Source organism: Amblyomma americanum, chromosome 1, assembly GCF_052857255.1.
Source record: "Amblyomma americanum isolate KBUSLIRL-KWMA chromosome 1, ASM5285725v1, whole genome shotgun sequence".
Taxonomy (NCBI): Eukaryota; Metazoa; Arthropoda; class Arachnida; order Ixodida; family Ixodidae; genus Amblyomma; species Amblyomma americanum.
This window is the reverse complement of record NC_135497.1, coordinates 169,984,476-170,056,564: the sequence shown is the minus strand read 5'-3', so window position 1 is coordinate 170,056,564 and position 72,089 is coordinate 169,984,476. Positions and strand designations below refer to the sequence as shown.

At 47.4% G+C, this 72,089-nt stretch overlaps 1 protein-coding gene across 1 annotated transcript; it reads right to left on the bottom strand.

Moving 5' to 3' along the window:
• Window positions 1-38,902: 38,902 nt before the first annotated feature.
• LOC144114810 (uncharacterized) lies at window positions 38,903-66,303 on the bottom strand. Its single transcript, XM_077648786.1, has 8 exons — window positions 66,104-66,303; window positions 50,459-50,487; window positions 50,171-50,240; window positions 45,960-46,139; window positions 45,377-45,440; window positions 44,529-44,632; window positions 43,839-43,933; window positions 38,903-38,982 (listed from the first exon to the last, which is right to left on the bottom strand). The coding sequence occupies exons 1-8, from the start codon at window positions 66,301-66,303 to the stop codon at window positions 38,903-38,905; spliced, it is 822 nt and encodes a 273-aa protein (XP_077504912.1).
• Window positions 66,304-72,089: the final 5,786 nt, after the last annotated feature.

Genomic DNA, 72,089 nt, shown 5'->3' with positions numbered 1-72,089 from the left:
GCTGATGTTATTACCACCTGGTCTACCTGGGGTTCCCTTGCCGACAAAGAAGACAGCCTACAAGACGCAGTCAATTGCGTAGAAAGACAAGCAGCAAATTGCGGCCTCCGCTGCGCACCCGGCAAATCCGAAATTATCCGCATTCAGGGCTATGCCTACCAATCTCCGGGTGACATCGAGGTTTACCTCGAAGGCACGAGAATAAAGGAAGTCCCTCTTATCCACATCCTGAGCCTTTGGCTTCAGAGCGACAGGAAAGCCAACCACACGTTACAGCGTCTCCGGACAACTGCCCCCCAGATCTCCCGCATGATTCGGCGCATCACCCGCAACCGAAAAGGCATGAGAGAGGAGGATACAATTCGACTGATACAGGCTCTAGTTATGAGCCGCCTGTCATACGGTCTCCCATTCCTACCACTTCTGGGGAATGAGTAGACAAAGCAGATGCCATCATCCGTATTGCCTACAAACATGCGTTAGGCCTCTCGATGTACACGGCCAACTGCCACCTCTAGGACCTGGGACTGATCAACACAATAGAAGGAATTCGAGAAGCCGTCCTAGAATCGCAAAAGGAACGCCTCCTCACCACCAAAGCTGGACTCGCAATCTTGGAAAGAGTGGGTTCCCCGGCTGACATACGCGCCGTCCAGGACAACCGAGACCTACCCTCAACTCTGCGAACTCGCATGCATGTAGCTCCACTCATGAAGAACATGCACTCGGACTCACAAAAGAGACGATGAAAGGCGCGAGTGGACTATCTGCGCCGCACACATCGACAGGCACGACATGCTGTATACGTCGACGCAGCCATGTACCCCGATTCAACAAACGCGGTGGCGGTCGTCTTGGACACCAATTTAAAGGAAATCGCCAGCGCCTCCCTACGAAACTGCTCTCCCACAGTAGCAGAAACTGCTGCAATTGCCCTCGCAATCCAGCACGGCGATACTACGGGAAATGAGTTAAAAATTATTACCGACTCCCAGTCCGCGTGTCGCCTCTTCCTCTCTGGCAGACTTCCACACTCCGTCGCTCCCATTCTTACTAACCCACAAGTTCAAAATTCCACATGCAAGCACCAAATCACTTGGACTCCTGGGCACGAGGGGCTCGAGGGAAACGAGGCCGCGGACAGTCTAGCTCGAGAATATACTAACCGAGCGACTAACCTCTCCGACCTCACCCCTCTCCCCTCTACGTACGGCGAGTGCCTCCTCCTTCTCCGAACACAAAGACAAGTCTATTCCCCACCACACCGTAAGCTAACGGCGGCAGAGGCGAGGGAATGGCGACAACTACAGACGAACACTTTCATAACCTACACAAGTACCACATCATCTTCCCCCACAGATATGACAGCATCTGCCCTGGTGTGGCGGAATTCCAACAACATATCATGTAACATGGGGCTGCTCCGGTCCCAAGCCCTCCGAACTAGACAAACATCACTCCTAGGAACAGTAGAAGTCTGCCCTGCTCAGCTCTGACTTGGCGACGCAGCGAAAGCTGATATCCCAAGCAAGAGCAACTGCGGTGGACATTGGGGTCCTGAAATAAGGACTCCACCTAAAATCTATATTTTCGCCTCTCTATCCTAAAAAGGTAGGATAGAGAGTAATATTATTATTATTACTCTCTATCCTACCTTCTTGGAATAAATGTTTTCTACTCCCCAACAATCAACGTTACCCACTGCGAGTATCGCCACGAACCGCTTCAGTGAAAAGTCCCGCGTGGCGGTGTCCTCGACGGTCAAGCTGCGGTAGATTACGGTAGGGTGCTCCTCAGAAAAAAAAAGAACACGCGCCACTCAGACATTTCTCAGCGAGTAAAAAGAAAATAGCTTTCTTCACATTTAATTCTTGTATGTGTATGTGCGCAAACTTTGCTGCTGTTTTTTTTGTCTGTGTGTTTTTTTATCCTTTCCTATAACAGCCTTTGGGAGGCTCCCAGAGTGGTCTAAATAAAGAAATTCAATTATTATTTTTAAATTTCATTCTGCTTATACATATATTGCCGCGATACGAGTGTCGGCGACGGTGACTGGTCGCTGCCCAGGAGCCTGCACAACGTGCAGGTGTCCACGACGCTCAGTTCTTTCCTCATCCTCTGCGGATCTCAGCCGCAGCTCAGCATAACAAGCGTGGCCAGCGGACCACAACTGTCTATTCACAACTACGAGTCCACAACTGTCTGTCCAACTGTGCGCCCACAAACGTGTGTGCGCAACTGTCTGTGCATTGACGCTCTGGAGCTCTAAGCTCTGTCAGAGACGCCTTCTCGTCGACGCGTATCGCTTGCCTTGCTCGGAATGCCGCCTCAGTGGCCGTCGCAGAGTCGCGCCGGTGAAACAAACAGCGTGTCGTCTCGCGGCGGTGTTCGCTGCTTGCACTCAGTGCACGCCCGCACAGATCCGCGTAGTCGTATTTCAGGAGAGCGGGTGTGTTATTCAAGTAACGTGAGAAAATCGCGCGGGCTCTTTAGTGGATCTCTCTGTCAGCGCACTGCCATCTCGGCTGTTCACAGCGTCGGAAGGCCGGTTCGCGCATTCAGTAACGGGATCCGTGCGTACCGCAACTGCTCGAGAACAAAAGACACTTCGGGAGACGACATCGCCAGGCATCCAAAGCATTTCGTGCGGCTGTCGGCATCCTGATAAAGTGTTAGACTGTTTTTTTTTCATTCGTTAAGTGACGTCACATTGCCACCGCAGTCAGTAACATTTTAAACACGTCCTTTTAAGAGAACTTTATTTCTCCGAAAATATCTACAGTGCTAAGAACTCTTAACACAAGTGGTCTAGTTTTCAAGGACATCACAATGAGTTATCATTGTACAGGTATCACATATATGCAAATGACATTTCAGTGGACAATTCGTGGTTTCTACGCGAGCTGGCTTAAAGCAGCTTCATTATTAACTTAAGAGGAATACAAGGAAAAAAAAGATGAGCAACACTTGCCAAACTTCCTAATACGGAAGGATGGGCGTGGACACACCTCTATCGCTAACAACAATAAACCTTGTCGACCAGCGGAGGAGGAAGGCCTCCTCACCCAGCACGACGATTTCTTCATTCAAGTGTTTCAGCATCAAAGTTCTAAGGCGGTACAGTAAAGGGAACATTGCTTTCTGTGGGTGTCCCCACAAGACTGCAAGTCCCCTCCTCCAGAGTACATAAGCACCCACAAACATTATTAATTCAACAAAGAAAGCGCGAGTACGACTCTGCCACCGCATGAGCACCTGGAACATGCGCGCTACCAAGCGCCAGAAAGTGCGCGCGACTGCGCATTCAAAAACGGCATAGTTCAGAGTCTCAGTTCGACCGCATAGCGGACATGAGGCGGAGGGCGCCACGCCCCACGCTGCAAGGCGGTCAGCTGTGGGTAACGCTTCCCGTTCGCGAAGCCAGGTAAAATTGGATACATCAGCGGGGAGAGAGGCAAAGATTCTTTGCTTCCGCCTTTTGCGCACTTTCCTGCGCTGGTCTACATTCAGAGTGCGAAACGCAACATATTCGCAAGTTTCACTCGCAGACAATTCTTTCAAATCACAATCAGGAAGTGTACCTTCAAGAAAATGTAAGGATCTCACGACATATGCATAGAAAGCTGGCGACTTTTCAGCCGCAGGGCCTTTCCAATTTGATAACTCATTTGATAACGCGATGCTACCATCAAATATGCGGCGAGTGCTCTTCCTCGGAACGCCGTGTCTGAGATAAGGTCCCACATGGCCCTTAAGGCCAATACGCGACACATAACTTCAAGATCCGGGATGCTGAAGCCACCCATGTCGGTGGGCAGGCGGAGAAAAACTCTTGCAACGCCCTCTTTGTGTCCACCCCAGAAGAAAGATCCTCACGCTGTGGCCAGCCTTTGGAGGACGCGGCGAGAAGGGCGCGCTATTTTTGCGACGTAGAATAAGGAAGCTATTATGCGTGTTCTGATAAGGTAAATTCGTTCTGAACGTCAAACACGTCCCCGTAAATTTCGAACGGTAAGTGTATAAAGAATTCAGTCGTGTCACTAGCTGTTACTAGCATGCTATGGCCTCCGACGTGCATCGATGCATTCAGTATGGTTAAAAGCTAGTTCCTACTGTTCGCTACACCTTCGCAATTGCCTTGCTGCTAGCGCATAGTGTCACGGCAATTCATCGGGCGCGTGGGATTTTAAAATCAGCGTTTGGGAGCTCTGTCTACAACATTGGAACAGCAGCATAGCCAAAGCTGCGAAGCGAGGGCAGTGAGCGGTCAGGAATGCGTGCCACACGCTACAGCAACGACTACGTCGTTCCGTTCCCAAAAGTCGATTCTTAGCTTTCGTGTGCTGTGCGATGTCAGTGCACGTTAAAGATCCCCAGGTGGTCGAAATTATTCCGGAGCCCTCCACTATGGCATCTCTCTCTTCATTTCTTCTTTCACTCCCTCTATCCCTTCCCTTACGGCGCAGTTCAGGTGTCCGCCTATATATGAGACAGATGCTGCGCCACTTCCTTTCCCCAAAAAACAATTATTAAATATACTATGACGAAGGCAAGAAAAGCGCCGGCAGCCAGCGTCTGCAACCGCGTTGCTGCTGGAGGCAATCTTTGTTAAGTGCCGTCACTTATGAAACGATACAAAAAAAGCATCCTTGCTCAAAGAGGCGCGTATTTTGGCACAGAGAGCAAAAGGTAATCCACAGGAGAGATTATTTAGTAACCGCGTTTAAGATAAATGGTCCCAGTAGCACTCTCGGGCCCACTCGTTTCACTCGCTTGTCATGTCTGCCTTACGTTGCGTTAACATGATTTATGTTGCGTCACTGACCCTAAAATGCCGCAGCTACCTTGTTTCACTAAGGGCGATGACAGCCCGTTTTCCACTGTACCCACACACACAAACCCCAATAAAAGCATAATAAAGAACACAGCACACGGACGCATGATTCCCCGATAACGGTGGAAGTGTGGTGCTGGACTTCAAAGCCGCTACGAGTGACACGAGAGACAGAAAGTATCTCGGAGAGAAGAGAGTCAAAAAGAAGAAAGCTGCGCCCTGAACAAAGCCCACCTCACAGGCCTATAATAGTTCGATTTAAACGCTTTCGTTTCTAGTGAAATATCGCAAACGAGATATAAGCCAATGAGCAGTACTCCTACTAAAAAACGAAGTAAGCTCACACGAGGCCTAGCTTCTCTATAACTCTTCCACAACTGCATCGCTGGCTGATATTGACCAGGTAGCCAACAAAGAAGAGTTTTATACAGCTGGCTGACGCTCGAATAGATCACACTCTTTATCCTGACCTTGTTTTTGTCTCGCAGATAATGGCCGTACAAAAGCTCACACAGCCTCGGCAGCATATCACGCCGTATCAACACGGACGTCGCCGCACAATTCAGCACCTGGCTTTCATTGTCCTGACACCGAAATTCCATTCACTGGTTCCCACCTCACCTTCATATCTCCAGCAATGATGGCGCTGTTTCCATTTTGATAACAGTGGAGATAGTGAGCACATTACGATCGTCAAGTCTCAATCCGGCGTCAAGGTACGGAGAGACGCGTACACCTTGTCTGGACCCCCTTCCCAGGCAGACAGATACCGAAACGCATGACGCTGCAGCCATTGACGGCAAATAGAGGAAATAAATAAAAAATAAAGCCCGAAAGAACGCTCTTTCCTTAGAACAGAGCTCCGATAAGTAACGCGATAGACAATTACAAAGCCTGATAACTTTCGCGATCGGCCTTTTCGGTGAAGTGCCGCGCTTCCAGCGGGCTCGAACGTGAGGCTCGAAGGAAAGTCGTAGCGCGCTGGTCGCGACCAGGTACAGAACCACGTGCGCGGCGCCTAATGCGTCCTCTTTAGCGCTCGAGAGAGGCAGAGAGAAAAAAACTTTATTGTCGGAGAGAAAGTCGGGGCACGCCCCTGGGACTCCGCACGACCCCACTGCACTCAGGTGTATGTCCCTAAGGTCCATAACACTGGCAGCCCGGCCGGTGGCGATTGTCTGCACGGCCGGGTCCTCCGAGCGGAGCAGGGTCTCCCAGTCCTCCCAGCTCTTGAGGTCCTCTAGGCCGCGCGGGGGAGGGTCCGCCGGGCAGAGGGAGAGGATGTGGAGGGAAGAGGCGAATGGTTCTGGGCACAAGGTGCAGGCAGGAGTGGGGAAGGAGGGGTGAAAGTGGGCAAGGGTCAGGGCTGAGGGGAGTGTGTGTGTCTGTAGTTTGCGCCAGAGTGTTGCGTGTTTGTTATCTATGGAGGGGTGGGTCGGGGTGTAGAGCTTGCGCGAGGCTCTGTAGGCCTGCGTCATCTCGCTGAACGAGTGCATTCGCTCCCTCGCGAATCCCCGATCCGAGATAACCTGAACCCGGTTTAAAGAACCTCGGGCTAAAAGGTTGGCGGCCTTGTTTCCGGGATTCCCGGAGTGCACAGGCACCCATACAAGCTCTACATGGCGGGGTGGGGTGCATCGGGCGAGCCCAGTATGCCAAAAGCAGCGACGTGGACTCGGCCTCGCGCAAAATTTAGAATTGCAGTTTTAGAGTCTTAAAATGTACTGGGCTTCCGTGCGGGTGACGGCAATTGCGATGGCGGCTTCCTCTGCAGCCTCTGGGGTGGTGTCAGGGGGTGGGGGGCGGTAGTGTGAGGAGGGCGTATGAAGAGCAGTCCACCACGGCGGCGGTTTCTTCGTCACCCGTGCAGGCGGCGTCCACCCATACGGCGTCCGGCTGGAAGCCGTACACTCGGTGGAGTGCCTTCGCACGGGCTCTGCGGCGCTGCTTATGGTGGGAGGGGTGCATATTTTTTGGCAGTGGCTTGATGACCGGCTCTCGGTGAAGGGATCGAGGAATGGGGAGGAGGGTTGGGTCGTTGGCCGGCATTCTGATTCCGAGGGAGTCCAGGATATACCGGCCTGTGGAGGTTTGTGTAAGCCTTATGTATTGGGCCTGTCGATGGGTCTCCACGAGTTCCCCGATCGTGTTTTGGAGGCCCAGACCTAGTAATCTGTCTGTGGGGGTGTTGAGGGGAAGATGAAGTGCGACTTTGAATGCCTTGCGGATCAAGGCATCCAAAGTGTTTTTGTCGTGTTTGGATAGTTCTAGGTATGGGGTAGTGTAGAGCACACGGCTGAGGACAAAGGCATGAATGAGGCGACAGAGGTCACGCTCCTTCATACCTCTATGATGGCCCGAAACTCTGCGGATGAGATGCGATATCGCGCCTGCAACCTGCTTGAGTTTCTTGAGGGTGGTGGTGTTTTTTCCATCGTTCTGGATATGCAGGCCCAATACGCGGAGGGTGTCAACCTCCGGTACCGGGTCCCCATTCAGTTCGATGGCAATGGGGCAGCGGTGGGAGCGTTGGTTCTTTGGTCGGATGAGGAGCAGTTCGGACGTCTCTGGGGAACAAGACAGTCCGATATTCTGTGCATAAGTTTGGGTGAGGGTGGCTGCTTCCTGTAAGGCGTTCTCTGAGTCGCCGTCACTGCCGTGGGTGGCCCACAGTGTGATGTCGTCGGTATAAAGAGTGTGCTTAAGGTGGGGGATAGTTGCCAATTTTCGGGCGAGGGGGATGAGGATGATGTTAAAGAGGAAGGGGGAGAGGACGGACCTTTAGGGGTTCCGATACTCTGAAGCGTGTAGGAGGGGGAAGATAGAGGTCCAAAATGTATCTCAGCCGTGCGGTCAGTGAGGAATGCTTGAATGTAGGCGCACGTGCGCGCACCCACATTCAATGGAGATAGGGCAGTCATGATCGCCTGATGTTCGATGCGATCAAAAGCTTTGGAGAGATCCAAAGCTAAGACTGCCTTTGTGTGACCAGGCAGAAGCGGGTCGAAAGTGTCATGTGTGAGTTGCAGCATGGCGTCCTGTGCGGATAGATGGGGCGGAATCCGACCATGCTATGCGGGTATAGATTGTTGTCCGCCATGTCCGTTGTGCGTCTTGCTAACACAACATGCTCTAAGAGCTTTTCGAGTCATGAGGTGAGTGAAATTGGGCGAAGGTTTTGAAGTGTAAGTGTTTTGTTGGGTTTGGGTATGAATATTACCTTCGCGTGGCGCCAGGACTGCGGGAGGATACCCTCCCTCCAGCACTGGTTGAAGTATTGCGTAATTTGGGTGATCGATTGGTCGTCCAGATTACGGAGCATGGAGTTTGTGACTTGGTCTGCAGCAGGTGCAGAGTTGGTTCGGAGAGTCAGGAGGGCCGCTCTGACTTCCGTCTCAGTGATGTCTGTGTCGAGTGTTGGATTGGCTGGACCTGTGTAGGTGGGTAGAGGTGTGGGGGCACCCGGAGAGGTGTATGTGTTCTGAAGTGTGTTTATGAGGGCCTCGGGATCGTCAATATGTTGGTGTGTGAGGCGTGTCACATGGTGTTGTGTTGATGATTTGGTGTTTGTGGGGTCGATGAGGTGTCGGAGGAGTTGCCATGCTCGTTTGCTGTCAGGTTTCCGGCAATGCCGTCACATATCTGTCCCTAGTTGGATCGGAAGAGCTCCTCCGAGTGTTGTTGGATTTTTGTCTGCAGCGCTGCAAGCCACTTTTTAAGTGTCTTGTTATATTATTGCCTTTCCAGCGTTCCAGGAGGCTGTGATAAGCCTCCAAGAGGTGGGCTAGGTGTGTGTCCTGGGTAGGGGTTTCGGTGGTCGTTTCAATGTGTTGCGTGTTGTGGTGAGCGTCATGCTTGAGTGATTGCACCCAGGCGCCGATCTCTGTGATAGCAGTGTCTGGGTGGGCGTAGCGCTCGAGAAATGCGCTAAAAGCGCTCCTTCCTTGGAAGTGAAACCGAGCGCTTATAGCCGCACCTCAGCCACAGCAGAGGGAGGCCCGCTGCCAAGTTGCCGAGGCACACACGAGCGCGTTCTGCCTCCAGAGCGGCTTCCTGAAAGGGCATTTCTTTCTCGCTGCCCGCTGCTCAAGAAGGCGCGGTAACCAATAACTGGACCCAGGCCAAAAATAATGCGAACGTTCCATGAAAGCTTCGGCTCGCTTCCTAAGCTTTGAGCTCGGCGCTCAAACATCCGGGCTCTGCGTCGTGCGCTACCCGCGTAATATCTCTCTTCATGCTTTCCAAGTTCCCCCGAACCTTATGCGTAACGCTATAGGAGAACTTGATACGCTGCCTTGAGCGTCCGCGCTGCGCCGACTGGAGGACTGAACCGGCTCTTTCAAGTGAGGTCGGAACCATCATTAACTGCACTCATACGGGCTCAAAGTAGAGCACGCGCAAAGAGTACTTGAAAAGCGTAGAGGTTGCGTATAAATTACGCCTTTTCTGTTTGAAAAATAAATGAATAACAGTGCTGCCCAATCCCTCTGCGCTTTACTTTTTTCAAAACAAACGTTTTGATCATGACATTCGTAACACAAAGTTCTCTGCGCAAGAATTATTGCCGGGCAGAACGGCAGCTTTGTTTCCTTCAGCCAACGCTGGAGCCTCCCACAGAGGCTGCTGGCTCTGCGAGAGATTTCATGACCGGTAAAGCTATCGCAGGATTATTATTATTAATTGGGTTCTTTAGGGAAAGGAAATGGCGCCGTATCTGTCTCATATATCGTTGGACACATGAACCGCGCCGTAAGGGAAGGAATAAAGGAGGGAGTGAAAGGAGAAAGGAAGAAAGAGGTGCCGTAGTGGAGGACTCCGGAATAAATTCGACCAGCCGGGGATCTTTGACGTGCACTGACATCGCACAGCACACGGGCGCCTTAGCGTTTTGCCTCCATAAAAACGCCGCCGCCGCGGTCGGTTTCGAACCCGGGAACTCCGGATCAGTAGCCGAGCGCCCTAACCACTGAGCCAGCGCGGCGGGTTTGAGAAAAAAAATGAAAATTGGTTTTTGGGGAAAGGAAATAGCGCTGTATCTGTCTTACATATCGGCGGACACCTGAACCGCGCTGTAAGAGAAGGTATAAAGGAGGGACTGAAAGAAGAAAGGAAGAAAGAGGTGCCGTAGTGGAGGGCTCCGGAATAATTTTGACCACCTGGGGATCTTTAACGTGCACTGACTTCGCACAGCACACGGGCCGCGTGCTGTTGGGATTCAGGTAGCGTGACTGGGCCGGAGAAGAGACGAGGACGATCGGAGGAAGAAAACTTGCAAAACTTTATACAAGGACTATTTACATTATGTACAAGCACAGGCAACTGAGAATGCTTTTCAGTAAAGAGAACGTCTTAGGAGTCGGGAGTCTTTGATACCTCTCAAGAAGGGGGCTCTCTTCTGGCATCAAACCAGCAGCTCCTTAAATACTCTCCGCATTCCCCAGATCCATAGCTGGGGAATACAGTTCGAGGAATGATGTCCAATCACACGATGGCACTGGTGGTACCACCCACGGCAGGGCGGTCCTGATGTTTTGTCGCAGCTCGGTCTAGGGAAGGGAACAGGACTCGGTCACGTTGTCGTCCCCGCGGCTTCCAGGTGGCCGCGCACGTGCGTCCGGAGGGCACATGCATGACACAGGAATGCAGGCTGTCTCCCCGCAGGTGTCGAAAGAGCTTGTACTGGTGACCGGAACGCGGAGGCTCTGTCGCAGGTGCTGCACTCGGTCAATTGTTCAAATTCAGCGTGGCTGAAGGGGACCACACTGCTACCGCACTTCGTCGTGGCGAGGACCGGAACGAATACGCTTATGGTCGTCGCTGGCATTCCTGTTCGAACACGTGGGGTCGCTATTGTCGTCGTTCCCTCTGGCAGTCCTGCAGTCACGTCTCCCCCAGAGGGCTAACCCACACTCGCTGTGGTCTTCATGGAATCCTCCCCATGCCCCACTTCGCCGAATTCCACAGCAGGAAGGAAGCGCGAGCACAACAGCACCCCGCCGCCAGATATTGCGTCCGGAAGATGAACTGCTCGCACGTAGCTCGGCTGACTGGGCGTGCCAGGAACCAGATTGCCTTCTGATGACCTTCATTGCCGAAGCTCGCCATCGCTTCCCCACGTCAGATGGCCGTTTTGGGAAATTCTCTGCAATGCTAGCCAAAAGGTTTCACAGACGCCAAACCGCACCTGGCAAAAGCGCGTGCCCTCAGAACCCACTCATCCCGCCAGACCAAAACCCAGGACCATAACTGCACTTAGCAAAAAACTTCAACTTAAACTTGAAGAGATCAAATGTTTTCCCTGAATGAACGCATGGTGTCTCCCGACGAGTAGTATTGACAGGGCACCTGTCCAAGGCGTGTGCTCCCGCTCGAGGCGCACTTGGATAGGAAAAAAATTCGCTAAATGAAATCAGGTTGGTGCTTAGAGGGCACGCGGTACGGGAATCGGTGACTTGATTTGGCCGACGTGGCGTTCAATTTTTCCCGCCCCAGTACTTAGAGTCAAGGTACGTTACACCACTCGCTCTTACTTATCCTTGGCCGAAATAAGGAAACGTACTCCTAGGTATGTTACCTGATAGTGAACAACATTACTGCGAAGAAAGCGGGAGATATGTGCTCTCCATTAGGAAGAGAATATGAAATAAACCTCCAAAACTACAAATTTGGGGGACATCCCCTTTTGTAAAATCTTTACTAGCTAAAAGGCTCGGCTTAGCCCGTCGGCATTTGTGTCGAGCTTGCCTTTCTTGTAGCGAACCTCGAAGCTATGGTGCTGGAGTGCCAGGCTCCCCCTCAGTAGACGACCATTTTTGGGCGACATATTGTGCAGCCAAGTCAAAGGCCAATGGTCCGTTTCTACTGTGAAACGGGACCCGGAGACGTAGCATGCCAGTTTGTCTATCGCCCAAACGAATCATGTGCATTCTTTTTCAGACGTGCTATACGCCTCTTCCCGCGTGCAGAGCTTGCGGCTCAAGTAGAGGACAGGCCGTGTGTGCCTGCTATCGCTTTCCTGGCAAAAAATAGCGCCTAAACCGCGGTCGCTGGCTTTGCATTGTATGATAAAGCGTTTAAAGAAATCTGGAGCAGCCAGTATTGGGCGCTCGCTTAGGGCCGTTTTCAGCCTCTGAAATGCCTTCTCTTCCTTTTGGTCTCAAGAGAGATTGGCAGGCCCACTTTTTCTCAGCGCGTCGGACAGGAGGCTGGCTAAATCAGAGCAGCCCTTTACGTAAGGCTGATAATAGCCTGCTAGGCCAAGAAAAACCCTGAGTTCCGATTTTGTGGTTCGGCGATGGTACTCCACCACGGCAGCCACTTTAAGTTCTGCAGGTCTGCGTTGGCCTCGTCCAACCACGTGCCCCAGGTGGCACGCGCACCCCAGGTGGCATTTCCCCGCCCTTACCGTTAAACCAGCCTCAAACAGTCGGCTCAACACAATGCGCAGGTGTTCAATGTGCTCCTCCAAGTTTTGTGAGAAAATGACCACGTCGTCAAGGTAGGGAGAGCGAAATCTGCTAGTCCCCACAGCACTTGGTCCATTAACTTTGAAAACCAGTACGGAGCATTTTTCAAGCCGAAACTCAACATTAGAGGACGAAACGTGCCCGCGGGGGACACGAATGCTGCGTACCTGCTGGCGCGCTCAGTGAGTGGCACCTGCTAGTAACCACGAACTAAATCCAGTGTGGATATATATTCTGATTTAGCGACTGTTTCAACCCTCTCCTCGATGTTCGGAATGGGGTAGGTCTGGTCCACTGTGACTGAATTCAGTCTCCGGTAGTCCACGCAACGTCTCGGATCCTTCCCTGGAACCTCTACAATAATGATAGGTGACGTATAGTCACTTTCACAGGGCACTATGACGCCAAGTACGCACATACGGCGGATCTCCGTCTCAATGATTTCCTTTTGTCTTGGAGAGACACGGTACGGTTTGCTCCTGATCGGCTGTTCTATGGACCGCTGAATGTTGTGTTCGACGAGGGTTGTTTTTCCTGGCTTGTTTGAAAACACCGCCTCAAAGTCGCGGAAGACGTTTTTCATGCCTCCTCGTTGACTTTCCATCAAACGTGGCTCTCTGTCGATTGAATTTAGCAGCTCATTCGCTGCTTGCTCGTCCTCATGAGGGACATAAGGTATGTCTGAGGCCTCTTACTCTGGCATGTTCAGCGCCATGTTAACCATGGCCTGACGCTGCACATAAGGCTTCATCAAATTACTCTGGATATTCCGATTGTGTTTGTTCTTAAATTTGACCTCATAGTTGGCGTCCGAAAGCTTGGACACCACCTTTGCTGGCCCTTGCCATTGCACCTCAATCTTGTTCCTTTTTGACGGACGCAGCAACATCCCCTGGTCACCAGGTTGAAAGGTGCGCTTGCGTGCCGATTTGTCGTAGTACACTTTAGACAGTGACTGCGCTGCTCTGACATTTGCTTCCAGGAGGTCTCTGGTTTTCGCAAGTCTTTCCAGTAGTTTCAAGACGTATTCCACTACACAGGGATCCTCTTCGTAACCCTCCCATGACTCCATTATCATGCGCAGTGGGGTCCTCAAGTCACGCCCGTAGACTAGTTCAGCGGGGCTAAATCCTGTGCTTTCGTGGGGGACGGATCTCATTGCAAAGAATGCTGCTCGAATGCAGCCTTCCCAATCTGCCTTATGCCCAAAACACAGAGACCTAAGTATCCGCTTTAGCACTGAGTGCATACGCTCGACTAGATTTGACTGAGGGTGGTGAATGGAACTGCGGATTATTTTAATTCCACACCGTTCAAAGAACGTTGTTGTCAAGCAGCTTTTGAGCACGCTCCTGTTATCGCTTTGCATCTCTGCAGGGAACGCCAAGCGAGAGAAAATTGACAAAATGGCGTCTACAACACATGCGGAACTTAGCTCCTTCAAGGGAATGGCCTCGGGAAATTTGGTTGCCACGCACAGTGAGGTCAGAATGTAGCGACAGCCAGAGTTGGACGCTAGCACTGGGCCGACAGTATCTATTACAAGACGCCGAAAGGGCTCTGTAATTATGGGAACTAGTGTCATGGGTGCTTTCCATTTATCCGTCGACATGCCGACCCACTGGCAGGTGTCGCAAGATCGAACAAGCTGTTTCACATCTTTCCAGCAGCGAGGCCAGTAATATCCGAGGGCTAACCTAGCTTTTGTTTTGTTTATGCCCAGGTGGCCCGCCCATGCATTTCCGTGTGCGAGCTCTAGAAGCTGCCGCCGGTACTTCTCAGGCACTAGGAGTTGCTCATATGCGCGTCCCTTTGAGTCGCAGTATTTCCGGTACTGAAGGCCTGATTTCTCATGAAAGCTGATGTTCTTTCTGGCGACTCCCTCGCTCACCTTATTGCTTAGAGCTCTTAACGATGGGTCGTTTTTCTGCTCCGCAATAAGTGCTTTCCTATCAACCTTAGTCAACTCCTGCCAACAAGTCGAAGCAGGTGTTAATGTCGAACCCTTTGCGTTGGTTCCTGTTGCCCCATTCTCTACGGAATCGGCAGTTCCTTGGATTTCATGAGCTACCGCTTGTTCGGGAATAACTTCATGGTCATGCTCATGCCGTTTAGACGGATCAGTTTTTCTGCAAGTATCCCCCGGCTGGTCGGGAGAGTGGTTCGGTGCCTGCTCATTTAACGGAGCGGAGTCGAGTTTCTTTGCGAGCTTTCGCGCTCGAGAACGTGTTAGCGCCATGCAAGCCAAGCCCGAGGTGAAAGAGAGACCTTTCTCTTTCAGCAGCTGCTCGAATTTGTTCGAAAACAGGTAGGGCAAGTGTGTCGGCAAGTTTGCGCTAACTGCCGCTTCTGTGTCTAGCCTGCCAAAAGTCCCTTCTAGGGTAACCTTCGCTATAGGCAAGCATGCACTCTGTTCTTCGGCGACCCGCTTAATCCAGGCGCATTCGCCGGTGTAATCCGTGGAGGAAACACAGGACGGGTGAGCAACATCCATGGTAGCCGCTGAATCCCGCAGTGCCCTGAATTTCGTGCCATTTATAACCACATCCCGCATGTATGGCTCCAGCAATTAAACTTTTCCTCCGACTCTCGCATGCACGCGAACGCCATCTTTTGCTGTTTGCAGTTCACTGAGATGTGACCCTCCTTGTTGCAATTACAGCAGACAATAGGCTTTCGCGCTTCAAACGCGCGAGCTCCAGGTGCCTGCTGTTTCGGCGAATCGGCAGATTTGGGTGACTCAATCTTTTTTTCACTACCTCCTCCTTTTGATACCGCATCCTCTGTTCGGCGATCTCGGCGTGCTGGAGGCACCCTTTGGTCGGGGATTTTCTTTAAATAGGTTTCTCCCTTTCCTAACTTATTATCGTACCCTGTCTTGCTTTGGAGGTTTCGGCGAACGTAATACTCGTCTGCGAGCTGTGCTGCTTTGTCTAGGTCTATATCTGTTAGCCTATCTTGCAGCCATATCCTCAGATCTTCTGGAATCGCGCTATAATACTGTTCTAGTGCGATGCACTCCAGTACCTTGTCATGACTTCCGTGCACCTTAGCGGTCTTAAGCCACTCGTTTAAGTTGACTTTTAGCCGGTACGCGAAGTCAGTATGCGACTCTCCGCCTTTCTTTGCCGAATCGCTGCCTAAAGGCTTCAGCAGAAAGCCGGTACTTTCTAAGCAGTGCGCTCTTTATCTTCTCGTAGTCATCACCGACTTCCCTTGAGAGGCGAGCCACCACTTCGGTCGCCTCGCATGGAAGAAGAGGAAGTAACTTCTCAGACCAAGCGGTCTTGTCGATGTGCACTTTCCCGCATGCGCGTTCGAAATTTACCAAAAAGAGTGCAATATCGCCTCCCACGCGGTATGGCGAGACGAGATCTTGCAATCTGTGCCTCCCTTGCTCCTCTACCGAAGCTACAGAGCTAAGACGCGCCATATTCCCTCGTTCGACGCGATTTCGAGCTCGTTCATTTTTCGAGCATGTTGCCTCGCTCTTTCCGCTGCCTCACGGACCTCCCGTCTCTCTTGAGCCAACCGAAGCTCTTCTTTTTATTTCTGCTCGCACAAGTCCCGTCTTTTCTTCTCTTCTTTGTGTCTAACAATCGTTTCCAAAGCCTCGTCGACCTCCTCAGTAGTCACCTCCTCCTGCCGTATAACCTCGAGAATTTCTTTTTTCTTTTCGCAGAACGTACCGAAATCCCCAGTTCCTGGCAAATTTCGAGCACGTTCTGCACTTTTAACTTCTCCATCGTGAGTTCCACCATGCGTTAGCAAGCCCACTAAAACAAAAGCCCTAGCTTGATGTGGACAAAACAGTTTCCCTAAATCAATTTCCCAGACAACAGGAATCCGCACCTAGCATCTGCCTGTGCTAGTACGGTGTGGCGAAATGAACGGAAAACATTGGGCACTCACCCTGCCAAGGTATAGCTAACGCCTGTCTGTCCCGTAGTTGCCGAGGTCCGTTGGAGCCGCTAACTTCACGTGGACATCCCACAGCTGCCATCCAGTTGTTGGAATTCAGGTAGCAGCATCCCACCGCTGCCACCAGTTGTTGGGATTCAGGTAGCGTGACTGGGCCGGAGAAGAGACGAGGACGATCGGAGGAAGAAAGCTTGGTAAACTTTATACAAGGACTATTTACATTATGTACAAGCACAGGCATCTGAGAGTGCTTCTCAGTAAAGAGAGCTTCTTAGGAGTCGGGAGTCTCTGATACCTCTCAAGAAGTGGGCTCTCTTCTGGCATCAAACCAGCAGCTCCTTAAATACTCTTCGTATTCCCCAGATACAGTTCGATGAATGATCTCCAATCACACGATGGCACTGATGGTACCACCCATGGCAGGGCGGTCCTGATGTTTCGTCGCAGCTCGGTCGAGGGAAAGGGAACAGGACTCGGTCACGTTGTCGTCCCCACGGCTTCCCGCAGGTGTCGAAAGAGCTTGTACTGGTGACCGGAACGCGGAGGCGCTGTCGCAGGTGCGGCACTCGGGCAATTGTTCAAATCCAGCGTGACTGAAGGGGACCACACTGCTACCGCACTTCGTCGTGGCGAGGACCGGAACGAATACGCTTATGGACGTCGCTGGCATTCCTGTTGAACACGTGGGGACGCTATCGTCGCTGCTTCCGGAATTCCTGTTCGAACACGTGGGGACGCTATTGGTATCGTTCCCTCTGGCAATCCTGCAGTCACGTCTCCCCCAGAGGGCTCACCCACTATCGCGGTGGTCTTCAGGGAATCCTCCCCATGCCCAACTTCGCCGAATTCCACAGCAGGAAGGAAGCGCGAGCACAACAGTGCTGAAGGTCGCTGGTCAAAGCGGCGCTGTCGGCCAAGGTCACAGAACGCCGTAGTAAAGCTGTAGCTTTAAAACTTTGACGCAGTGGGCGGCGCGTTACACGTGCTTCGCTAGGCTTGTCCTGAATTTGCCCTGGCAGCTTCCAGTGCGCTAACCAGGTATAGGCACTGAGCCGTGAAAATCGTCTGCTCGTGCGCCGCGCGACCCTCTCGGGCAAGCGCGAGCCAGTGGATTCCATTCGCGCTTATGGTTTCAATTTTCCTCTGCAGCCTCCTCCTGTCGGGAGTTCCGGAGCCACTCGTGCGGCTCTTCGTGGGCACGCATAGGACTCAATGCCAGTCGCGGCCGTAAGAGCGAGCAGTCGCGCCTCGAGGTCCGGGCTTAATGCTGCTAACTACAACAGACGACAAGCAAAGAAACCCGACCCGCGCTGCAATCACGCCGCCGACGCTGCTGCTGGGGTGCTAGGAGCGACAACCGGAAGTTGCAAAGCAAACGTCATTTGATGACATATTCAAAGGCGGGACCCAGTGCCAGAGCGGTTTTCTTTATTTTTGTCTGGTGCCCCGCGTTTTCGAGTTGAGAGGGAGAGGAGGAGTGTAATTTTTAATCGTCTATATCTTCGTTGTTGATGCTAGCTCAAAAATTCTTGCGTTGGGGTGACAAGTGATGAAGTGCTTATCTATCGTCTGCTTTACGTAATCTCAGTTAATTTATTGCATAGTCCCCTTTAAATCAATATTGTATGGTAGGGCATGAAATGAAGATAGTAGCGTTTTTGAACTGTTAAACATGCCTGACTTTTCTCACCTTTTTTCTGAAACAGTAGTTTTCAAGCAGATCTGGACAAGTGATTTTTGTACACCATATGTTCCTGTTAAAGATCTGCGAACTCGCGTTCATTTTCTCGTGCCTGGAGTGTGAACGCGTCACGGTGAGCGTTTTTGAAAACATTATGTTCCTTCTGTTCTTAACCGGCTACCCAAAGAAATATTTTCTACTAATTCAAAAAAGATAGTGAAAGCTTGTCTTGTGAAATGACGTTCATAGTTCCAGTATTCTGTTTTGATGCTATGATTTTGCATGTTCTTTGTTTCCTCTCCGTTCGTATGTATTTGGGTTCGTCCTTTTCCAATCCATTTTTCTTCTCTCATCCTTTTTTCTTTGGCAACTTGTCTGCTCGGTGCATGAATTATATGCTGTGTGCTGCCAGGCACTGCCACTGAAGCCTTCTAAGGCTTTGGCAGGCCCGCATTTGTACTGGAATGAGGAAATAAAAATTTTATTATTATTATTGTGGCGATACACGACGGCCGCTTTCAGCTAATGAGTGTAGAGGGTTTGGTCCTTGTGCATTCTGGCAGTACACCCCGCAGGGGGGCCTCGGCAGCTTGCAGGCGTTGGTGAGTGGCAATACCACGGGTTCCCGAGCATCCGCAGGGACATTCCCGCAGGGGGATGATGGCGAACGGTGCACCACCACGGACCCGAGCACCCGCGCCTAGCCTTGAGTATCATCGCCGTGTCCGGGGCAAATGGGATCCTGGTGGTTGAGCCGATGCCGAGCGTGTGGACCCTTAAGGCCCCTCGGCGGAGGCAACACACCAATTTTACCCCAGCTTCACATAGACGGCACCTCCGGCCTGACCCGACCGGGGGAAATCAGCAGTCGCCTTTTCCTGTCCTCCCCTCCGTCGTTCACTTTTCTATCTCTTTCTCACAACTCTCCTATCTCCTACTCACTTCTTGGTTTTTCCTTTTTTCCTGGCGGCAAGGGTTAACCTTGTGTGACCAACTACCTGGAGTTGCCTCATATTTTATTATAGTTGAGGTGTACAGGGGGCGTGGGCAGGACTTGCTTTCAAGTTCCTGTCCCGTCCCCTTGTTGGGCTCCGTGGTGGGTGACTGGCACCATGACCGAAAAACGAATTTTTTTATGGCTCCCCTACTTTCAAAACCAGATCGCTCTCTCAAAAGAGGACGGAACGAGGCAGATGACTTATTTCAGAAAAGAAAAGTAACTTTTCCCAAATATCACGTGATCCACAGTGAAGAACATAAGCAGGCAAGAATAATATCTCCCTTCCTTGTGTCAAAGTGCTTGACAGAAACCTTAGGCACCGGCAATAAGCTCTCCAAAATGGCCAGGGGCGATTTATTGCTCGAACTGTGCGACAATGTCCAACACTCTAAGCTCTCCAACCTGGCGTCCATAGGGGAAATCCCTGTCTCCGTGACTTCTCATCGCTCGCTTAACACTGTCCGAGGCGTAATATTCGAAAATGATTTTGTTCACATCATTGAAAAAGAAATTCTCGAAGGGCTCGCCGACCAAGACGTCATAGATGTCCACCGAATCAAAATCAGGAAGGACAATAAGGAAATAGACACAAAACACTTGATCCTCACATTTAACACCAGCACATTGCCCGACACAATCGGCGTGGGATATATAAAAGTCAATGTAAGACCGTACATACCCAACCCTCGCAGATGTTTCAATTGTCAAAGGTTCGACCACAGCTCACAGAGCTGTCGCGGTCGCAAAACTTGCGCAAAATATGCTTAGAATGATCACCAGTCTGATGGATGTGACGCAGCCCCGCGCTGTGCAAACTGTGAAGGAGACCATGCTGCATACTCCAGGGCGTTTCTGTCCTGGAAGAAAGACTAAGAGATGATCACCATAAAGACAAAGGAAAATATTTCATTTAAGGAAGCGAGAAAGTGTTTTGCGCTTACAAACACATTCTCCTTCACAGAAAAACAAAACTTCGCTGATGTGGTGCGCAGGGGCGTAGCACCACACAGCACTCTGGCACCTGCCAAGGCCGCTTTCACAGAACCTATGGCAGGGCCATCCACGCCCCAGGCAGGGTCAGCGAAAGCTGCCCTGTCATTGCCAAAGCAGGGAGCGCCGGTCCATGGGTCGGCATCCCGCAGGACGTCCCCCCGTCGAGAGAGGCCTGAAACTAACACAACCGCGGCTGCGCGGTCCTTCAGTACGTCTGCCGAGGCGATGGATATAACCCCCAGTCCACCCGCTATACAGCTGCGGAACAGCTCTCTTGAGCGGAAAAAAGACAGCCCTTCATAACGGGCCCACCACATAAGTAAATCCCCTTTCATCTCTTCTCAAAAACAGAAACATGACTTTTTTAATTCAGTGGAATTGCAAAGAACTTATGCGGAATTACAGTGACATAACACATATCATAGGGTCAATGTTACTCATAGTTTTATGTCTTCAAGAGACCAATCTTCGTCCGCAACATGTGCATGTCCTAAAACATTATAAAACTTTTAGACGCGATCGAAACTAGGCAAATCGTATCTCGGGAGACGTCGCGATGGTCGTTCAAAGCGGCATCCCTGCTCAAGAAATCAAGCTCAAAACAAAAGTTGAGGCGGTAGCAGACAGCATCGTCAGCTAAAAAGCACTAACAATCTGTTCCGTATACATTCCTCCACACTCTACAATAAGAGTCCATGACCTACAGGAACTGATAGATGAGCTTCCAGAGCCATAACTGGTAGATTGGGATTTTAACGCTCACTCCCATTTTTGGGGAAGCGAGCGCTGAGACTCTAGGGGGAAAACATTCGAAGATCTTTTTCTCACAAACAATATGTCTTTTAAACACGGAAAAGGTCACATACTGCTGTCCAACCTCCGGCAATATGAGCTGTTTAGATTTGTCTTTTAGTTCACCATCTGTTTTTTAACGATTTTAAATGGGATGTTATCGACAACCCATATGGCAGGATCACCTCCCTGTGTTAGTAAGTTTGACATCTGCACCAGAAATCATTCCAACTAAACCGCGACGTTGGAAGCTGCATTTAGCGGACTGGGAAAATTTTAAAGCACAAGCCATTTTAGAAGATGTTTTAGAAAACCTCAGTATCGATTACATAAATGAAATGTTCACGAATTGTATAATTACTGCCGCACACTTAGCTATTCCTCAGTCTTCAGGAGTGGTGTGGCAAAAACACAGTGTTGTGGAGAAAGGAATGCAAGGAAGTAAAAAAATAACAGAATAAAGCTTGGGGAAACTTTCACATGTAAAAGAGCAAGAGGAAACGCTCGGTACGTCCGTCGCAGTGCCGAGAAAGCCTCTTGGCAGAGTTACATTTCATCTACAAGCTGTCAAATATAAAAAAATGTGGGAACAGGTTCGGATATTAAATGGCAACTTCTCACCGTTCACGATTCCTCTTTTGACAACACCTGACCACGGCCGGTTTCGAGAGGAGCGCGCGCTCTCTCTTACGGCTTGTGCAAGAGGGAAAGTTGCGACCTACCACCGCATCTCTCCGGCGGCGCTGCGAGCCAACCCTCTCTGCTCGAAGAGAGCCGCTGAGAGTGAGAGTGAAAACTTTATTGGATCTTTCAAGGGTTTCGCGGTTATGAAGTCTCCGTCGTCTGCTCTGGCGCTGGCGATTTGAGGCTTCTCGACTGCAAGGGTGGGCCCCTATTCCAAGGCTCCACTGAGTCGTGCTGCATCATTCGCGTGCTGCACTAAGGCCCTTTGGGTCGTGAGCTCGCCGCTGGTGAGCCGACTCTCCCATTGCTCCGCACTCGGGTGTTCGTGTTGGTGGAATGCTTTACTGTTCGCTGGAGGCAGCCTGGGCGCGCGAGAAGCGTTTGATGATTCTGCCACTACAATCTGCCCTTTAGGATCGCTATCAGCTGCAACAGTAAGTCCAGAAGTTTCAACTCGCGCATTGTGGAAATCGCACCTGGCCTAGGTATCCAGCATTCATCCAGTGCACTGCAGCTTTGTTTAATTGCCTTAGAGACTTCTTGCGCTTTGTCGAAATCGACGGCAGCCGTGAAAATTCACATATTACACCCCGCAACAGCATTAGCCCAGTGTACCGCGCCTTTGTTTCTTTGCGTTGACAAGCGTTGGAAGCGCGCGCCGTCTCGCGCTCTGTCCAAGTCGGCTCTAAACCTCGCGCTAGGCCTTGTTGCTGGGTTGAAATAGTCCACGGCTTTCTTCCTTTCAATGGCATCCGGTTGCATCGCCCGGAAACTCAACTCGCGAGCGAGGCCATCCGCCTTCTCATTCCCCTTAATGCCTGCGTGCCCGGGTATCCATATCAGGTTGTGTATGTGTTTTCTATCCAAGCATTTTACCTTTAGGAGTATGTTTAGGGCCACGCTACCTATTCTTCCTCTAATGTAGTTTCTGCATGCCTCCTTCGAGTCAGTAAGTATATTTAGGGATTTGTTTTCCTTGACCCATTAGCTACCGCCAAGGCTACGGCGATCTCCTCAGCCTCGGTTGCGTCCGCAACCCCGGCTGCTGCGCATGTAACCAGGTCTCCCTTGTGATTGACCACCACCGCTGCGGCCGTGCGTTTCCTCCTGGTTAGGTACAGTGACGCATCCGTATATACTGTGCTTTCCAGTTGGGCCAGTCCCCGTTCCAGATACTCGCCTTCTCGCTTTCCGTCTGCCCTCGTGCAGGTTCAGATCCATATTCCTAGGCAGGGGGGCTACCCTCTGATTCCGTCTGGGACGTCCTGGTACCTGTCCATGTGACCTTGTGTATCCACCCTTATCCTTTTCAGTAGCGCCCGGCCTGTTGGCGTGCCTCGGAGTTTCATAGCTTGCGCTCTGAGCAGGGCTTCTCCCAGTTCGTAAAAGGTGTTGCTGATTCCTAGTTGGAGCAATTTTTCGTTTGATGTATTCCAGGGTAGATGGAGAGCGATCTTGTATGCCTTCCTCAGGATTACATCTATCTGCTCTCTGTCTGTCTTCGTTGTCACTTGGTAGGGCAAGGAGTATGTGACACGGCTGACTATCAGGCTGTTAACGAGCCTGAGTGTGTCCTCTTCTTTCATGCCATCTCTCCTGTGTGAGACCCTGCTGATCATTCGTCCTACCTGCTCTGCTGCTTTACTTATTAGGCTAATGGTGTGGCTGCACTTCCCACTCCTTTGCAGCCACATACCCAGCACCCTTATCATGTCCTTTTCTGGGATTTTCTGCCCCTCTAGACGGACTTCTAGGTCTGCCTTGGTGGGGTGCCTTCCGACCCTCAGAAGCTCTGACTTCTCGGTCGAGCATTTGAGACCTCTTTCCCTGGTGTAGTTCTCCACACAGGAGGCCGCTTCCTGGAGCCTGTCCTGTTTCTCCACGAGCGAGCCTTGGGTAACCCATACCGTGACGTCGTCCGCGTACATCGCGTGTTGAATTCCCGGTATTCTTTCCAGTTGCCTTGCTAGCCCGATCATCGCCACGTTGAATAGGATTGGTGAGATAGCTGATCCTTTGGGTGTGCATTTGCATGGTGTGGAGAAAGGATCGCTTCTTAGCTCTCCCAGACCGACCGTTGCAGTTCTGTCGCTTAAGAAGGCCCTGATGTAGTTATGAACCCTTCTTCCGCAATTGGTATTGTTGATGCCTTCCATAATGGCCGCGTGGCTGACGTTGTCAAAGGCTCCTTTGACGTCTAGGGCCATGACCACGTTTTCTCCAGCCCTAGGCATTGTGGTAAGGACCTCCTCTCTGAGTTGTAGCAGTATGTCCTGAGTGGATAGATTAGCTCTGAAGCCGAACATGCTGTCTGGGTATAGCCTTTCTCTCTCTAGGTGTGTTTGGATTCTTCTGGTGATTATCCTTTCGTAACGCTTGCCTAGACACGATGTTAGGAAGAGCGGCCTGAGGTTCTCGATCGACAGCTTTTTGCCTGGTTTCGGTATCATGACCACCACTGCGTGCTTCCACTCTGCTGGTACTACGCCCTCCTGCCAGAGCTTGTTGAGGTACTCGACCAGTTGGTCTATGGCTCTGTCGCTGAGGTTTCTGATTAGCAGGTTGCTGATCTTATCTGCCCCCGCTGCCGTGTTCTTGGTGGCGGACCTCATCGCCTCAATCACTTCCTCCCTGGTGATGGGCCTATCCATGTTCGCATTCTCTTCGCCTCTGCATTCCTCCTTGTAGCTTTCTACCTGTTCCTTCCCAAAGCATTTGTTCCGGACCTCTTCTAGTAGCTGTTCTTCAGTGCCGCTGTACTGATGCACTAGCCTTTGTATTGATTTGTTGTTTTCCGCTTTGCTTTGGGTTAGATCCATGAGAGCCCTGAGTATCTACCACGTCCTAGCTGTACCGAGCGTGCCGTTCAGCGAGTTGTTAAACTGTTGCCAGCCCTGTCTTGCCAGTTGTGCTGCGTACTGTTCTGCCCGGTCAGTTACCTCAGCGATCTTTCTCTTGAGCTTCCTATTTAGCTTCTGCCTTTTCCAGCGCTTGATGAGCCCACGTCTTTCCTCCCACAGCCTGAGGAGTCGTTTATCCACTTCCGGTGCCTTCTCCGTCCTATCCACTTCCTTCGTGTGTGCCTCTTGTATGCGCCTGAGTTTTTGGCTCCACTCCTCGGCGGATCGGATGTCGCCCTCTAGATGCGCGCAGTGCGCCCTAAAGGCATCCCAGTCCGTGATTCGTGCCGTGCCGATTTTCCTTTTGACGCCCTTGGCTACCATGCTTGTCCTGATTATGAAGTGGCCGCTTCCTAGATTTTCGTGTAGATTTTCCCACCCACCTGGGTGTAGATTTTCTACACCCAGGCCTGCGACGGGGGGTACGCGGTGCAGCTGGGCCTATACAGGGGCATGAGATATAGGTACCCACCGCCACACAAGGCGCTAACAAAGGAGGAGGCGACCGGGTGGCACAGGCTGCAGACGGGTGTTTTTCCCAACCTACACCATCCGAACAAGATGTTTCCAACACAGTACAGAGCCACATGCCCTTGGTGCGGGGCGGTGCCGACACTCTACCACATCACGTGGGAGTGTGAGCGAAACAGAACATTCCACCAACACGAACACCCGAGTGCGGAGCAATGGGAGAGCCGGCTCGTCAACAGCGAGCTCACAGTCCAAAGGACCCTGGTGCAGCACGCTTGTGATGCAGCGCGGCTCAGCGGAGCCGTGGAATAGGGGCCCGACTTTACGAGGACAGGACCCGGGACCGCCTGAGACGAGGAAGACGCGGGTCCTGCAGCCGCGAATTCCTTAAAAGATCCAATAAAGTTTGCTTACCTTATCCTTTCAATGGCAAGCCCCTGCCAATAAAGTCGGGGCCCTTAATTTTATGACCGCTATCAGCTTCAACAGCAAGTTCAAGAAAGGTTATAACGATCGCGCGGTGTAGAAATCAGCAGTAGAGACAAAAAACTCGTGCTTGTAGCTACAGACTTACCCAGCTCCAGTACGCCTCTGTTTATTTCTGTAGCGACTACTCGCGCTTTGTAGAAATCGATGCCAGCGGTGAAAATTTACATATTAGACCTCGCTACAGCATTAGCCCAGCGCAGTGCGCCTTCGCTTACCTACATGCCTTGCGCATTCAAGGCCCTCGTTTTGCTGCTGCAGGAGCACTTGGCTAGTATCGTGCTGGTGTTCAAAGTTTTGCCACGCCATTACGACGACCCACATAAGGCGTGGTTTGAGGACCGCCGGCGTCGCCAGCTGAACCGCCGTCTGACAGCCACGCAGAAGCGCTTGTCGGGCGTGCACATTCTCAACCACGAGGTAAGGTTTGAACAACATTTTCGCAAGTTTTCTCGTGCAGAACTCACCAAATTGCGGCGCTTAATTGTAACGTAACTTTTTTGCAGCATCGTTTGTCGATGCTGTCCTTATTTGCCGCGGACCGACACCACGTGTCGAGAGACCGGGACATCGACTAGATGTCAAGGATTATCGTCGCGGCCCTCGTCAAGATCTACGGACCAGGGATCGCGTAGGAGAGGTGTACATCGTGCACCGGTGTCGTCGGTGTGGAGCAAAAGTGCACAAGACGGACCACTGCTGGGCCTACTGCTCACCGCGCCGCCACGCCGCTGTAGGCCGACGTTGAAGTGCTCCTGCAAACGGCCCTTTTTAGGGCCACTTAATTGTTTCCTGGCAGATCACGGGCGTCCCGTTCCGTGGCCGTGTTCCCTCTCTGTCTAAATCGGTTACAGGCATCAAAACTCGCGCTAGGCCTTGTTGCAGTGCTAGCAGAGTGCAGTGCGCCTTTGTTCCTTTGCAGTGGCAAGTGCAGGGTAAAAGTGGCTGCGATGATTCTACCACTACAATCGGTCCTTAAGGATCGCTATCAGCTTCAACGGTGAGTCCAGAAGTTCCGACTCGCGCATTGTGGAAATCGCGTTTTGCCTAGGTATACAGCATTCACCCAGTGCAGTGCAGCTTTGTTTAATTCCTTACTTGCACTAGGCCTCGTTTCCAGGTTGACAAAGTGCACGGCTTTGTTCCTTTCAATCATGCGGTATGTTGGTGTATAGAGACACTACATCAAGGGTAACTATATATATATATATATATATATATATATATATATATATATATATATATATATATATATATATATATATATATATATGCAAAGTTGAGAAACGCTCTATTTAGACAGATTTATTTTGAGTCGACGTTTCGCACAGAGCCTGTCCTTTCTCAAGACTGAAGCTACAGTGATCTTCCTCCCCTTCTTAAGGAGTTGGAATTGGCACACATGCCCGCCACATGAACAGAGCATCAAGCAATCGGATGCTGAAAAGATGGGCACAAAAGAAAAATACTAGAAAAGGGAGAAATAGAAATTAAGAGAAAAAGAAAAACGCTCTGTCGCCTCCTGTCCACCGAGCAGCCGCAGGGAGCGGGCAGGAATTGTCGAAGTCGCAATTCTTCGCAAGTTCGTGTAACTGAGCAATATAAACCTCTGACAGGCTCACCAGGGTTCTGTAAACATATCTTGAACCACGGTGGCGTTCTATCGTGGCTGATACCAGACGGTCGCAAGGGCTGAGCGCGGTTTGAAACGCATCTTCGCCTTTCGTAACATCACTTAATTCAGGTCCCTGCTCCTTCGTTTTAAAATTGCGCTCGTGGCGGGAGGCGTTCCGGAACGACGCTTACCTTCGACGCCGCGCGAATGCAGAAGCATAGCTTTGCGCCGGGATGCAGCAAACTCAGGCGCCAGACGCCTTTAAGTAGGTAGAAAACAGTGCCTTCCACTGGTTCCATGGTATTGGTGGCTGGCCCGGGGTTTCCAGGAATGTACGAGGGGGCGTAAGCTCCGGTGAGACTCATAGTAAAGGTTTACCTCGTCGGCACGTTGTTGTATTGCAGCTGCAAGATCGAAAGACACACCGGAGCGAGCGATGTCATGCTGACGCCAAGTTTCCGCCGACCCCCCTCTACTTTTCCTGCGCAACGTATACGTGGTGTCAAGAAACATGCATGTGACTTAAACTGACACAGTGAAGAAGCGGAACTGAAAGTAAGAAAACCAAGACTGAAAATAAGAAGAGAAACAGAAACTGCCGCACAGTTCATTACCTGATGGACACAACAGTATCACGCTATCACGCATTACTTAAGGTCTTCATAAAACCGCTGTTTGTTCTTCTATAGGATTAGCAGCATTATTATATGTTTTCTATTAATGACACACAGGTACTGAACATGATATACTAACTAAAGCAGTGTTGGTTCTGGTGTAACACACGAATAATTTATAGGCATGCATTTGTGTATGCGTCAGAAATCGAATTGTGAAGCAAGCCTTGAAACTGCCTTTGCATTTCTCATAAAAAAAGGAAAAAAATTATCTTGCGTTCACAGCATGCGTGTCATCTATATCAGATGTGATTGTAATCTTGAGCTATAACTTGAAATGACCCATGCTGGCTGCCATCAAAAATCACTTTTTTAATTATTCAACAAACCTCATAACTCATTTCGGTCACGAAAGGAATGAAATGCTTCACTTATATCTCATTGCTTTGGTACAGTCTTGGTTCATTATGCGATGTAAAATCTTATTTAGGAATATTTTGTTACTTTTTGCAAGTTTTGTTCCTGAAATTCAGCACATCTACCAGCGTTGCGTTCCTGCGTGGTTTTCTTTTTTATTAATTGAGTACAGGTGAATAGCCACCGGATTCTTGGCCGATCGCCCAGTTTGGGTATGTGTCATCTTTTTGATAGGCTAACAACATCAACATTCGTCTTTCACTTCCACTCATACATGTGCTGCACTATACTTGTTCTTCTATATTGTATTGATTCCATTCATAATGATGTCAGAGTTTAAAGACAAATACTCAGTGCTTGCAGATGTTTACTATGTGCCCACTTTTCGTTATTGCGAAAATGATGGCACAGCATAAATCGGCCAGCAGCATAAATCGAAAGTTCATTGATACGGCGAAGTTTAGGAATGGACCATTTGCTGACTGTTGCCTTCTCCTCAAAGGTTTTTTTTCCGGCCAAGAGGAATTCATTCAATGATGGTACTCTTGCTTTCATTCTACAAGGCGGAGAAGCAGCAGACGCCCTCTTGATCTGCGTAAACTGCTGTTCTTCCAACCCTCTTTGTCTGTAGCTGGCCCCCAGTGATCGATAGGAAAAATTCGCACTCATGTCCGCGAATACTGGAGGAGGCACTGAAAGAATGCAAGAATACGTGCCTCTTTGCACTCTTCGCAGTGCGAAGTACGGCCGAGCCCGAGTGCCCAAAAGTGCGCTGTTTTTGTGTTTTTGCGCGTCGTGCGACATTTAGCGCGCCTTTCCTCTCGTCATGACCACCGCCTCATCGCAAAGTGAAGCGAGACCCAGCTCAGTTTTACTGGTGCGTTTTGTTACCTCTTAGAAACAAAAGGTTGTGTTTGGAAAAATCTTGCGAAGAAGCTGACCTAAAGGATCCCGTAAATTGCCAATTGTCATATATTAACAGAAAATGCTCTTCGCGACCGGCTTTCGGAGCTCCCTTTGATGTCAACTTGTTCTGTACACTCTGCAAAGGGGTTGGTAAGTGGCTGCTTTTTTTCCTTCTTAAATACCTCCTTAATTCGCTTTTGACAGTTTCGTACTGATATAGTATATATTTACCGAATGCTCTCGGTGACCACCAACTTAAGCTTCATACCCAGGGCTCAATGTCTTTCTCAAGAGAACAGGGGACATCTCATGCACGTAGTTGCTCTCTGTTTGTCTCAAAATATGTACATATAAACACCAGACGCTTTAAATCACGCCTCACGGTATCTTTCTGGCAACCGCCCTGCAAGTAAGACTGTTACAAGTGGAATTTGCTTGGTCAGTAGTTTTCCTTTGGTGGTCTTGTCTCAACGTAAGAGCTAGGGGAACAAACCTCGTCACATCGTTCTGTTGGGAGTTTCGTGTTCAAGAGGATGTGCTCTGACTTTGAGCCCTGGGTATACATCAATGTTCAGGCTAGTAAGCATGGGGCTGGACTCTGTGACAACGAGGCAAACGCCCTGTTCATCCAGCATGTTCTAGACTTTCCCCACTAGTCCGCACTCAATCATTTGCATTCTGGAAATCATTGTCTTGAAAAAGACACTCCTCGCATTTCGTTTTTCAAGGCAGCCTTATTACTCCTTAGTTGCCGCTGTCCTTTCATCGGTGACTTGTACTGTATACATTGTCACCAAGTGCAGCGTATACATGAGTTCTGTGACGCAGGAAGCGCATAACACAGCGCGTATATATTTTCCACTACAGTAGCAGCTACTAGCGGCGACACCGGCAAGCTGCAAAAACATGCAAAGATGTTCAGTTAACTGGGGCTGCGAGCTATATGCTTTGGACTCAGATTACGCGTTGCCTGGACGTATGCAGTCCCCGGTGAATGTCTATGTCCGTCTTGTCGTGTTGGGAGGAGGGCGCAGATACATTCGGCAGCTTCGAGCTGTGCTTGAATTGTCTCATCATTCGTACCGGATATGATAAGTCTGGAGCATGCGCACGAGTGCTATTTTCTTGTCGCCCGACTGTGGCTCTTCTGTGGCATTTTAGCTGACCCATTGCGTTCAATTCTGCTCTCTTGCACAGACAGGTATGGTCATTGCGCCAAGTTTGGTGGCGATAATTGCGTTTAGCGACGTCTTCGTGCACACGCCCACACGCTTTAAGGGCTTGTCACACTAGGCCAACAGTCGGCCGATTCGGTCTGCCAAAACCATGTCGTCGTGGTGTCTGGGTCTATGTCACACTGCGCCGACTAAAACAGTCGGCCGACTGTCGGCGTCGGCACCAGGTCTCCCACAAGACGGTAGTTGGCCGATGGTCGGCCAACTTCCATGTCACACTAGCGAGACAACGTGCGAGACCTCCCGCCGACTTAGCCCTTTTTCATTCTCTCTTCTTTTGTCATTTCCTGGTATGCGAAATTCATAGGCCGGGACGCTTCATTTCTAAGTTATTTAAATAAATCCCACCATAGCAAAACAAAATTCTTAACAATCGTGATCATGAACCTAGATTGAGTGCAGCCCAGTACTGAGCGGCACTTATTGCCGGGTCAGAAAGGCATGGTTCGAAAAATAAATGCAGTCACTCGCGGGTAAACAAGACTGGAGAGATTTTTTAAGGCTGAAATAATGAAAAGAAAACTTCTCGACCTCGCGGATTTGGACTAGAAACCTCTGGAATGCGAAGCTACTGCTTTACCCACGACGCCATGGAGAACAGAGCAATTCGCCGCCTTCAGAGGTGCTGATAAGAAGCACTCCGCAGTGTGACACTCGCGGCAGAACTAAAGCAGGCGACCCATGTGCGAAAACTCGGCAGGCGCGCTGCACCGGTCGCTGCTCGCAAAATGCAGCCCGACTGCAAGCAGGGACACACGGAGCAGCAAACATCGCTGTGCCGCTCGCCTCAAGCACTCGAGCTCAAAACGTACGCTTTGCCACCCGCAGCAGTCTGATTACTGCTTGGCTTGGTGCTGAAGTTCTCACCAGAAAAGACAAAACAGCCATATTATCAGAAAGACCGCCTGCTATACACGACCAGCGACAAAGCATGCTTGCGCTAGTAGCGAGCTTTCGGCAACGGCGCCGCCCGCAGTCGCGCCAGGCGACGAACTGCGCTGCTGCCTGACTGCCCTGGGCGTCGCTTCGAAGGCGCTGCGGACGCCGCTTCCCAAATAGCCTGCGCTATAATATCTTAATATTGCTTTGCTATTCTCAGTATAATCTCACCATAAACTAAAATTATAGTCAATTTCCGCGACGATTCGGCTGCGGAGCTAGCGGACCGCTGCGGGCGCCAGGCGAGCCGGACCGGAACGGCGGGCCAGCGGCAGGTTGGCCGCTTTTACCAGCAACTCGGTTTTGATCAACGATCCTCAGAAATGACACATTTGTCACATTTCTCTGTATCAGCGTTTACTATTTACGTCAAAAACAATATTAACATTATTTATATTACGCCGGCGGACGGGATCCAGGCTGGCCTGCCGGCGAGCAGGCTCGGTTTACTTAACGTTCGCACCAAAAAAGACAAAACAGTCATGCTATCAGAAAGGCTGCTTGCTATATTCGAGCATCGACAGCATGCCTGCGCAAGAGCCGCGCTTTCGGCAACCACGCCGCCTGCACGAACGCCAGGGCAGTCAGGCCGACGAACTGCGCTGCGTCCCGGCTGCCGTGGTCGACGCTAAGCCTATCTGGTTTCGCATCGATGCCGCAGCTCAGGGCGCTTTGGAACTAGCCAGCGCCGTAATAAAGGAACTTCTCCAGTCACCCCTTTACTGCCAACCCGTCCCATATTAAAATAAAGTTATGCTCGATTTCAGCGACGCCTTCAGCAGCGGATCTAGCAGACGTCAGGTGAGCCACACGAAGCAGCAGCAGCAGCAGCAGCGGCAGCAGCAGGCGGCTATAGGATGAAATTTGCTTGTATCGTAGTTACTTCAACGAGCACCTTGGCATTGGCCAACGATCCTCAGTAATGATACCTTTTTGGACATTCATCTATCCCAGAGCTTGTTATGAACGTAAACAAACAGTACTATAGCGGAGTCGTGTTCGTGTCTGGTGAATGTTTTAGCTCGGCGACTGATCTCGCGACGACATGGTCGGCAGACTGGCTTTGTCGGCGTCGCGGGTGTCAAAGCATGTCACACTACGAAGACATCTGGTCGTCGGGCACGTTGGTGTCGTTGTCGGCCTAGTGTGACCGCCTGGTCTGCCACAGACACAGTCTGCAGACGCGGTCGGCCGATCATCGGTGTCGTTGTCGTGTCTGCGTCGGCGTCGTATTGGGCTTGTGTGACAGGCCCTTTACCACTCCCTTCCGCGTCTCTACGATAATACGGGTGCCGCGGAACAGCTCGGCGCTCACGTTGCGAAGCGTCGGCAGACAGTCGTGGCCGAAAGAGTCCAGCAGTGTTGTTTCGAGTTAGTCGCTATCGATAGCTGCTCGCGCGTTTGCTTTCTTTTCTTATGTGAGGACACAAAAACATCGCTCCCGAAGATTGAAGTGGGCCATCTATAATGCCTTCATGTAGCGATACACACCTCGCAAGTGCTGAGAGTGAAAACACGGGGGAGCAATGCGTCAGTGTCCGTCTACGGATCTTTTCGTCCGCAGGGCGCGGCGTACGGCTGTTGGATAGAGAAGACGCGAGTGTGGCACTGAAATTTGTACTGCGAAACACGAGAGAGGGATGGAAGAGCTGCATGTAAAGCTGTCTTCTCCTTTCGCTAGCGTGTACAGCGCAAAAGCGTCACGGTGTGTGCGAACTGGGCCGAGTAGTCTCCGCCGCAATAGCGCGTGCACACCATGCCGTCTTAGCATCTGCTTCCGGTGACGGGCGCAAAACGGCGATGTCCGACATATATCAGCACCGCAACCACCTCAGACGCGCGCGGGGGCATTTGCTCGTGTATTTGGGGTTTAGCTGTGATAGAAGTACGCGGGCTGTTGAACTAGCAGGAATATAGAACAACTCCGGCGAATATTAAGACATTTTTAGTTGGTAATCATATTTTTCATAGACCTTTCTCTGTTCATATAGTATAGCTAAAAAGGTGATTTGGTTATACATTTTAGGGCAACAATGCCAAGGACGGGGATGAAAAGGTAGTTTTTTACCATTCATGAAGTGCCTGGAGTGGGCCAAAGCAAAACTGGAACCTTCTCGTTTAGCGAGTGCAAAGTGATCATCTACGTGCTTCCGGGTAATGTGTGGCACCACTAACGCAGGGTCGCTCGTATAAATCGCCTTAACCGAGATCACAAAATGAAAAGCTATACTTTAGCGCTGAAATAAAACGCTTCATGGATGTGATATTTGGCATAGAACGAGGGGAGGCTCAAGAAAACGTGCAGTAAATGCTTTGTAAAAGCAATAGCTTTGTAGGAGCAATAGCTTGGACGCATTGGACGCACACAGTCACGACGGCGCTGTACATAACGCGTGTTAAGAACTATCTGAGAACATTCTAATGCAAACAATGGGCGTGGACCACATAAACGCCTATCATACCAAAACAAAAAAACAAATGGCCTAGTAACCTGTTCAAGCCTGCAAGCCGCGCGTTTGTGCCCTTCCCAGCCTCAACAACGAGTAGAATACGAAGGGTGCAATGAAAAGCAATGTCTGACTTTCAACAGCGGTTTTACCCAACGAAGGCGCTTTTAGAACAGTGTGACCCACGTACCACTAGCCAAGGTTAAAAGAATAAAAAAATAAACGTTGCATGAAACTCAAACAGTATCTTTGGCGGACATTCATAGCAAATATATATGCACTATCGTTTCCGCCGTACTAATTCATCTTGACATTAATGTACTGATTTCGGTGCAGAAAATGGCGGTGGTGAACGCGGCGATACGACTGCGGCGGCTGCGCCGGTGTGAGCAACGGCGAAGGAGGGCGCACGAAGACGCGTTTGACTTACTGGACAAGCTGTTTCGACGCCTTTTTCAACTGTAGAAGCAGACTATGGAGTGGCGATGCGACGAAGTCGCCGATGAACTGGGAGGGGGATGTGCGAGCGCGTTGTCAGTGCGGCGGCAGGTGCTATGTGCACTGCGTTTATTTTCCACGGGCGGCTTTCAAGCTGCCGTTGGTAACGAGGCGCACATCGACATCGCACAACCAATGGTAATCCAATGCGTGTGACCGTTGTTGGAGGCAATCTCCAAACTTAGCGCGCAGATTGGGTGGGTTCCCGCGGTCACCTCTGTGCCACATAAATAAAACACGCTTATGCTGGCAAAACACTTTATTTTTCCCAGCAAATCGCATTTCCTAGTCGTCTTCTATTTCCCCAAGGGAAAAGAAACAGACTCCCACATATCACATACTGCAACACTTCACCCTTTGGCGTTTTGTCATTGATCGTAAGCGCCGAACAAGAAAGAAGAAGTTTTCTTCATCGATTTATTACCAGCCATCTTTTGTTAGGCTAACAACCACATTTCTTACCAATCGCTCCTTGCAAGTTTTCTCGGCAGGCACGTAGCCTTCATTGCCTTCGTTCAAATTTTTCTGCGCACTTAGGTCAATCGCACAGACGGCGCGTAAAGAACGATGACACGGCATGAAATCGGCTGCTCTGGCTGCTTTCGTGCCATGGAAGAAGGACTCCATGTTTCGTACAAACTGGAATGTTGACGTTTGACTGCCGTCAATGCATCCCCTCGGCATCAAAGGTGCCCTCCAGAAAATAACACAACTTCGTACGCTTTTTGTTTTGTTTAATATTTTTCAACTTTAAACACAATGTTTTGGCTGAATAAAATATTAGTTTTGATCGCTGCATATTTCTTAATGCTTTTTACAAAAATTTATTAGACGGTCTCTAGCAGTGCAAATAAATGCTCTTGGGGTGCTGCTCTGACGTCATTGGCTGCTTCCTCGTCGCGTCAAGCGGCGACGCCTCATCGTTCCGCCATTCTGACGAACTTTTGACAGAATTTGTGACAGTGCCGGGACACGGCCTCTGTTGTCTATATTGTTGAGTTCACAACAGTTCCTGAGGTCATTGCGACTGAAAAGTTAAGTCAAATATTAGACGGACACTTAAGCTTTGCTTTAAAGGGATCCAGAAATGATTTCGATTAATGTATTCTAGAGCAACAAATGTGTACAGGTGGTCCTCGTGCATTTTCTAATCAAAATTGAAACCTCTGCATGAACCTTATAACCTTATAATTTTTAAATAATTGCTAAAACCGCAGCTCACAGTAGCTCGCAACCAATTAGTGCAATGCACCTCACCACGCATCCCCTATCCCGATGACCTCAGTGGGCAGACGTGGCGAGCTTAAAGGCTGGCGCTTCTGCGCACTGATGTGTGATGTGTGTCGCTCTAATCGGTTGCAAGCTACAGCGGTCCACGCAGAGCTTACAAATTTGACTCGAATACCTACAACGCGCATCTCTACTGATCGGTTGCACTAGAAGATGCCCATTGAAATCATTGCAGGGTCCCTATAAGAGTAGACGCGATAACAATTTTCCTTTTTTATTTTTTTATTACTATAACATCAGTACACTTCCCCAAGACGCCTTACTGCCCTACACCACAACGTGTTCACTCGGTGCCCCTCTAACACGCTTTTGAGCCAACAACCCTTTGTGGCGTATTTGTTCAGTGCCCGCCTGGCACGCAAAGTACCTGGGTTCGTACCCTAATGGCAGCGATTGTCTTTTTGTTTGAAACTTCAGGGAATTTTTTCCCCAAGTTTATGAGGCCGTTCTGTCAATCCCAGGTCACGGCAAAGGCTTTTTGACCCAGCGAGATGTATACGCTATTGTGTGAAATTTAGTGCGATGTCACTGCACTATTGTGCAGTGTGAAACAGTCATAACGAAAGATTTTTCGGGACTGTAGGGCTGTATGAATGTTGTGTGAATGAAGTATACGTGCACTTCACGTGATGCCACAGGCACGAGATGGAGCTCGGGGCATAGCTTCCGCAGTGAGAGTGGCGATTAGTAGATTAGAAGAACGTGGAGGTTTCTGCCGTGGTTCTGGTCTCAAACATGGCAGATGCTATGATGTCAAAGCCGCCCATGTGTTGATGGCCTGACGTCATAGGAAATGTATGTCAACCTTTCTTAGGTGCTTCCTGTGTAGGTAGGCCAGCTCTGCAGTTTTGCACAAAATCTGTTTCCGTGCCCGCAAAAAATGTTTCCATTAAACTTCGTGTAAAGTGCACCTGTGATAATAGTTGGCTACATGCGGCACTGGTTTGTTTCCCAAAATCACATGTTCTTTTAGTCAAGTGCAGTACGCTAAGAAATGAAAAACCATTCGCTGCAGTTAATCCCCATGCATGATAGCAGTGTTGGTATTCATGGGTTGACGATACGGCACTACATTTGCGCTGGTTGTTCCCGCAAAAGTTATGGTTGGAGCAGATACTTGCAAAATTTTGTACTTTCTGCTGTAGCTTCTTATTCAAAGATATGAAATTTCTCCCACCGATGAATAACTTCTTGCATTGCAAAATCATCAAACAAAAAACTATAATGGTCTTACACCTTTTAAGGTTTACGCACTTATAGGAGACAACACAAATGTAGAACTCATTTGTCTTCAAGACTTACACACCCAAGATCGTTAGACATAAGCATCAGGGCTGTTAAAGTTACGAAAGTGTGGCTTAGCTGTCTGTTATCTGAAGCTATAGAACCAGCATGTGTAGAGAGTCCAACCACTGGAAGGCCTAGATACTGCACCTTTGGGTTCAAACAGAAAGACAATGTCCGATTAATTTTTTGAGACTAGGTATCGACCAAGAAAAGTCAGTATCGTTGAGATGTCTCCGTATCACTTGCTGGCTACGGAGTACGAGTCCAGTTCAAAAAGAAAATAAAAAAGTATGAGAACCAGGATCGTGTGCGGCAGTGTGATTGGCATCCTAAGTAATGCTGTTTTCCGCTTTCAGATATTAAACTGGTATCTAGCCCATTAGAGCAATTACTTTCTTAAGGTGGTTGTTGCACTGCATGTAAGGAGATTGACAACACTTGCAATCGTAACAAACCACTGTCATTGTAAACCATGGCCATATATATCACAAAGAAGTGTTGCATCTTGACTTCCATGGTGGTTCACTCATCACTGAATGTCTCCTCGTACTGGATGTTTTTTTTTTCAACACAAAAGTTTATTCTTGTGACGCATTTCCTCCTTTCACACTTCGTTCCATGAGTGAACAAATCAGCAGTGTGTGGGAAGCAAGAAATAGCAATGAACTGATAACAACCAGATAAACTGATCAGGAAGAGAAGGCGACTAGACAAAGAAAAACGTTCTACTTGCAGAAGTGTGGCAACTGTACATGTGCATAGTTTGCCTGTCGCATTCGACTCGTTTTCTCCACCCCGAAGATTTTGGAAACTAAGTTGGATTTATCGTTTGGCATCGAGGCCTTATCGCTTGACTCTTGCCCTGCTGCATTCCCTATGATGATAGCATGTCATTTTGTAAGCACTGGTGTATAAATAAACACAGAATAATGTGCATTAATTACATGTATATCAACCACTGGCGCTAACAAAGAAGCTAAAATGTACTGCATGTCAGTTTTGACTCCACACATAGATCACCAAAAAATCTGGCAGTTCTTCTGTCAGAAGTAGTATGCTCAACAAAAAGAAAGGGTTCTGAAATTCGCATCGGAAAAAGTTTACTGAATGTTTAATTACAAACCTCAAGGTTTAGCACCGAAATATAACTCAGTTTTTGTGCTGAAAGTGTAGAATTGTATATTCTTGTGGTTAAGCCGATAGCTTTTTTCAAGCATCGAAGACAGAGAGTGCATGAACAGCATTCATGGACATTTTATTTTGCAATCAATGTTATGATCTGCATGCTAAAATTATATTCTGCATGCTCCTTTTTTGTAGAGAGCTCTGTGATGTTATTTCTATCTTTAATGGCCGTGTCAACCTTTGAAATGACTGAAATGCCGAATTTGGATAGAGGGATGCTTGGAAAATCGCTCGTTATACATCTACTTTTTGGGCGGTATCCATACATATCCTTTTGGAGGGACACTGAGGACAAATTCATGTTGGCCTTTATCGATCAGTACATTCCAGCGGCAAAGACGCTATTTGCAACAAATTCAAAGCTTTCATAAGAAGATATGATAAGCAAATGAAATAAATGTCTCTCAATTACTGGGCAATTATAAAGCAAAGTGTAATGCACAAAAACAATTTTAAGGTCGTAAATCCTATAGGCTAGGGTTCATGTCAATTTACTTTCAGGCAATCATCATGAAGCTTTTTTCAGCTTTGACATCATGATTTTGAAATATGTGGCCAAAAAAATTTTGAATTCTAATTTTCTCAGCAACACATCTTTGCTGGATAAAGATCAACATTGCCGGAAATAACCACACAAGTGATCTCTCCAAAGAACAAAAATTGAATGAGGCTGTCGTCGGAGTCTCTAAACAGTGCTTGTTAACGGTTACATGCGATTCATGTGCATTCATTCAAAAAAATGTTTTTATGTCAGTATTTCATTTCCGTTCTTTACCTTGAAATAAATTGCATATATATGGTTTTATGATTTCACATAGTTTGAATGTTCATTTCCTGCATAAAGAAACAATATGCATTCGATGGCTGTTATGCATCTTTTTACACATGTAAAAATTAATCACTTCACTTTTCCACACTGCACAACCAGAAAAAAATGTATGGATCTGTGTTGAAACTTGTACTGAAGGCATAGGACAGTTTGAGTTTCTGAGTGAAATCTTAATCACAAGGCCATTGTGAATGTGTCAGAAATCTTTAGCTGGCGTGTAAGACGGCCAGGTTTTGCATGTCCCTGCAGCTTATGACGGAGCAAACTTGTGAAAATATCAAATTTTCACCCAGGATTACACATTGTGAGATAACATGGCTAACTTTGGATGGCATCGCGCAAACGACTGGACAGGAAAGAGCTGAATTGACAGATAAAACAAAGTGCACTTAAAAACAATAAGCACTGGTCACTACTTGTTGATGCCGATGCTCTTCAATATTGGGTAGATGTTGTTGAACGCCTCGTAGATTTCAGACCTCACCTTTGCACCTGCACAGGAATTGAATTTGCGTGGTCACTGTTAAACTTCACACAAAAGTATGCAGTGTAACTGAGAAAATTTTCAAGGTATGTAAGTGTAGCAAAAAATAACTGCTGCAAGTTTTTTGAGCAGTTTCTTAGACACTGTTAGTCTATACGTGTTTGTTGGCGCAGTCGTACCCCACAAATAAATAAACAATTCTTGCAAACGGTGTTTCAGGTATTGTTAAAATGGCGGGCTCTAAACAGGATGTCTATGCCTATTGCAGAGCGAAGCCTCCCCCATGTCTTTCCAATGGCCCCATGGAGTAATTCCATGAAGCCATAAATGTATCATAACGTTTACGTGGCCACTGCTTTGCCTGCCTATTCTCAACAGTGGTGGGAAAAACGCATCATTGATTGTCAAGTACAAAACGGGGGCAACCTATGCTGATTCAATTCACACAGCCATGGTAGGAGGCTCACACCATAAATGTCAGCAGCATTTTTCACTACAACCTTATTCACAACGTGCCCTTGAGTCAGCATCCTTTTCTAACTCGACATGAAAACCGCACAGTTGCGATAAGCGGGACCGGAGGGCCAAGAAAATTAACGCAGCTTCACTACGAATGACCGAAAATCAGAAGATAAAGAAAGGAAGCAAAACAATTAAAAACAAGAAATAACAATAATGAAAGAAAGCATGTGAAGCGACAAACAGATTGGTGCTAGGATATATAGAGGAAAATCTCATTCGGCTGCTCCCCTGTTCCTGTTGTTCCCACAGGCTTCTTTGGATGAGTTCCACAGGCTGCACATATTATGCCCAACTGTAAAGAATGCTAGCCTGACACCCATGTGCTATGTGAAGGAACCAGTAATTCAAAACCAAGCCTTTTGTACTTTGCTTAGGCATCACAATGACTTAGTGATGTGGCATAAGGACACAGAGGGGCTTGCTTTTTTTATGTGTTAATGCATAGACATAACAACCCCGATCAAGAATCTTTTCTTGTCTTCTCATGTGTGAGGCATCAAAGTAACTCGGGCAATCTTAGGTTACTTAGGAGGAGCATCGCGCAAGCTGCAGCCAATGGAAGGAAGCTTGGGAAAGATCAGAGTCGCACAAACTGCAGCCAATGGCAGGAAGCTCGGGAATGTTTAGAGCACTGTTGCGCCAGCTGTAGTCAATGGAAGGAGGGCGTCACGGCAGCTGGCGTCGAGTGTAGATAAAATTGAATGAAACCACGTTTATTCCCCATTAGAATGTGCAGAAGGCGTGAGGATGAACAGCAAGAAACCTAGTTGTACGCTCATGCAGATGCCAGTAAGAAGCAGCAAAAAATAAATACATGCTTTCGTACGCCTACTCTGTTTACCTACGTTAAAATCCCATAAATTTTTGTCATAATTTCTCCTCTTTATAGATAAGAGCAAAGTCACTCTGTGAGTGTAAACAGTGCAGTATCATCTATGTGGGAACCTCTATTCTTGCGATTTGAATTATCATACCGCGTGTTTTATCTCCAATATTCACAAAGGTGCTCTTGCAAACACTCCTTAGTCTTTTTTCTTCCATGTTGTGAACACTACCGCGAGGCTGTGACAGTTGCTCACATCAGATATATCTGATTATTCTTCACTCGTTTGGGTTCAAGGTTCATGCTAACTTCATGTTAATGCCAGCACATTTACAACACAGCCATCAATTTTAAACACATAAATTACTTTTGTGAGCAACTAAAATGAGTTAGTTTGTCAGTGAACACTGAGTGCAATACTAGAGGCATCACAAGGAAATAAATATTAAATTTTACCACACATAAATAATGGGCATTACGCGGCAAAGTGCAGCCACTCTTGTGCACATGTACCAGCTGTTACGCTTTGGCTATAAATCCATGTCCTGCTTGGCCACTGGCTTGCAGACATGAGCTTTGCAAACCAATGGCACTTGGTGGTTCCTTTTTGCATAGCGCAAAGTTAGGTAAAATTTCCACCCTTTTTTCATAAAAACAAAATGAAGTATGTATACCACTGTTCAAGCTGCTATTTTGTGTGGAACAGCGCTGCACTTGAGGACGAAGGCGAAGTCAAGACAAAGCCAAGGGCACTGAGTTTAGTTTAAGCTGGCTGTCACATCAGTTGAAAGCCAGTACCCTTGTGTTTTTCTCGTTTTCGCCTTTGTCTCTAGGTCGAGCACTGTCTCTCACAAAATACTGAACCAGCTAGCCCAATCACCTACGTCAGTCTGCCAACGTGGCAACATGAGAGACAAAAAAGGCACTTTGCCTTCCCAGGATCGGATGGCTGATGGCAAAGCTTTGTAAGAGTACAAAGAACACAAACAACAACACAACAACGACACATAACAAGCGCAGACTCTTAACTAAAATTTTAACATAGAACACATACAAATATACAGCCACAGGTTAAACAAAAACACGTACAAATGGCCAAAATGTGGCATAGGAAATCAGCAAAAGAACACAATATATCACATCTAAAAATTAAAGCTGTCTATTTATGAGCCAAGTCAAAGGAACCCTGACACACAAGTTCCCTTTCCTTGACATGAAAAATGCTTCTTCTGTTTCACACATGTAAAGGACATGTTTTCTGTGTCTCGACGTCATGTACAGAGTTCACCCACACACTGTCACTATGTGGTGGATTTTGTTGCAAGGTATGAAATTCTAGATTTGATTTGGCACTAGTACAGTAAACACGTGGCAAGCTTATTTTGAGCAAAGCTGGCAACAATACCATTCTGGCACCGCACATATGCAAACAGACCGTTAAATTTAGTTAAGAGGAAAAGGCATCCACCCTCTCTCCACTAGCAGTGGCTCTCTCTACACAATGCAAAAAATGAAGAAACAGATTAGTGAGCTCTTGAATAATTAGGGAAAGCACACAAGGGGGCTCTATTATGAACAGCCTATCGTCCACCGCAACACAAATGCCTCTCCCACTGATTTCCACTTGGCACTTTAGTCTGACTCTTGTCTAGGCACTGACCCTCTGCCACTCACCACTGGACGTACCTTCTATATTCTTGTATAATTCAAATATAGGGATTTGAAGGTATTAATTTTTCAAAACATGATCAAATACGAATAGTATAGCTGTGCTACCGAATCGAACATGAATATTGTAGATAAAAACAGAATTTAACACAAATCGAACTGCAATGAAACTGAATTGAATATTTTTAGAAGTATTAAATACTCGTGCTAACATCCGTACAAATTAAATAAATATCCAACGCTCATAAAAACTAGTGGCAGCATAGCGGTACGCTGCTATAACGTGAGGTTATAACCATGGCTGTCAAAAAATGCCATGCTCATCTCAAGAAGGAGACATGCAACGCGAAGTCAATATATTAACTCTATGATTGTCAAGTCATACAAAGCAAATTACTTTTTACTACTGGTGACTACAATGAGTAAGCTAGCACATCTGAGTAGATGATTGAGGCAATAGCTACGTATGAGTCATGGATTCCAGAACCGGCATTAAGGCAATGTTTACTAAACCTGCCTGAGTCAAGTCGCATCGTCCAATCTTGGAGGCTCTTTATGAGCCCTATGACCACAACCCCACGAATGGACACTGTCATGGCACTGAACCCTCCTTCCCAAGCACTGATTGCGGCAGTGTGCTACAAGGCACCAAAGCAGGCCCCATTTCTGAACAAGTCAAAGAAGAACACAACGTCAAGGCTAATTCAAACTTCGTTGCGGTTATTCGCAAAGCTGGAAACGTATTCGATTCTTATAATTCTTAAAATACACTATTTGGTTTGCTCAGAGAATCAGATAGGATGATATTCGATTCGCTAATCGAAAGTTTCAAATGCTCGCGCACCCCAACAACATGACTGATTGGAACACACAGAAGTTTAAAAACTGACACGTCGAACAAAAATATACACGGCGATGAATTCAATATTCAGCTAGCCTTGGCATGATGCGGCAGAAATGCATCTCGGTAATACAGTGAAACCTCGTTATAGTGAACAGGTAAAAAATCGTAAAATAGTTTGATATAGCCGAAAATTTTTACTATAAAAGTTTGTCATAAACGCACACAATAGCGGCGCAGTTTAGTCAGTGAAAACACAGCAATTCGGGAGACCCTAACTAGAGGAACGGAGCGGCGTTTTACAAGGTTTTGGCGGTGTTTCGAAGGCGCTCGCGGCTATTCCAGTGACAAGAAAAAAAACGAGCACCGTTAGGCTGCCTTCTACGCACAACACCGCAAGCGCAGGTGAAGCGCTGACGGCTTTTTCGCAACACAGCCGTGTCGCGTGGAAAGCGGCACGTCAAAGCAAAAGTTATCGCCGTTTTCACCACCGCCGTGACAGTCGACATGAGCGCAGTATTGTTACTGCAAGCTTGCAACCTCTTGCGCTGCTGTTTCCAGGGCGCTGTCGACGGACGCATAAGGCATGACTGCGTGCTGGCTGCATTACGAGCTGCTGCTGGCGAGTGCGAGACGGCAGTGAAAACCTTGGAGCGAACGCTTGCCACACCACCACAAGCCACTTGTGCAGTGCTGCGATGCCCGATATCCAAATAGGCACCATTTGGCACTGGCGCGGCGGAGTACGATATATCCGTTTCATGGCCACCTGCTTTCGATATATAAAGTAGAAGTTTCATTCGTTTGTCTAAAATATTTGCGAAGAGTCGGATACAAGCAATAGCTTGTACTATCCACGTTTGTTATATCGAGGTTTGATGCAAATTCTCGGGAATTTGATTTTGCTCCATAAATGGCGGCCTTAAACTAAAGCAAAGATTTCCACATTACCAACTCACTTCGCAATGTATTGATTCTTCATTTCTGCAACCCATCATTCATCTATTTACCTGTAAGCACAACTTTTCCCGACGAAAAGATAAGAAGGACAATTCTTGGCTTTACCATCCTGAATATGAGTCCAGGATAGAGCTCAGGCTCGTAGCTGTAAAAAGAAGAATAGATGTTATTTGCAATCACAACTATATATTCATAACTTAAAAAGGGTAAGATACGTGCATCCACTGAGGCCCACCCACCACACAGCCTAGCTTCTGCTCTTGTCTCTAATAAAGTCAACTACCAGCAACAGCATATGCCTCAAGCTATAAATCTTTTAATAGCTCTTCTCAAGAGCAACGAAATGCTTTGCTGCCCTTCCACTGTACAAACATCAAGGAACAAATTTTCAACAGAGGAGCAGGTGATAAGTGGTTCCCATAGGTGCTTACAAGGAAAATGAGTTGGCAGCGATCTCTTATTCACAAAAGTAAGCAAAAAAAAAACACCTAGGAGAAAAAAGACACAGGTGTGGAGCAGTAAATCTTCCTGTAACATTGTGGCCCTTGTGCTTCCATTTGTGATCTCTATTCTCAATTCCCACATCTCCTTTTGCAATGCTCTTTGTTACTGACTGTGAATAACAATCAAAATAAATAAATAAAAGTAAAATAAAAAGGCCAGAAGTGCATCACTACAAGAGGTGCCGCAGCTCCCATGTCTTCAAAGAATCAGTGGAGAGTGAGCAGGCAAGAACAGACCGTGCGAATGGGCTGTGGGTAAGCACGAGGCCTTCGAGACGTAAGGCGAAGGAAACATCGCAGCTGGCAACAATGTTCCGAATCCGAAAGTCGAGAAATTCTGCCTGCAAAGAGGTTTAACAAAACTTTGGTTAAAAGGACACTGTGGACAACTCCATCCAAATTTCTTTGGGCATACTGTTACCTCTGTTCGAAAGCGCTCAGAAATCACCTTAACTTGCTAAATTTATGCAGTAATGTTAACTTTCCCACTGAGTCTACCAGTTTATGCGGGCGGCTTTTAACAACAGAATAGTGGAGTTCTAAAGTCGCCTCCAAACATATTTGTTGATTAGACTGCATGGTCATAACAGCCCGCCAGAACCATCCATGGTGGCTTGGCGGATGTAGAGTTCAGTTCAGTTACTTAACATAAGGCTTGATTTCAGGTTTAGTGGTTGCATATCGATGCAGGTGATATGCTAGGACATTTGCTCACTGATATTTGTAATGCACGCCAGAATTACTGGTGGTGAATATTAATTCGCAACCATATAATTTGCTGTCTTATAGTTCCAGTGCTGCTTCATCGCATAAAAGCCCATTCATGATAAATTGCACACCAAACTACTTGATGTCCTGATAAAGCAGGACACAGTAAATAAGTAATTTTTGAAAAGAAACATTCAAGAGAGTATTAGCCACAAATATCAAGAACTACTGAAATTTTCTGAGGAACGTAGCTCACAATTTAGACCACTCTCCAGATACTGAAATACTCTGCTATATCTGATATATTAGCAAGATGGTCTTGCAGTAAGCTAGTAATTGTAGCACAGTATTTTTCAAAGTTGACAAAAAATACATACGTCAAATCCCAACTTCTGTATGATCCGGGCATATTTTCTTGCAGCCAGCCTTGACTCCTCTTCGCTATAAAAAATACAAGGGTGAGGGGAATTTAGACAAATGCCAAATCCCTGCTGTTGCTTGTAACACTGCTCTGCTGAAAAACATGGGTTTTAAAAATGTCACAGAGCACAAGTTAAATTAGAATGTCAACTCCTAGCAAGACTCTCTCCAAAAAGAAAAATACCCTTATTGCAACAGCCATAAGTGTTACGGTATTGATGAATTTTGGAACAAATTTTTTATTATCTATAATACAGCTACAATTCGTGCCCAAAGAGACAAGCATATAACCCCTGCTTAAAGTTACTTCTGTTAGTGAAGTCACTGTGGCAAATTAGACCTGGCCTGAGGCACGCCTATTGCTAAAGCATCAGCCCTAAAAGAAAAGTGTGCCACAACTGCTGATGCACTAGCAAAAACACGAAACTAATCTCTTTGCTATAAACTTTTCCAAGCAATCTATTCCAGCACAAATGCCTAGAGAAAATGCTTTTCCCGTGTCTAGGCCAACATGAATATGTGGAAGAGAGAAACCAGTACCTTTTCGCGCCAGCGCAGATCATCTTTCCAGAGCTAAAGATCGACGCTGTGGTTCGAGGCTCTCGGATGCGCATGATGAGAGCATTGCAACGTTTAGGATTGTAATCGACATTCCTGGCTTGCAGGGCTAGCATTTTCAGGTTGAGACGGCATCCCAAATTTACAGTCGAGACAATATTTCTGTTGGAAGAGATCCTTGTTTTAGTCAGGACTCGCCTCATGAATGTAACCGCAGAAAAGCTGAACGGATTCACAAACAAGTAGCATACAGGATGCTTCACCAAAGATTGTTGGTAATTCTTAAGAGCACGTTACCTGAGCTAGAAGAGAGTTTTATTCTGTATGGATAGTTTGTACCGATGTCATAGCGGCCGTCATCTTTGGGTCCAGAACATGATGCGAAATCTAGGCCATTTTCCTAATCCCTTTATTGATAACTGGTTGCGTTTTAAGGCAATGCAACAGAGGCTAGGCAGGAAAGTGGAGATGTTCCTTAGTCCCCATGCTGTGGAGAGTGGGTTGTTTATTGTTCAGGCTTCAGGCTAGGGTGGTGGAGCGGTGAGCGGTAGTGAAAAAGGGACGTTGTAGAGATGGTGCGGGGCCACTAGTGCTGAGGAAGCCACTCGCAAATAGCATGGCGACATGAAACCGTCTTCTGCCTAGTCTCTGCTGCATCCAAACATGGTGCCTGTGAAGTCACATGAAAACTATCTATAGTACTCTCACCCACGGAAAATATCAAAAAATAGGTAGGACGTGTCAACTAGCAAGCTGATTAAATAAAATCTAATATTTAGGTTTCTAACTAGTATTAAGAGTCTACTGCCTCATTCATTTAGAGATTTGCGGCTTGCCGTTAGTGATATCCAGTGTTTTGATTTTCGAAAACACGGGCCACACCGGCGTTGCAGCACAAGAAATTTGGGGATTCCACACGCGCCTGCAAAAGCATGTCACTTGGTAGCGCGCGAGTCGTGTGACTTCCTCGTGGGCACGACGCTAGAGTGTACTAGATATACCCAAGAGGGAGCAGTGAACAAAGTTGCTCGTACTAGTTCACACATGACACATGCGCCGCCGAACGACACGTGCTTGTAGGCACTCCTCAGTGGTGCAGTTTTGCTTTAGCGCAAGTGGGAGCTCAAAGTTTATTTTCGAAAATCAAAAGACTGACGTGAATATCACTAAAGGTAAGCAGCGAATCTCTAAATAATTGAGGCACTTACCTCTAATAGTTGATTGAATCTAAAGACTGACGTGGATACCACTAACGGCAAGCTATGAATATCTAAATAATTGAAGCACTTACCTCTAATAGTTAAGTGAACTATTAGATTTTAGTTACCCAGGTTGCTACTTATTATATCCTACCTACTTTGTGATGCCTGCCACGGGTGATAATATTATACAGAATGAAAAGAAGTTTTAACCCACAAACCATGTTTTTAAGAATTTCTAACAGATTCACAGTATATCTGTAGACACTGAGAATGTACAGTAACCATTCAGCAATTGACTCAACCATTGTAATACTTCCAAAGCCAACATTGAGCTACTCAAGCTGCCAATAAAATTATTATATTTATGTGGTCCTTAATGGGAACTTTGCATCATGCCTCTTCCACACTTCCAATAAGTTTTCACTATGCCTTGCACACATTTATCTGTGTTGGTAATCAAACAAACATGGCAACACAAGCCTGGTCTTCAAACCCACCAAAACACTTCAACTTGCAGAAAAACTGGAGCCAGCTAACCAAACAGTTTCCTCATGACATTTAACGAACTGTCCTTATTGTGTGTTCATACCTTACACCATACCATACCATACTGCGTACCTTATTTCCCAGGTAGCATGCAAGATCTTCAAAATGTTTATTTTAGAGATAAAAGAGATAAAAATGATTTTCGACCAAAACAAACGCTTTCAAGAAATCTTTTACTGTCAGGATTCAATCTGTCCTAACAATATGCTTAAAGGAAGACTTTAGAAGACGGATCCTATCTCGACCCTCTCAAAGACATCTTAAAGGCGCTTGAAGTTCTGGCGGGAAAGGTATCTTATTTTGGCATCGGTATGGACACCGGTCAGAGAATTGGTTCGGTGTTAGCCCTATTTAAGACGCCTTATAGACCACAGAAGTTTTGGCGGCAAAGCACTCTATTTTGGCGGGCTTCTCGGGCTTGTTTTGCACAGGGTTGAAGACGAGTTAAATTACTGCCCTCTTTAAGAGATAAAGACGACAAACTTTTCTGCAGAAAGGCGGATCTAATTCTGACAGGCTGTTTTGGCTAGGTGTTTTTCTCAGAGGGCATGCAGTTGCCTGTCTCGACGCTGGCGGGCGGCGGCGGCCCCACCATCTTTGCGACCGCCATGGTGCACGCCTGAAACGCCGCGCTCTCTCGTCAGAATTCATGCACCAAGCCTGATTTATATGATGTGAAGGTTCCTTCCTCATCATCGTGCTAACTTTGGGGGAACCTGTGTTTCTATGTAACTCATACCGCAACTCTGCCGCCTTGCAGCAGCGGATCCCTCGTCACTCGTCTGGCTCTTCGCACCACAGCTATGCGTGAGTACCCGCCGGCTACTCGTCCAGCCGCGGTCTTCGCGTGGACCTTTGCGTGCCTGCAGCCCTATCCACGTCGCCGCCTATAGGTACTTCAGCAAGGTTACACCGGTTAATCATTTGTCCTTCGTGCAGTTTCCTCGCTGCACGGTGGATATTGCGCACTCTTCGTTTCAACTACTTGTCGCCGTTCAACCTCTCCCGGCGTGCAGCTACCATCCATCTAGCGCGCACATATCATCGCACCATCGCTGTGTAGTGGGTCCTCGGTGATCCCCTGCTTGCGCGGCGTTTCCACCGTGTTGCGTCCGCATGCCTCTGAGTGTATACCATTTTCTAGTGCTTCCGTTCGACCTCAGGGAACTGTGACCACCTCCCCCTACATGCGCTTCGTCGCTCACATCTCCTTCTCTGGAGCTGTTGCAGCTGCAGCGGCTCATCTGGGCTTAGAATGTCTCTCTGTTCTGCTGCTACATGGGCGAAGTTGGTGGCGGTGAGGGGTGGACCGTGCTTCCTGGATTGGCCGCAGTAACTCTATAATAGCTTCGAGTCTTCGAGCACTGGGGTCGCTGCAGCAGATAAAGTGCCCAGCCAACTGCCGCATACACCGCCAGAAGTGGGCGTCTAGGCCTCTTTGCTCTTGCCGGTGTCATATGAGCTTACCTACAGGATGTCCCACCGCCCGCTGTCATTGTCCTCTACCGGTTGGGGGTGCACAGTGTTAAGTCTGTCATTCGGCCCATCTTTTCAAAGTGTCCTGGATTATAACTCAGAAACCACCTTCCCTCCGACTCGCTCCGCGTCTGCTGCTCTAGCTCCTCTTTTGCTGAACAAAACGAACAAAATTCACGGAACAAAATGGCGGCTACAAATCGCATTTTCTACATCTTCTAGACTACCTGCATCCGTATAGAAAAGGTCATCTTGTTGCTCATTCCTAGATTTTTTTTACGATGTTTGGACGCGGCATTCTGTAGACCACATTTAGAAGTTTCTTGACTACTCCTGGAAAATGTATGTTGAAACGTCTTTTGACCCTGGCATTAGACGAGGTATATGACTGATATAAGATGTTAACCAGCTGAAAACGTATTTTCCACACTGTTTCCTAGCCGTTTGTTTCGTTTCGAATAGTTGCTCTCAAAACGTCTTCTATTTCATTTTCTGCTACCTTGGTTTCAGCATTAACTTGTCCAGTCCTGCCTGTTTAGACTTTCAGTCAAGTTGGTGGCAAACATAAACTAAACTAAATGTATATGCTTTCAGATTCATCAAAACTCTGATGAGGCTTGAAAAATGAAAGAAAGCTCTTACGTAACTATGGACTAGTGAACAGAGGGGAAAAATAAAACATTTTCACAACTGTAGCACCGGCATCGCCTCATCATTGTGCACCTTTCTAGTGGCAGAACATCAAATTTTTAAAATGAGCATGTATCATTCTAGCATGCGCACTCTCCTAGTTGGAACACGTCAACGTCGTTCCTATGGAAACAACACATGCACAAGCACAAGTGCTCAGTACTTTATCCTCATCTCACTCATGGACAGTGACACCCTTAACAAAGAAAAGCGCGACATAGGAGAGCCAGCCTAACAGTTATAGAAAGGGTGAGCCCACAAAGAAGCAGCATGACATACTTAATCTGCGGAACAATGCCAGGGTCTGCCAACGCCGGTGTGATGGGTGCCATGGGTGGACCCGACGTGGAACGGCTCGAGCATGCAAATTTAGATGCTGAGCCAGCACCAGCTTGCATTCCTTCAGAAGACTGCAGCGGCAAAATAACACAACATGCAACATGAGATGACATTATCCAGAAAATAACTTTTTTTTCTCCTTGACATGCATAGTAACATCACCAGTAATAATTTTAGTTGTTCATACTTAGTTGGTTAAGACCCCTAACTACAAACTAGTTTCGATTTGGGGCATCAGATTAGGCCTTTGGGCCCTTCTGAATTCAGGGAGCGAGAAAGAATTGTGTGTGTGCTCTGGAGGCTTTAAAATGATGAACCAGCCTGCTGGTTCCATCGTCTAAAACAAGCTGGCACTAGTAACTGCGTGCAAAGCTTGAAGGCATCATTTGTGTCCTGCAAATCACGCTTAAAATATTCTCACATGCATCCTATGTAAATTGTATTTGTAAGGGGAGGTGGTAAGTACCGAAAATGGCCAATAGCTCTTTCGCCTTAACATCTTTCGTCATACCATACACAGCGGAAATGCTCCAGGAGCTGACAAAACGTCAGAGAGATTAGTCTCGCCACATTCAGTTCAAAGCCCTTTCTCAATGAAATTGTTTTCTTTTTCATGTTTTGGGGGAATCGCGACGTCAGATCAACACGGAATTTAAGAATCGATTATTGCAGATCAGTAACGTTCAATGCCAAAGATAGCACCCTGATTCTTCCATCGCGATCCTGCATGTTCCAACTTCCGCGCAACCACATGTCAATCTGAAACATATCCTTAATTCATGCCATGTAGCAATTTAATCCCCATTAATCCGCACCCCACACCCGCATTCAAGCGCGTCTGGCTAACATCTGACCAGCTGACGGACAAATTGGCCTTGGTGACTCTGGCGCAGCATGTACTCGGCGCTTAGTGCTTTCTTTGAAGCTTTCTCTTCCACCCTCTCCACAAAAAGTGTATAGCGCAACAGCGGCAGCGGCAGCGCCGTGTACACATCGTAACCGTCCCGCTACGTATTTGCAGTTGCTGCTCAGCCGCACGGCTGCCCTCCCGCTCGGATTCCCGTTCCTGCTCGTGGCGAACGTCTGCAACTGCCGAACTACAGCCGTGCTGCTATCAAGCGCCTCCAAGATTCATCGTCCTTATTCGCCCGACCCAGCGGTGGACTGTGACTGCGCAGGCGCCACAGCAGAACGAACAGCAGATAAACCCCGTCGCTTGTCCAGGAACCCATTTGGCAGCAGCGGCAGCGCCGTGTACACATCGTAACCGTACCGCTACGTATTTGCAGTTGCTGCTCAGCCGCACGGCTGCCCTCCCGCTCGGATTCCCGTTCCTGCTCGTGGCGAACGTCTGCAACTGCCGAACTACAGCCGTGCTGCTATCAAGCGCCTCCAAGACTCATCGGCCTTCTTCGCCCGACCCAGCGGTGGACTGTGACTGCGCAGGCGCCACAGCAGAACGAACAGCAGATAAACCCCGTCGCTTGTCCAGGAAGCCATTTGGCAGCAGCGGCAGCGCCGTGTACACATCGTAACCGTACCGCTACGTATTTGCAGGTAAATGCTCTAATTCATTTCCCTGAATTATTCTTGATTTACGCGGTTTCCGCTGCTGCTGCTGCCCCAGATGCAATTGTTCATACTAGTTTCATATGTTCTTTGCGAACCTGTAATGTGAAACCAGGACGCTGCTAGTGCAATGTCTGACAAATGCCCTTCGTGTGAAAAGGACATTGCCGCTAAAGAAGCGAATGTGAAGTGCGCTGAATGTGAACACAGATACCACTTCGGTAAATGCGCCGGATTAACAGAAAAATCCTACAAAGGCAAAAATAATGCTGCTAGAAAAGCTTGGCGTTGTCAGGCGTGCCGCGCTGAGCAGCGTTCTGGTTCCGGTTCTGGTGAAGAAGGTGCTTCTGACACTGATATGAGGGTTATTCTTATGTCCATCAAACAAAGTCTTGAATGCCTACATGCCCTGAAAGAAACGGTTCAGAAAATGGAACAAGCCATCACTTTTATGTCTGTTAAGTTTGATGAATTTGAAAAGAAAATAGACCAGCAAGACACCGAGATAAAGGCACTGAAATCGAGAGTCGCAGAGCTAGAACAGGTGGATGATAGTAATGGAGTCGTACAAGCGCAACTCCAGCAAGAACTGCGTGAGCTCGAGTTCAGAAGTCGACGTCAAAACCTGGAAGTGCATGGAATTGCAGCGGTACCGAATGAGGATCTAATTGCTTCATTAAATACCGTTGCAGATAAACTTGAGGTCCCACACATCACGCCATGTGATGTTCTTTCCGTCCACCGGCTGCCTTCTAAACCAGATAGTGTTCCCGGTATAATAGCTCGATTTGCAAGGCAGACGACGAGTGACGCGTGGTTGGCAAATAAAAGTAAGCTGAAGGACAGTACACCACGTGTGTACATTCAAGAAAACATGACAAGACACGATAGGGACCTATTTCGATCGATAAAGGCTGCGGCCAAAGAAAAGGACTATCGCTATGTCTGGCATGTGAATGGCAAGATTATGGTGCGAAAAACTGATGGTGCCGGAGCCATACATGTCAAGAGTACCGAGGACTTTCATCGGCTGAAATGACCATGAAATTTTACTTGCCACATGAGCTAAACACGGTTGTGTCACGGTTATTACCTACTTCTGTAAAATGCATACATCTGAATGCCAGGTCGGTTAAGAACAAGGTGTTTTCCTTAGAAGAGATGTTTGCGGAGTTTAATTTCTTATTTTCGACAATCATGCTGACCGAAACCTGGTGCACAAATGATCAAGATGTTTTCAGGCTGCAACATTACAACACATTTTACCTGAATAGAATTGATGCCCGAGGGGGCGGTGTTTTTATACTGGTTCAGGACAGTTTTGAATGCCAGCTTGTTGATCGTTATTGTGTGATGACTGTAGACTTTGAAGTGCTTACACTGTATACGGACAAAACATTACTTTCTGTCTGGTACCGCCCACCGAACGGCAGCTTTTCTAAGTTCTTAGAATTCTATGACTCTTTTCTAGCTTTTGCCATTGAAAATAATTTTGTTCTAATTGCTGGTGGAGACTTCAATATTGATATGGGCTCTAATACCCAACATGCAAGAGATTTTAGTACAGTTATCACTTCAAATGGTTTCGTAAATGTAATCACTGAACCGACTAGAGTCACTACTGAATCAAGTTCTGTTTTGGGTCTTTTTATTACAAACGCGCAAGTACACGCTGCAAAAGCTGGTGTAATATCGTATGACATCAGCGACCACCTGCCTGTTTTCCTCTGTCTTAACGGTAGTCGACTAGAGAGGAAACAAAATGAGGAAATATACCACCAGATAATAACAGACGCTACGCTTGAGGGGTTCCGCGAGGAGGTGCAAAAATTTTACTGGACAAATGAATGCCAATTAAGTGATGCAAATGAAGCGTACAATTTATTTCTTGATCAATTTAAGAACTTGTATTCAGCTCATTTTCCGTTGAAGTCTCGTCGAAGAAGTCGTAAAATACGGAAGCCATGGATAACACAAGAATTAAAACATGAAATGAAAATTAGGGACCAACTGTATCAACGGTTTCTAAGTACACGAGCCCAAGTTGACTTGGTCACTTTTAAACAAAACAGAAATAAATTGACCAAAAAACTGAGGTTCGCAAGAAAGGAATACCTCCTTTCTTATCTGAACGTTGATCGTGACAGACATGATTTACTTTGGTCTCGGCTAAACACGCTTCTACACCGTCGCAAGATTCATGCCGCACCCTCGGAACTACAAGTCAATGGTCAAGAGTTATCTGGAAACGATTTAGCCGATGCATTTAATACTTTCTTTTGTAGGACTGCCACGAGCAGCGGCTCGTCCGACGCTTTAGAGTACATGAGTACTCCGAACAGTGACTCTATATTTATGCAACCTGCAACTGACCAGGAAATAATATCTGTAATCCAGAACCTAAAAAATAGTACATCCCGAGATATCGATGACCTTCAGGTGCGGCCTGTGAAACACGTAGCCGACATCATTGCTCCAGGTCTTGCCAACATATTTAATACATGTTTAACAACAGCAGTTTTCCGGCAAAAATGCAGATAGGGAAAGTAACTGTAATATATAAAAAAGGTGACCGAAATGATCTGAGCAACTATAGACCGGTGTCCATATTACCTCTGTTTTCGAAGGTCTTTGAAAAACTTTTGCACATACGCTTATCCAAATTCATTGACAAATACAATCTTCTTACTTCACATCAGTATGGCTTTACTAAAAACAAATCAACCGAACTGGCACTTCTTGCACAAAAAGAATTTATTCTTGAACAGTTTGAACAAAACTTTCTGGCACTTGGTGTATTTGTCGATTTTTCAAAGGCCTTCGATTTGGTGGATTACAATATTCTGTTGCTAAAACTAGAGCGATATGGCATCCGCGGAACTGCCTTACAACTAATAAGGTCGTATTTATGTCAGAGAAAGCAAGTGGTTCAGCTAAATAATGCCCGTTCTGCAATTAAATCTATCCACGCTGGTGTACCACAAGGTAGTATAGTAGGACCACTGCTGTTTAATCTATACCTTAATGATATTATAAACATAAACCCTGAAGTAACATTTATTATGTACGCGGATGATGCGAGCATCTTTTTCTCCGGAAAAAATATCTCAGAAATAATATCCGTATGTAACGACACAATGATAGCGTTGGGAAAATGGGCAACAAATAATTCCATGCGTATAAATGAACAGAAAACCAAAGCAATCTTTTTTCGGCCAATAAACAAAATCATCCCGCCACATCATGCCATAGTACTAAACTTCCGTAACGTAGAAATTGTGGAGAGTTTCAAGTGTCTTGGAGTAATTTTCTCCTCCCATATGTCTTGGAATGATCACATAAACTATCTCATAACAAAGTTAGCTCAAATCACCGGCTTGGTAGGCAGTTTAAAATATCAGCTATGAACGAGAACCAAATTGCTTTTATATAACTCACTTTTTTACTCGCACCTTAACTATTGTCAACTCGTATGGGGAACCGCAGCACCGTCTATTTTACAGCGCATACATCTTTTACAGAAAAAATACATACGTCATGTTTATAATACATCACACCGATCCCACACTGCAGACCTTTTTCACAATGTCAAGGTAATTAGTATATACAACTTATATAAATACCGACTCAGCGTGAAGTTTAAAACAGAATTAAGACACAATCTGAATAGCTTACAGGGTCTTGCAAACTTGCAAACCAATTTGCCACGATACCCCACTAGATATGCAGAACGGTGGTTAGTTCCTACTCCTCTTCTGAACACCGGGAAACAGCGCCTATCCTACACGTTACCCTCTCTTTTGAACACCTACAAATTAGATGGGTTTGATTTATTTTCATGTCCTTACAGAAGTCTCCGCCTTATGTATAGTTCATGATTTCGGATACTTTCATTTTCTGTGATTTCATGTTATTCTGTTGTTTGTACTGTGACTACTGTGCCAAATTGTGTACAGATTTGATGTATTGTTGCGCTTCTTCTGCCAAAGAAAAAAAAACAGGGGCTGTGGGCTGGTCAAGCTGCCTGCGAGCAGCTTTTTTCCCGCCGTCCTCCCATCCAAATGTACGATGGCAAAATAAAGATTATTATAGCATATTGCCGCAACACAGTTGTGTTACGGCACTTCCTAATGTTTCTTCCTTATGTTTCCATTGAAAAAGTATGCTTGATTTGGGTGGAACATGAACCGTGTAAATAACCACTAATAGATATCGATTGCAAGAATGTAAGATCCCTCGCAGCATGAAGAAATACTGACGACCAGAGTGCCAACACTGTGCGATCCATCAAAGGCAAAAAATAGTGGCAGAGAATGACGGATGCTTGGGTAAATATAGAACGTTGATAACCCGCAGTGAGTCATAACCACGCCTTGACTGTGCTGCACTTTCCCCCTCATTCGCATATCGAATTCGACACCTCCTCGGCCCTCTTTTCCTCTGTTTTTTTCTGTTTCCCTGATTTATTCAAGTTCTATCGTTGCCTACTTTGAGTTTTCAAACTTGCCGCCACGCTTCGTTTCCAGATTTGGCGCCACGCTCTGCTTCGTCCACACTTCCGGTTTTTCAAACTTGGCACCACGCTTTAGGAGGAGGAGGAGGAGGTAAAGTTTCTTAAAGAAGAGGTCTTAGGCGCGTGTTGGGGTGACGTTCCCCTCCCCGCGGTGGGCTCCTCTTCTAAGCTGGACGCCAGGTGGCCGAGCGACGATGTCGTTCGGCGACCTCTTCGGCCCACTTCGTTACTCGCAGTTGAACCTCAGGGTCCCAGCTGAGCTGCGCTGCACTGTACGACACTAACTTGCCGGAGCAGCAATGGATGACTCGGTGGGCAGTCACTATAGTGCATGCTAATGGCATATATGTATGCTTATGCGTGTGGGTTCCATCACCGCAAGCGGACACCTCACCAGCGCCTCAATGCCGCTTTTGTCTTTTCCTCTCTCGACGAGGGCGCTCGAGGTAAAGGCACCGCACGATAATATGCTCATGTCCGTTCCACTACATTTTTCACCCTACAAAGCTATCGTAACTCCGCCAGAGCGACAAAGCAACCGTCACCCAGTCATGTTAGACAGCAGCATTAAAATCAAATACAGCAAGTTCAAAAGCAATGCTGACTAGCTATAAGTCATCTGCTCGACCTAGACCACAGCTGAATCATCATTGTTCGGGTTCACGTGCACCCGCCGAGAACACAAATGTGTTTTTTTTTTCAAGTGTTTACTGCCTCAGCGTGGTGTTTCCTGGGCATAGCATTTCACACCACATTGACCGTAAAAACAAAATGAAGTCCAAAATACAGCTTGCAAAGTTTTATCGTGGAGCCCTATATATATCCCGCAAGTGAAACAGACTAGGTGACGCCTGAATATATCGAAAATAAAGTAGTAAGGGCCAAGCGAGCCTAGGTGGAGTGATAGTGACAGGGCCCCGGGACACGGAAACGAGATGGGATACTTCCGCGCCCAATGTCCGGATTAAAGCAAGGGATTTCGATGGAGGCAAAATTTTAGAGGCCCGTGCACTGTGCGATGTCACTGCTCGTTAAAGAAGCCCAGGTGGTCAAAACTTCTGCAGCCCATCACTGCGGCGTTCCTCATAGCATGAGTATCTTTAACACGTACGTTAAGCCTAATAAACAAAACTGCACCACACCAAACCAAACAACAAAATTGCCAGTAGCGCCGACGCGTTCGCTCTCGTCCGTGATCGGTAAGGTGAAGCGAGCGTCATGTGCTTTCGGAGACAGCCGCTCTCTGCCTTCTACCCTCCCTCACGCTTTCCCTCCCCTGTGCATGCATTCGTTCATGCTCGCTCCTCCTCCACGTTTACACGCCGCGCAGAGGGATACAGGTAGTGGAGGGCTCCGGAATAATTTCGACCACATGGGTCTTCACCATGCACTGACATCGTACCTGAGCCCTCCACTACGGCACCTCTTTCTTCCCTTATTTCACTACCTCCTTTATCCCTTCCCTTAAGGCGTGGTTCGGGTGTCCACCGAGATATGTGAGACAGTTACTGCTTCATTTCCTTTCCCCAAAAGATTAATTTTTATTTTTTTAGTTAGCGGGTATTAATGCGCGTCACCGCTGTGGACAGCCAGTTAAAGACGTGGGGCACCAGTGCATCGAACAGCGACGCGTAGAAACGCGCAACCTAATGCAGAGGCAGAGCATCTCGACTTGCCAGGACATTCGCGATGGCAGCACTTAAGGCGCAACGGCCCCAATTATTATGGAACACGTTACCAGCGCAAGAAACAAGGACAAAGGGAGAAGACAACAAGACCGCGGACTTCAACTGAAATTTATTGCGCACTTGCGGGACTTTTATATACAGAGAAGCACCGCTATCGCCACACACCGCTCAAAGCTATCAACACACGTCGGGCCAGAAATGACGAATGCATCAAAACTAAACAAACACAAATCATACCAACTGCGCACAGGAGTACAACGCGGACAATTTTTTCTTTTTTTTTCTTTTTCCTTTTTACCTGCCTGAATCTACAATCACATTTGCCTGTAAATAATCAATTTCCTTTTTTCCGAGCGCGACAGATGGGGCACTGACACAGTTACCTTTTGAAACGAAAGCCACACTACAGATTTGCTACAGCTGCGCATGTGCGAAACCGAGCCACGTCACGCGGAGCGCAGGTGTTCGCTGCTGCCGCAGCCGTCGTAGCCACCGCGCGAGAGACGCAACAATGACAAACGAAGCGAGGAAGAGACAACGCGCTCAAGAGACGCCAGAAGAACGCGCTGCACGACACGAGAAGCGTCGTAACGTAGATGTGGCTAGAAGTCGTGCCACGTCCCGAAGTGACACTCCAAGTACGGAAGAGAGACCGGTTTGAGTTCTCGAGAGCGTCGGAATCAGACGCTGTGTAGACGACGTGCAGAGGAAACGAAGCTTTCGCAACTATGGTTAACCAGAGCTAAGCCACAGCCAATTTTGTTTCATTCAAGATACATAGGGCTTCGAAAATTTCCCGGCTTCGCTGTCCCGCAAGTGTGCAATAAATTTCAGTTGAAGTCCGGCGTTCGTGTTGTCTTCTCCCTTTCGCTTGTTTCTTGCGCTGGTAACATCATCTATAATAATGCAAACACCCAACTAGCCCAGTAGTCTACCCTTAACGGCCCCAAGCAGGAGTCTCAAGCTAGGGATGCTGCACATAAGCTACACGCACAGGTTGGCGTCTCTGCGACGGCGAAGAGGGTTCTTTAATAGGGCGACCTTTACCGCGTTCTTGGCTTGAAGCGTTCAAAGCGAGCAAACAACAGCTAGGCCCCGATAGGAAACAGGCACGCCAGGACCTCGAAGTTGGCTTGGTTTATGGGGGTTTAACGTCCCAAAGAGAGTCAGGCTATAAGGGACGCCGTAGTGAAGAGCTCCGGAAATTTCCGCCACCTGTGGTTCTTTGACGTGCACTGAGATAATAATAATATTAATTGGTTTTTGGGGAAAGGAAATGGCGCAGTATCTGTCTCATATATCGTTGAACACCTGAACCGCGCCGTAAGGGAAGGGATAAGAGAGGGAGTGAAAGAAGAAAGGAAGGAGGTGCCGTAGTGGAGGGCTCCGGAATAATTTCGACCACCTGGTGAGTGGTGGTGGTGAAAACTTTATTAGACACAAAGGAGTTTAGGACCAGAGATGGGCATCCTCACGAGGGCGAACCCTCACGAGGGCGTCCTCACCCTCACCTCATGAGGATTTCACTCGGTGAGGTGAGGGGAGGGAGGATGGGCGGAGGAAAATACGTGAGGACGAGTATGAGGAAGAAAAGACAGGGTGAGGTGAGGGCGAGGGAGAGAACACATGATGAGGTGAGGGTGAGGGAGGACAGCATTCACTATTCGAGGGCGGGTGTGGTGACGGACACCGTACCCTGGGCTAACGCTTTTGCCTGTGCCGCCCTTTATGAATTCTCGTTTTAAAGCGCTGTTTCTTAGGGTGGAGGTTCCCGGAGAAGACGTAGTTTCTGCACTCTGGAGGTACACGAGGTGAACACGAAACTCGGGTTCAGCAGACCTTTTCCGTCGTCGTGATGTACTACAAGGCTGAAAAAAGCGCTCTTCTAACTCAAATACTTTTTTTAATTGTGTAAAGTATTCGGTGAAGCACCCTGTATAGTGCAATAACAAGGGGCCACTGGCCGGATCGTGCGGATGACTGCCGGTTCAACGGGAATCATGGTACCGCAGTCAACATTTTCATTATCACCCCGACTCTGTCGTATGATCAGAGTGTAGAGTAAAACACGTAGAAATTATACCTTTTAAGGCTATTGAATTCCAAAGTTCTAGGCCTTCTTTGCAGAACAATGTCCGATTTCAGCTCAGTGTACAGGTTCACAGAATTGGCTGATGCGCAAAAAATGCTTTTGCGAAATTCCACTCTCTAATCAACGCCTTTTGGCGGCGTTGGAGTGGTGTGGAATTTTTTCATTCATGCTGTGAATAGTTCAGTACAGTCATATCTTCTTTCTATAATCTATTTTCTTTGAAACTGCGGTCTAGGAAAGCGGTGCCACAATGCGGTGGACAAGGGCGACCACTGTAGTCTTACCATGAAAATAAAGCAGCAGTATAACCACCTTGGCCTGAAGCATCGCTCGCACCGCCTTGGATTGTACGATGTGCTAGTAAAGAAAAAGTTGTACTGCTCTCTAAATAACATCAACATCTCTTGGTTTATTTCTGTCCCTGATAAGACCTGTGACCGCTTAATCGCGCGCCTGATTTTATGAACCAAATTTCAACACACGTGGCAGGTAACTGACACGCAGCGTTTGATTAAGGTCTTAGACGTGCAAGAAAAAAATCATAGGTGGTTTCGCTTGGGGTTAACCCCGAATTATTGTGCGCTAGCACCGTTAGCCCTGTTTCGCATGGTTTATCTTGCTTTATATACTGTTGCTTGGTTGAACATGCTTATTTGGTTGATATGTCATACGATGTAAGTTTGCGTGTTATTGCATCATTTTAGACTTGTACTGCGGTACAATTGGTCATTCTTTACATTCACAGATACCTGGGAGTCCTGATTCCGCTCCAGGAGCAGAGGTGCAGCGGTTAAGGTACGCGCCGCTGCCCGGCGATGACAGGTGCTGCCATCGGTGAGGCTTGTGAGACCTATGTTGTTCCTGAGGGACCTCTCTCGACTAATACTGAAATTGACCTGCCAAGGTGAACAGTTTGCTCACAATCCGATGGGCAGCTTGTGATGGCGTCACAACGTCACGTGATCAAGGTGGCCCACGTGCTAGAAGCAAGCTTCGGTGAGACAGACCACCACTTTTCGGCGGATTGGAAGCAACAGAGCACTAAATTTATGGGCAACCACAGGAATCATCCACTCAAGACTCGGAGAGTTAGCGATTACTGTTATTCTGCCCAAATGCTGCATTTTAGCGAGCCGTTTGATTTTCAAGTGGCCTCAATAATGTTTTATTTTATGTGACCGCATAAGGGCCTCACTGGAGGGGAAAGCCGGCAGCGCACCCGGGGAACACACTAAAGAAATAAAAATTCTTATAGCTGGGGGAGCGAGATCCGAATCCGCGGCGGCAATAAAAAATCAGTTCCGCTGGCCGCTACTTCACACCACTAAGCCGTCGCCACTGCTTTGCTTTGTGTATGGCATTTATAAGATTGAAAATATATTCTACTTACATTACCTAAGTTATTTACAAAGGTTTTAGGATACGCCACGAAACCCATCGCAAATAGACAGCAACAGAGCAGTAGACGAGAGGTATAGGCTGAGGGCATCACCAAGAAGGATTGCCAATCCGGTTATAAGTCGGTCGGTTCATACATTTTCCTAATTAGAACAATTAGTTGGGAGAAATCCTAACATCCTGCCTGTACGAACTGCCAAGCTCTCGTGCTGTGCTTGCAATAGCATCGTCTTCGTCACGTAGTCGCGCTCGCGAGAGTTGTTGATGAAAGTGCCAGTCTCTCACGCTGTAGTTTGAAAGAGTCGTCTTCACCACCTTCCATTCGTGCGCGTGGAAGCGTCATCAGTCGATCATGTAGCAAACTGAACGAAATGGCGGAAAATTAGAAGCAGTGAAATTGAAATGAGCAAGTGCAATCACAATGCTATTGGGAAACTAATAAAGCGACCTACAAAATTGTCTCGTTCTGAGTCTATTGTGTGCTTAGCACTTATTGTAATTATCGTGGTAAACGCTACTGATTTGTTTTCTAAAAACTCTTGGCGTGCATTAGTTTTTGTACACATACGCAACAATGTGCTGACTGATTTTAGCAGTCCATTTTAGCACAGTGGACGTGGCAGCAGCGAACGAGACAGCATGCTAAGCAATCCTTTTTGCTTTGCCATCCAGGTTAGTGATTCCAAGTCTGCACAATGCTACAGGAGTGACGATCGCTTTCTAGTGCTGCTTCCCTGCTCACTGTGTCTCCAGCGCTTCCTTTCTTGCGTGATCGAATTATCAAAAGATCTGCTGTCTTAATTGTGGCGGTGTTGAAACAAACCCTGGCCAGATTGAAAAACAAATGCTATCAGAATTGCTAGAAGACCAGAGCATGATTAATCCAACAATGAGGGGCCTGCTGGCGTGCATAACTGAGAATAAACTTTCCGGTTTAACTCAGCGAATTGATGGCACTGAGGAAAGGTTGTCGGGCCTAAATGTCTTAGCCACGAAGGTACAAGACATGGAATCGGCAATATGGGAACTTCATGAGCAGCTTAGTGCAGTTAGAACAAGATAAACGGTTCAGAAAACAGAGGCAGGAGAAATACCCTGATCATTTACGGAATGAAAGAGCTTAGCGAGGAGACTAGCGAGGAAATGGGAAAGGATGTAATTGGTGGTGTTTGTTCCTGGAACAAGGTTTAACAGTGAGTGGTGTCGAAAGCTGCCACAGGTTGGGTGAAAATGAAATAAATAAGGCGCGACCAGTCGTTTTGAAACTCTTCGGCTTCTGAGAAAAAATTTCAATATTAAAATCATGCTATTAACTCGAAAACGGCAAAATCAGCTCAAAATAAAAACACCAAAAACCTCAAATCATTAGCTGAGGACTTTTCTAAACGAGTTATGGGAATATGGAAACAGCCGTGGAAAATCTGTGAAGAAGAGGAAAAAGAGGGCGCCAGGCTTTAAAGCTAATTTATGATAAGCTGACGATGATTATGGATTTTTATGGCTCAAAGGCATCTAAGGCCAAAGAGCGCCATGACACAAAGTATTTTTCTCAAGGTGGGGTCAACGACCCATTTTCCAAGCAATTCACCCTAAGTAAGCCGAGCACCAGACCAGGGGAAAGCTTGTACCCATTGTATCATCGGTGGGTACCCAGCGGCACTGGGGATCGAACCCCGCAACTCCCGCATGCGAGGCGGATGCTCATCCACTTGGCCACCGCTGCGGTGACCAAGCTAAGCGTTAACAGCGTGCTGTATGGTTGGGTTGAAACAAGAGCTCCTCGATTCAGGGTTAAAAAGAAATGAAACTGACTCCGGAATAAGACTTCAGACCCTCAAAATACTAAGTGTCATATGCATGACAACTGAGTTGGAGGCCCTTCTGCTTTTGCACAACCCTGAACTAGCGGTTTTGCAGGAAATCCACACACGAAGCGAAATTTTACTACACACTACAATACCTCGTCCTACACAAAATAATACTTAGAGCCCACGTTAACCCTCACGCTGACTTCTCGGCGTTTCTGTTCAGTGACAGCACCGGCTTCTTTGTCACGGCAGTCGTGAAGCGTCGCAGTGAATGCAGGGAAGAAATTATTTCCAGGCGAACGCTCGTCGAACTGCTTAGCATCGAAACGCGTCGCCCGCGACAAAGAGTTTGAACACGACGCGTGCGCACGTGGGCATTGGCTTACAAGAGGTTCGGATGCTACCAAGACGATTCTCTGAGGTGGGGGAATCCGGACCCGTGGATTATCTGTTACTGGTCCAAGTTGGACCTAAATTTTTTGGAAATGTGGCGGAGAGTTTGAAGGATGCTTCACTCCCGCCCCCAGTTGGCCCGGTATTGCACTACCTCCGGGATTGGCCTTGTCTTTAGCGCGTCTTTACTATCCTGTCTTTCTATCCCCTCTTCCAACTCTCCATCTATCTGCACGCAGTAGCGATTGTGGCTCGGCTTGAGCCAGTGAGCAGGCCTGTGCACTTTCCTTTCTTCCTGGCAGTGACAGACAGAGGTGGGGGAATGTTGGATTTCCAGGCAAACGCTCGTCGAACTGCTTAACACCGAAACGCATCGCCCGCGAGAAAGAGTTGAAGAGGAAGCGTCCACATGTGCGCAATGGCTCGCGAGAGGCTTGGACGCTACCAAGACGATCCTCTGAGGGGGGAGGCAATAAATTGATTGGTTTTTGGGGAAAGGAAATGGCGCAGTGGCTGTCTCATACATCATTGGACACCTCAACAGCGCCGTAAGGGAAGGGATAAAGGAGAGAGTGAAAGAAGAAAGGAGGAAAGAGGTGCCGTAGTGGAGGGTTCCGGAATAATTTCGACCCCCTGGGGATCATTAACGTGCACTGACATCGCAGAGCACACGGGCGCCTTAGCGTTTTGCCTGCATAAAAACGCAGCCGCCGCGGTCGGCACTAGAACTCGGGGACAGCTTTCTGCCAGCCTGTTACCTGGCGGCACGCGTTCCCAACTTCCATCGCACCAGCGCTAAAATTTACTGTGGATTAGCTCAGCTAATCCAGGATACACCAAGCGAAAAATGTCGGCGTTCACTCTGTTCATTGGCGTTGGCGATAACTTTGAGCAAAGGAAGGGAGCATAACTGGCTCCCTGTATATGCGCATGCCTCATTGATACATGTGGCGGTGGTGAGAGAGATGTGACCTGAATGCATTAGCGCTGACGGCGTTGTGGCATACATGCGGCACTCCAGCAATAGCTAGGCCGCAACGTTCATTTGGTGATCAATCCCTCGCGATCAACCATTAACTGCATGCCATTTCCCAGGGTGGCAGGGAAGGCGCGCTGCCAATCCAGTGTGCGGAATGCAATCAAAGCAGGCTTTTGCAGTTCGACACCAACGCCACGTACATGAAAGCGAGATTGAGGTCTCCACTGGCCCACGGCGTCGGTTGTGCGCCTTTCCTTTCGTGAAAATTAACGGCCTTAGCAAAGTTGTCAACGCCAATGAACTCTATGAACACCGTCGGCTCACTTGCTTTGTCTGGTTTTTGAGGAAAGGAAATGCCACAGTAACCGTCTCGCATATCTCGGTGGACAGCCGAACCGCGCCGTAACAGAAGGGATAATAAAGGAGGGAGGAAAAGAAGAAATTGAGAACAAAGTTGGATTTTGAGGAAAGGCACGGCGCTGAGCAGCGGCGGTATACCTGTGGCTCGGCACGGCGGCGAGGCACGTGTTGTGACTTCATTTGCATCCTCGGAGCACCGCCTCGGCGAAATCGCAAGTTCGCGGCCAGTAAAGCTCTCGCTTTAAAATTGACTGGTGGTTTACTATTGCTAAGCACAAAATATTCTATACGAACGCGCTTTTTTTGCAGTTGGACCCCATCGCCACGCACTTAAAAGCGCGATTTAGGTGCCCACTAACACAGGAAGCCAGTTTTGCGCCTTCCATTCTTTAAAATCAGCCAAGTCTAAACCTTCCGCTGGGTTTTAGAAGAGGAAAGGCGCATAATTACCTCAATTTGTATGTAGACGCCACAGCCTATTCACAGCGTCATTCAGGTGTCCACTGACTCAGTGAGCGAGTAACACTAGCTACTCAGAGGCTTCACATAAACACACACCGTTGAAACCCAGGGATTTGGGCTAGAAGTACCTTCGCACTAAAATGAGTGCCGGAACATGAACGGCCCTCCACAGCGCACGCACCAGTTTACGCACATATTACATGCTGTAAAATACAGTCGGGAAGTTGAGAAGACTGCCTCGGGTGTTCCTGTCGTGTCACATAAAAATAATCGCTGTTGATCGAAACACATAAGTAGCGCTACGCTGCATAGCAAGGAGCGTTTTTTAACCACTCTGCAAGGTCGCCCAATCGGTAGGTCCTGCTGTTCCAGAAAATTAAATAAAGGTTCAGACGGTCGGATTGAACTTCGGCCGAGATGAACAGAGGTCTCTGCAATCATTTAGTCTTTCATATGACGTTGTAAACGGCCAGCACGAGCTAAAGATTCTCGCAACTAATTGGATGAGCTGAACACGTCGTTTGCTTCGACCTCGGTGCATTCTTTATAAGCCGCGGCGAAGAGAAACGCCTTTGGCCCAGTATATACCGCTAAGACGCGTACTTAATTACGGCTGGAGGTTGCCTTGGCCGAGCTTGACGCCTGCCTGCGCGGCCAGTATCTCGGCGACATTTTGGGTCGAGTAGAGGTGGATAGACGAGTTGTACACGTTGTGCACAATCTTAGGGCCGTCAACGCCCGGTGTGCTGCGACCGCCGCTGCCTCCGCTGAGAGCCACCGACGCCTGCAGGCCGAACCAAGGCGAGTTCATGCCGGATGCTACCCGATTCACCGTCTGGAGGCGCGCGGAAAAACACGAGTGAACCGGGTGCACACACCGGGTATCTTCTTTAGCTGTTAATGTCAACCGTGGATAATTTGAGCCCACTGCTGCTCTAGCAGCCCGCGATTCCGCACTCCAACTGCCGAAGAAGGCTTCTTCAAAGCAATTAACAGGCACCATTCACATGTTTCCTAATCGGGCCCGTAAGTTTTGTGCACTGTGCACCGCATAAAGCGTCTTGAAGAGCGGTGCGCACAATAAGGTCTGCAGTTGTATTTCCTGATGAGCTATTTTCTCGCGCTTATACAAAAGATCGCTTGTCTTCGGTTCGGGCTTTCCGATTACATGATTTCTTGGTGAGGTAAAACAAAGAGACATCAAAGCAGACAAGACGTGAGGCACCACTGCTGCCTCTCCTCAGTGTACAGTTACCAACGATCCACACTCGGCACCACCGCAACCTCTCGTGCTGCTGTGTGCTGTAACTTGTAGCTTCTTGCGCTTTGCGTCAGATGTGGTCGTCTTCATCATATTTCATTCATTTGTTGTGCGCCGCGAATGTCTGCCAAGGCCGCTGAAGAACGGGCGAATGCTATGTGGCTCTTCAAACAGAAAGAGTACGTTACGAACACAGCGAGAGGCGTTCAACATGCCACCCTAGTACGCAATAAATTGGCTCGGCTATGCCAGGATATACGTAAAGAGGTACGTTTCCCTGGATGAACTTGTTGTGGTCACAGTATGTTTAGCAATGAGAGACATTGGGTATCCACATCTTTTATTCATTTTGCTTGACAGATACGAAAACTGCCCGATGATCTGTGAAGTAGCATGCAGCGGTCTCAATTTTGTTGATACAGCATTTCGATTTGGTAGAGCCTCTTTAGTATACAAGCTCTACAGTAGTTCCCCATTGTGTTGTCTCGATGTGAGGGTCCGTAGCTAAATTAAAGTCAAACTTTTCTTTCATACACTGTCTAAGAGAGTCCTGTTTCTTGTTGAAATCACCCAAAGTCACACACAACTGTGAAACCGTGCCGTAGGCTGGTATACAGTTGGCAACCACATCAATCACCTGCTTGACAGATGTTCCCGGTGCCACGTAAACTCCATGGTCAATAATGCCGCTTTCTAACAGCGAACACAGCAGGCTTCACCATTATTCACCGCGACCGAAGGCAGATGTCCGACAGCAGTGGCACCTTGTTTTACGCACACACAGACTCCAGCGTTTATATTTGATTCAAGCCAACTGCCAGGCGATAACCTCAGGATCGGAAGAGTTAATCTTCTCATCTCTATGCCGTCGTTTATTAGCCGCTGGACTCTCCTTCTCTGCATGCATATCAAGCGTCGTTATGCCGATGCCCACAGATCTCTGCATTTTATACGCAATCCTGCGCACGCGACACGGGGTTCAGGTGTTGGAGCAGCGTGCGGCGAGGCGGCGACGAAGAATGGGGCGCAGCTGCGGGACTCCCTTGCTACCATGGTAACGTCGCACGCGCACAACTGCTCATCCGCGTGACGTCACGTTCGGCTTAAACGGTGGAGTGGGCCCGCGGCCACGGCGACAGCGAAGCGCACGCCGCACTTTGCTCCTCGTTGGTTGTCATGGTAACGGCGCATGCGCACAACTTTCCTCTCCCATGTACCACGAAATGCTCGACTGGTAGCCCAGTGAGCAGGAATGAACGCACCGGCATTTAAAGCACCTGTAGCGACCCACATGACCTGTTCCGGGCACGTGCAGTAGAAGAGGAAGTGGCGCCAGGAAATGCAAAAGGTCGCGGTCGACGGAACGGAGCGGTGGAGAGCTCAACATCACAAAATATTTTTCTCCTTTTAAACAAATATTACCTCAAAAAAATTTCAGAACTGGAAGGCATTAAGCTGTTCTACGTACCTCGATATTGCTTGTACTGTTACTCGTACCACCTCAGTGTAAAATTAACGCGTGTTTATGGCTCAAAACGCACTTTTTGCAAATTAAGTATTTTTGTATCGATATACGCAGTTTAATGACCTGTAACATTTTTAATAGGTTCTTGACACCTAGAAAAACAAAAGAGCTATTTCCACATTTTCAAGAGCAAGGTGATATTTAAAACAAAAAACGGCAAAACTGGTACATATATATACACTTCTCGATTTTTAAAAAATATTTATGTCCTAAAAAGCTGCATGCTCTGAATTATATCGAAAGGCATATATCAATGAAAGAATTGGTGAAGTGTTGTCTAAAATTTTAATTTTTATTAATTATTGAGCAGTGCCTGGTTTTTTCTTTTTTCTCAATGTTCCAACTGCCCTCACCTCACGAATATTTTTTTGTTTTGGCAAAAATATTTCAGGCTTTAATTACGCGCATTAGGATAAGTTTCCATAAATTTTTTGAACAAATTGAAGCTGATCGAGCGCAACGTCTGGGACGTTTGGCGTGGAATGACCCTAATAAGAGGGAGATGCAAGGGGATACAACTTGACAGTGGGCCCATGTACTGTGCGACATCAGTGCACGTAAAACAATCCCAAGTGTTCGAAACTATTCGGAACCCTTCACTGCAGCATCCCTTATAGTCTGAGTCACTTTAGACATTAAACATATAAAACCATAAAACAAACAACTTGTAAGTAGGTAACACATCTTGCATTAATGTTGGAATGCTAATTTATTTTTATATTTTGAAGCCCCCAAAGTGTCTGCCTGCATCTCTACTTTTTTAAGGCTTGAATTCAATTCGAAGTTTTATCTACATCTTGTTTTTTTTTCAATGCGCTCAGCACCCTTGGAAAGATGCAGCATGGTGAGTGAATACTTATGACCGAAGATGCAAACCAGGGTCACTTTGGCAGATTTGGTGCTGCACCTGCAAAAGATGAAAAGCAGCCTTGGTGCATGTTTAGTGCATTGTATATGAAAATGTGATGCCTCAGGAGCCTCAGCCCTAAAACATTATTTTTAGAAGTTCTGAACCTGCCATTGTTATAATTAGCTCGGGCAGCTAGAGAGGGGGTCTCATTGGTGCACTAAACAAATACAAAAAGGGCATAGGCAAGAAGCTCAGCATTTCAGCGGCTTGTAGGCTATTATCGGCCAATGCCGCAGAGTAAGTACAGAAGCTGTTTCCTTATTTTTCTTCATTTTGACGCCGGTATTCTTTCTGCAGCTATTCAGAGATTTGCTGCACATTGGCATGAATGTGTCTCCCACATTAGCCAATAACAACCTGCATGTCGGTCACCAGCGGCGATTAATAGTTGCCTTCTGCTCTAAAGATGAAGCAGAACCAGCCCAGACGAGGTCATTTATTTATTTATTTATTTATTTGTTTATTATTTATTAGGCATGCTTACATCGCAGTTAGGCATTGTTGTAGAGGGGTTTGATTATAGGCGGGTCACACAAGGTAAAAAGCCTGCGGCAAATCACATTAATAGGTCAGTTAATGCATCAACAAACAACAAAGTGTGCAAACACTTAGAGTAAAAGAAAATTGGAAATACATATTTAACAATGCTCACCATTGTATAGGTTCACCAGTGAATCTATGTAGCCAAAAAACAGAACAAATATGAAAGTGAATTAGGCTTTCAATAGAATTTTCAGTCTAGCGCAGCCACCACTACATTATGGATCTGACTCTAGTCGGTAATTGTGTTACGAAAAATGAATGTTTAACCACATTAATATAGCACTGATAAAATCTAATTTTGCTAACATTGTCTCTCCTAACCGAAACTTAATGCGGCGCCCTAATGTACATTGTTTTTAAACCAGTTTTATTCTTTTATATAGTTTCAATAAATTTTAGTCTTAGTATTTTTCTGTGCGAATAGAGAGTTTTCCAACCAAACCCTTCAAATATTTCAGATCCTTCGAAAATAAAATTAAATAAAAATAAAATTAAAAAAGCACTAGGCCTGCCGTACGAAACTTTGATGTACAACATTGGTGTAAATGTGTATTCAAAAAATAATCCCTTACATAATCTTCATGATGTGCTGTAAATGAAATGTTTTATTGTACACTAAGTTTCGCATCAGTGTAAACGGAAACATATACTTGTCTACTTCATCATTTTTAGAGATGCGGTCACATGCTTAGTACTTTCTGCTGTTAAGATATTTAACGTCACTGAGCTTTTTCTTACTAAAAATAGGCAAATTTCTTAGTAATGAACTGCTACAAATGTGGCGCAGCTCCTAGTGGAACAAGAAGTTGTGTACTGATTTGAAACCTGAGAGGCCTTTTTTTCATGCTCGGGACGTAAGCAGCCAGAGCATTAGACAAGAGAGAAATACTGTGTTGAAGTCTGCAGAAATATACAAGTGCATGCCATGTTAAAAAAACGGTAGGTGGTGTTCGCAAGTGCCGTGTGTTCAAGCCTGCGCTCATGATGCAGATTTTGTTGCTGTTGTTCCTCTCTTTAATCACATCAGAACAGTAAATGGGTTCACTGTTGTGGCATTTCACTGTTCGCGCAATGGCACGTTATCTCTGCAGTTGTTCGTCACAGAATACTCTTACTCGCTACAAATACGACTGGTCTGGCATTACATTGTTTCTGCGGCTCATATGTTGTGATTACTGCATGGTAGTGGTAAAGCATAAAAATAATGCTTGTTGCGAGTTTTGTGGCAGGATTATATTGCGCATGTAATGGTGTACTCAATAATAGGAAAATATAAAAGGCAGAAAAAAGCACTTCCTATATTTTCATTTGTTCTGAAGAAGGTGTTTTTATTTCTTTTTTCGAGAAAAAAAGTAACGGTAATGTCTGATTAATTCCTCCCCTCATTTCATACCGTCTTTCTGTCCGTTCTATGTTCTGCTCATAAAACATCTCTGGCTTTGCCCACCTGTGTAGTGACAGAGGGTGTATTGGCCTGAGCAGTGTATCAACAGTGTGTTTTATGCTCCAGCTGCTGCAGGACAAGATTGCGGGCAAGTACAAAACGCTCAATGCCTGCCGCTCGCACCTGTACAGTGCTACCAGGGCTGTGGACCAGGGTCATGTCCTGTGCAAGGTGAGGTTGACAGCATTTCAGTTGCAGGTTTTGAGTAAGCACCTTTATTGTTTATCTGTTCAGATGCTTTGAAGATCTTGCCAATGCCAGGCTCGGGTGCCTAAAAGGCAAAAAAAACATAAATATACTAGCACTGTAGCCAGTGCACTCTAACGTGGCATTTATTTTGTCGACCTCATTGGCATTTACGCGGTTCTAAGCACCCCTTTCTTTCACGATCGTGATGACCAAAGAGAGGTTTGGTGCTTAGATTCGAAACATCTAAAATCAACCCCCTCCTCCCTTCGTTCCACAGCGGTATCTCGATGCGACGAATGCGAGAAATAAATTTTATTTATTAAGCATTCGACAAAAGGAAAATAGTTGCGGGCGGTGCACCCACCGCTCATGTCTGATATGTAGTCACTCTCATTGCAACATAAGTCCGCCGCAACCCTTCAACCACCGCTCTCAATATCCCACAGCAGGTGGTCTTCCATTACGTCGAAGAGATTTAATTGAACACTTCTCAAATGACTTGGCCACAACGTCAATTTGGAACCGCTTCCACGCGTCCGAAATAGACCTTTTGATGATTGAGAGAGCTGCTATCTCCAGCTTTCCCGTCGGCGTCTTCTTCTGGTAGGAGTTCCGCAGCAACTCTTCGTACTCCCCTCGAAGATTAGCTTTAAAGGGTTTGTTGACTGAAACGTCGAGGGGTTGCAGCACTGGCGTTATGCCGGATGGAGTCACAACCAAGTCGC

What these genes read in the sequence shown, in the direction of transcription:
- LOC144114810 (XM_077648786.1), bottom strand. Translation starts at nt 66,303, where the DNA reads ATGAACTCGCCTTGGTTCGGCCTGCAGGCGTCGGTGGCTCTCAGCGGA. An exon ending in GGCATTGTTCCGCAGATTAA is followed by an intron (nt 46,140 to 50,170) that starts GTATGTCATGCT and finishes CTCTTCCAACAG; the next exon opens with AAATATTGTCTCGACTGTAA. An exon ending in TACAGAAGTTGGGATTTGAC is followed by an intron (nt 44,633 to 45,376) that starts GTATGTATTTTT and finishes ACCTCTTTGCAG; the next exon opens with GCAGAATTTCTCGACTTTCG.